The sequence below is a fragment of the Podarcis melisellensis genome, assembly GCF_964234715.1.
Source record: "Podarcis melisellensis genome assembly, chromosome: 4".
In the NCBI taxonomy this organism is placed as follows: domain Eukaryota; kingdom Metazoa; phylum Chordata; class Lepidosauria; order Squamata; family Lacertidae; genus Podarcis; species Podarcis melisellensis.
In genome coordinates this window covers 80,983,154-81,040,719 of record NC_138531.1, presented here as the reverse complement: position 1 = coordinate 81,040,719, position 57,566 = coordinate 80,983,154, and the positions used below count along the sequence as shown (strand labels likewise).

The following is a 57,566-nucleotide window of genomic DNA, read 5'->3' as shown; positions in this document are numbered from 1 at the left end:
GCTGTAGAAACCACTGCTTGAGGCTTCGTTTGGCTGCTGGCTGGGTTTTCTGCCTTTGGCTTGGAGGGGCTCAGAAGTTGAACATACCTGTGTTCGGAAAATCCCCTATTTTGGCTGCTGATCCCTTATTTTTGAGGCTGCTGGTCCCCTATTTTCAAATCTGTAAGTTGACAGCTATGGTCCAAACCTTCCCGTTTCCAGTTAGCAGGTCATGTGAAAGATCTTTCTGCCTGAGACCTTGGGCATTCCTTATTCAGCCAAAGTAGAAAATAGTTGACTAGATCAGAGGTGTTGGTGGGCCACACCTCACACCGCTCAGTGGCGTAGCTAGCCACTTGGGTGTCCAGTGCGGTGCGTGCATCCTGCAGCCGGTGGTGGAGAGAGCTGCCCATGGGGGCAGGGCAAGCCAAGGCAGGGCGTGCTGCGTGGAGCCTCTCTGCAGCCTCCCCCTCAGCTGTAGGGTGGCTGAGGCGGTGGGCAGACGCAAACCCCGCACTGCTCAAAAAAGCAATGCGGAGCTTGCAGGCTCTCTACCTGCTGCCTTCCCCATAGGAGATACGTGTGGCTCAGGCACGCTGCAGGCCCCGCAGTGTAGCCTTCAGTGCTCCCCACCTCTCCTAGCTACCAGTGGTGTAGGATGGGGTGTGTGGTTGGTGCAGGAGTTATTTTTTCAAAAAAATGTTTTGTGAGCCCAATTTTTATTTATTTATTTTTAAAACACATATTTTTTGCCATTTTGTCACCCCCCCCCCCAGTGATGACACCCGGGTTGGCTCGCACCCACACCCCCCCTTCCTACGCCATTGACACCACCACTGACACTAGGAGCCAGTGTGATGTAGTGGTTAAGAGCGGTGGACTCGTAATCTGGTGAACCGGGTTCGCGTCTCCGCTCCTCCACATGCAGCTGCTGGGTGACCTTGGGCCAGTCACACTTCTTTGAAGTCTCTCAGCCCCACTCACCTCACAGAGTGTTTGTTGTGGGGGTGGAAGGGAAAGGAGATTGTGAGCCGCTTTGAGACTCCTTAGGGTAGTGATAAAGCGGGATATCAAATCCAAACTCTTCTTCTTGACCTTTGGCCATGTGGATTAGGACTGGTGGGAGCTGGAGTCTAACAACATGTTGAGGGCCACATCCTCCCACTCCTGGGCTCGATGGGCTGGTTGCCATCGTCTGTCTTGGGAGACAATGGAGGAGTGCACCTTTGGGGGTTGAGGTCAAACCAATGGAAGGTGGCAGCGCCTGCTGTGGCTGTAGAGATCAATTTGAGAGAGACACAAATAGTCTGTCCTGGTCTGAAATTTCAAGAAGAGTAAGTGTGCAACATAATTTAGAAGCAAACCAACTCTTAAAGCACACTAAATGCATTCAGGGCATATGCTCAATCTTTGTCCCTGGACTGAGCTCAAGAGAAGGCAGTTTCTACACTTTATAGCTCAAAGGGCTGTGCCTGCTGCTGATTGGTTGGCCCTTGTGTTCATCACACAGCCGCCGCCTCTCCTTTTTTGGACCATATAAAATGCAAAAGAACATCACAGAAACAAAACAAGACAGGCCAAACAATTGTTTGATTAGAGAAACATGCAAGGGATTGAAAAAACGAATTTGATGTTATATCCGTAAGCTATAGTGAGTCTCCTTTAGGGAAAACGGTGGTCTATAAATAAATATATAGAATCATAATAATAGAATCATAGAATTGTAGAGTTGGAAGGGACCCTGTGGATCATCTAGTCCAACCCCCTGCAATGTGGGAATATGCAGCTGTGTAGTGATGATGATGATAATAATAATAATGATAATGATGATGATGATGATAATAATAATAATAATAATAATAATAATAATAATAATAATATATTACTCCTGCCCCCAGTCTTATGCATCATGGCATATGCCTCCATGACAATGATATAATAGGAAACACATATGGAGAAGGGAGTATACAAAAAAGGGGTCTCAGTAAGCGACAGCTTAGAAAGGGAGGTTATTTAGCTCAAAATAGCACATAGAAAGAAAGCACACAGGCACCAAAGAGGGATGTGTTATCATTAAATCATTGTTAGGGGTCACTTCCTTTTTAATTTTTGAAGGTGGACATTCCTCTGGGAGGCACATGGTAGACTTAAATATCATTTTGCTTTCTTGCGGCTAAAGCATGAGTCAGCGTTATGTACATACATTTTTAAAATCTCCTTAAGAAAGATGGATCAGACCTGACTTAATGTGTAAATGAAATTAACGTGTCCATGTAAAAATTTGTCCAGAACCATAAATAGCACCTTAGGGCAGTTGGACATCAGAGAAACTGAAGGTTGCAAAATCCAGCGCAAGGAGGATTATTTCGCTTGCTTCATTGCCCTCTGTGCCTTTCTGGGTGATTGGAGGGGATTGGAGCAAAATGAGAAAACTGTCAATCTGTCAAATGTTCTATAAATGACGCCAAGAGGAGACTGCTGAATTGAAGGTCATGTCCGTTGTTTAACAAAAGCAGCAGTTTCTCCAAGGGGAGGGGATGTTATTAATTTTGAAACAAGCTGTACAACACTGACATTGTACATCCTTGATTCTATACAGTGTGGATGGGGAACCTATGGCCCTTCAGAGGGTGACAGACTCCAACTCCCATCAGCCCCAGCCAGCATAGACAATGATCAAGGATGATGGGAGCTGTAGTCCAATAACATCGGGAGGGCCATAGGTTCCTCACTGCTGCTCCAGAATAAGAACTTGGGTTGTATTCTGATCTCCAGCTACACATTTGTTCCTGTAGACCTAGGGTGGGGAACCTCAGGCCCAGGGGCCTCACAACAGCAATGAACAGGCGGTGGCAGCACTGAGCAGTGTGAAGTTGTTGGGTTGGTGGCACCAAATACTGTTGGGTAATTGGTTGGTGGCTATAGAATTGTGTTATAATGTCACAAGGCTGACAGATGCAGAATGTCCAGAATGAGGAATTAACTCTTTATTGTCAAAAGTGCACTTACAAGCTAGGGAAAGTCATGTTCGCCAAGACCATATAACACTGGCCCTGAAAGGCCTACGTTGGCTCCCAGTACGTTTCTGAGCACAATTCAAAGTGTTGGTGCTGACCTTTAAAGCCCTAAATGACCTCGGCCCAGTATACCTGAAGGAGCGTCTCCACCCCCATCATTCAGCCCAAACATTGAGGTCCAGCTCCGAGGGCCTTCTGGCGGACTTTGAACTTTGAACTTGACATACAGACTTGCTGCTAGGTAGGACAGGGGTCCAGGACACAGGTTCCCCCAATTCACTGATTCCTTCTTCCAATGTGGAGAACTAAACTGACGATTGGAAAAATAAAAAACTTGAACAAACCGACACTGAAAGATTTGTCCATCCTTAGTGGTGAAACATTTTAGAGTGGGGTTTTCAGCCCTAGTGCCAACACAGAAAGGTTGATGTGGGAATGGAGGGACTATGTGGTTCATTGATCTGCATGAGATGGAAATGCGTTGGGGCCAAAATGTGGCTACAGCTTATAATCTATGGGCTCACCTGTGACCAGAATCAAAGTTCTAGACCTCACAATGTTCTGTACCTGATACAGTGTTGTGGAATGCTCTCCCTGCTGAAATATGAGAGGCCCCATCTGTATTGGCATTCCTTCGGCTCATGAAGACATCCCCCTCATCTGATCTAAATGTCCTGTTTCGATTGCTGTTTCAAGTCTTTTGATTGTTATGCTGTTTTAATGAGTTTTAAACTTGCAAATTGGTTTTATACTCGCAAAGAGCTCAGAAGTCATCCTAACAATTAAGCCGTATATCATCATCATTGCCACCACCGTAGGTTTATATCCAAAGTAGCACTAAGCATACACCCTATCAGCACTTTTTCAACAGGTCGTCTCTCCCCTCTCAACTGTGCCTTTCTCTTTTTCTGTGTTTGGGAAAGGTCCTGTTGAGCAAGCAGGAATCCCGATGCTTATGAGATGCATGCAACCATGGGTATGGATCTCTTGCTTTGTGCAGGTATGTTTGGATCAGCTTTCACATGGTGGTGCCAGCTATGCTTTGTGCCCAAGTGGAAAAGCAGCTGCAAATTGGTGCAAGATTTGGAACGCCATGTATTATGAGGTTCCCAGGGCAGGGTCAAGGCTCGGGTAGGAAGAAAGTAAATTCAGTTAATAAGGACCACATGACATACACAGCATATGCTGTTCAACAAAATATGAAAGACCTCCAACACTGATTTTGGCTGTTTTTAATTAAGATGTAAACTTTGATATCAAAGTGACACAAAATCCCCAATTTGCTCAAACATAACTTTTATACCACTTAAAGGAATTTTACAAGTTGGGATAAATACTCTGTTTGGCTTCATGGCATATTGGATTAATTGTACAGCTTTCAGGAATTTGGCTGGAGCAAGCTGCTAATAATTCTAGCTCATGGCTTTCCTCATTAAATATATCTCAACTTTTTTTTTTTTACTCTAGTGTGCAAAAATAATATGTAATCAGACATATATGGTGAGCAGTAGCTTTATTTAGACTAGAATTAGTGCTTGGCTGTCTTCAGTACCACAGAACTGCACCCGAGGTTTCTGTATGAGCAAGGGGCAGAATATTTAGCGTAGGTCGACACGTGCTCAATGGCTCATAAGCAAGGAAGATGAGCAAACTTTGCCAACCTGCTGTCTGCTGGATGAGATCTGTAGTCCAAAATGTCTGGAGAGCATCAGGTTGCCGAAGGAAGGATGGGTTAAAGCCTTGACATGCTATAATTTTAAAAAATGGCAATTGGAAGAATACCAGCACAATTTGTGGGAGCAAAGTAATTATTTATAGCAATTAGAAAAGGATTCCAGGTGTTTGGGGCAGAGTGTGCTTAAGGTGATGAAGGATTTTAATTCATTACCAGATGCCTCTGTTGCTAAGGCTCTGCAGTTGGTAAGAACAAAATTGGGGTGTCCATAGCCCTGGAGAAAAGGTATGGGCCCAGGGACGACAAAAGTCTTTCTATATACAAACAGCAAGCTCGTTATCAGAGAGTTGATTGTTATGTGGCCAAAATGATACCAAAGGTTTGCAGAAGTACAAAACACTGTTTAGAATGTCACTGGGGTGGGGAGGGATGGAAACCCCCAAACAATCCAGTGCTCAGTGGACATGGGGTGCTGGGTTCCTAGGGGAGGGCTGGAGAATGGGGAATGCAATGGAGTATCTTGAAAAAAGGCAAGGCTGGCTGAATGGAAACTTGAACAAGGAGTGCTCCACCTTGCAAGCATCCTTCTGTCTCCTACCAGTTTCCCCAGTATGTGCTCCCGTAGGGAAGTAGAGGAGAAAAATGCAAAGTAGTCACTATCTCTCTGGTTCCCCATGCTGTATGGGGCAGTTTCCCTTCTCCCGTTCCAGCAATGTCTTGACTTTGCCATGTGGAATGAAAAGCCCAGCCCAGGAAGACATTTCCTAGAGTTCCCCCATCAGCCAGAGGACAAGTTTGAGGAGGGGCATAATCCTCTTATTTTCCTGCCACACAGGAAGGACGTTGAAGAGGCAAGATAATGCCCTGTGCATCTTTGTTTAGAACATCAGAAGGTGGCCTTTTCTGTCCTCCTTGACCAAAGACACTGAGTACTCAGAATGTTGATGCTCAGGACTTCATTGCCCTCCATTGATTTGTCTTTAAGGGGGACTAAGCTGTACTCTTGACCTCTAGTCCCTTCTCCCAAGCTACAACAATCAAGCCCATTCCTTTTTAATGGCAGAGATCTGATTTAGAGTGGATATATATTTAGTTGGTTACCCCAACACAAGTGCATGTGATAAGATACAGGTCTCTCGGTCGGAAAGGCGGCCTCTGAAAAATTGCTTTGATTCACCTCCATCAGATGAGTACATAAAATAAATAACCATATCTCCCACCTCTTAAAAATGCTGACTTAACTCTTGCAGTTGTTGACAACCCACAAGCTGTTAAGAATCTAACTGGACAAGTCCTGGGTGAACACTAGAGAACTTAAGAACCGCTCTCTGAAATGACTATAATTATGGAATTATCAGTAAACAATGAGAAAGTGTCTCTCACAGAGCTATTTCATATTTTAAAACCAGATCGGGATATGTTATTGCTAAATGCAGCGATGTGAACCGAGAAATCTGGAGTGTACATTTGGTTTTGTTGAAGTGTTTAAAGTAATCACTTCAAAGCTTGTCAAATTCCTCAGTACATCTGTGTATCTTTCCCAGTAGATAAAACAACTACACATTAGGTACACCTGGTCCCCGAAGACCTGTATGTAGGTATTTGTTGGCATAATAGATGTAATTACAGTGCAAGTAGACAGACACTTAATGTAAGCATTACTGAAGAATTGATGCTTAGGTAATTGGCTCCTTTCCACTATTATATGCCTGAATCTAGCAGAAAGGTATGAGAAAGGCACAATGCCTGTGATGGTTTAATACAGAACCTTGAAATTTACAGGAACACCAGATAAGTAACTAACTACCATACCTTTCTAATTTCTTTTCACTATTCAAAGGAGAGAAATAAGTAGGCATGCTGTAGCACAAGGATAGTCAATGTGATGCTCTCCAGATGTTCATAGAATCATAGAGCTGGAAGAGGCTCTGAGGACCACCTAGTCCAAGCCCATGCAATGCAGCAATATGCAGCTGTCCCATACGAGGACTGAACCTGAAACCTTGACGTTATCAGCACTACACTCTAACCAACTGAGCTATCTAGGCTTCCTGCTGGACCACAGCACCCATCAGCCCAGGCTGCATAGCCAATGGTCTGGGAAGATGGGAGCTGTAGTCCAGCAACATCTGGAGGCTGGCTACCCCTGCTGCAGCAAACCACAGTCTTAGAATAAAGCTACAGATCAATAGGAATGATTTTTACAAACTTAGAGAGGCCTTTCTTGAAGAAGCATGGGGAAGAATCACTGCTTGCAAAGGACATTTGAAATTAGGCCAAGGGCTGTAAGTTGCCCACCAATGAGATAAAGGGAACAAAGTACTAATGGATTTTTTTAAAAAACAACCATAAATATAGAGGCTTGGATCCTAACTTTTCATTCCATTTAGGAAAGGAAAGCTGCACTTGTGGAAGAGGCCTTGCCACAAAAGGAAGGGGATCCTTCCTTGAATTCAACTGCCCTTCTGTGAATGGAGTCTCCTTTCATTCATGGAAGAAAAAGGCTCTGAGCCAACATCAGTTTTCAGCACAGCAGGATGTTGCAAGGGCAAGTATCAACTTGATTTATACTGAATATATGGATAATTTTTGTGCTTCTGGAGCCTTACCAGCTGAAAATGGATCTTACATTTTCAAAAAAAACCAAACTTCCGCTGAGCAGGAATAGCAACAAAAGATGTACTTCACTGGAGCTACGCCTGCAAACCTCCCTGGGTACCACTACTAGATGGAATGCTAAGTTAAGGTAAAGGTAAAGGTACCCCTGCCTGTATGGGCCAGTCGTGTCTGACTCTAGGGTTGTGCGCTCATCTCACTTAAGAGGCCGGGAGCCAGCGCTGTCTGCAGACACCTCCGGGTCACGTGGCCAGCGTGATGAAGCTGCTTTGGCGAGCCGGCACCAGCGCAGCACACGGAAACACCGTTTACCTTCCCGCTATAAAGCGGTACCTATTTATCTACTTGCACTTAGGGGTGCTTTCGAACTGCTAGGTAGGCAGGAGCTGGGACCGAAGACGGGAGCTCACCCTGCTGCGGGGATTTGAACCGCCAACCATACGATCGGCAAATCCTAGGCACTGAGGTTTTACCCACAGCGCCACCCGCGTCCCTAATGCTAAGTTAGATGGGCGTAATTTTAAAAAGGAAATTGAAAAAGAAGCGAATGAAAAGGAAATACTTAAAGAACTGGGTGGAGAAAATGAGAAGCAAAGAACAAATAAGAGAAGCTCTAACAGAAAGTAAAATAATCTGGTTTAACTGTATACAACTGGAGCAATGGACAAAAAAGTGGTTAAGGGAAAACAAGAATTGCAAAGAATATAAAAAATTTGAATTTTTTTTTAAATAAAAAGGGGAGATAAAGAAAAAAAGAATACAGTAAAGGGGAAACCAGTGAAATTTATAAAATATTAACAGAAATGGAGGATCAAGAAGATCAATTAAAAGAGGTGTGGGAAAAGGAGACAACAGGGCAGATAGATAGTCACAGCTGGGGGAAATTATGGGAGAAACGTACATTGAAAACGCTGTCTATAAGAATAAAAGAAAATCATTATTAAAAAAGTTAGATGGGCCTGACCTGACATTCATTATTCTTCTCTGCTGCCATCCCTTTTTTAATCTATTTATCAACTAGTCAGAAAATGCAAACAAATGCTTATGACAGGTTATGGCTGGTATTCAACTATGTTTTACTCAGAGTAGAAACAGTGAAATTAACAAACACAGCTCAGTTAGGCCCATTAATTACAGTAGGTCTACTCTGAAAACTTAGTTGAAAGCTACCATATGTCTCTTTGCTGGGATTGCTGGGTAGGGGGGAAAAAACCCATTCCTTAAAAAAAGAAAAAGAAAAAAAGGCTCTTCTAGACTCTTCAAACCTATTAAGCTGGTTTTGGTCAACTTGACACAGTCAATTTCCCGACACATTATTGTCTTGTGAGGAGCAGAGAAAATAATGAGCTTCTGCAGCTTCCCAGAAACTGACACCCAGGGTCATGTTGTTTCTGAGCCTGCTGCACAGCTTAGTAGCACTTTCAAACACACTGAAATGACACAGCATCCCCTCCTGAATCAATTCTAAGTCAGGCTCTGAGAAGCTCCATCCAGCAATTAATCCTGAGTGCACCCACTGTGTATTACAACAGATCTACACCCAATGTAACAACGACAAGCTATTAAAATAAAATCTCAATGGTGGCGGATGCTACACTATTGTATATATGACTAATCCCATTTCAACTCTCCCTGAAGCGATTTCTGAATTAGAAAAAAAAATGGGACTCTCTCAGAGTATAAGGCCAATTAAGGCCAATTGGAAACAATTAATGTGAATCTCCCTAAAGATACTCAAACGAGTTTAAAACTTTCTTTACCATTTTCTTGGCTTACCTCGCCTAGGAACCATTTATATATCTCCCAGCCTTGGTTCTCTTATTTCACCCATCTCTTCATAACTGAGAAGAAGCCTCAAGCCCAGTAGCAGCGGGGGGGAAACTTTCCTTGTTATGTACACGGATATTTTACTTTTATTTTTGTCCTGGCTTGCCTACCAGCTATGTAAATTGCAATGCTATGCTCCATAAATTCATTTGTGCAGGTGGAAAAAACATTGGCTTAAGAAAAAAACGTATTGAAGAGAACACAGGTTCAAGGTGTCAAAGCTGCCTTTAACATGAAAAGTCATTACAGAGCTATTTGAAAGTTAGGACACACCTGACCATTAGGTCTAGTCGTGGATGACTCTGGGGTTGCGGCGCTCATCTCGCTTTATTGGCCGAGGGAGCCGGCGTACAGCTTAAGGGTCATGTGGCCAGCATGACTAAGCCGCTTCTGGTGACCCAGAGCAGGGCATGGAAACGCCGTTTACCTTCCTACCTATTTATCTACTTGCATTTTGATGTGCTTTCGAACTGCTAGGTGGGCAGGAGCAGGGACCGAGCAACGGGAGCTCACCCTGTTGTGGGGATTTGAACCGCCAACCTTCTGATCAGCAAGTCCTAGGCTCTGTGGTTTAACCCACAGCGCCACCCGCGTCCCAGGACACACATAGTCAAGGATCAAATGAACTTGGAGTGGATCTGTGCTGGCTTGTTGCTCTCCCCAACTACTGAATCCATGGACTGGGTGCAGATGTCTGAAAAGAGCCACCTACAGCACCCCAAATTCACCAAGTGCATTTTGCATCTGGCAGTTGGCCACTTGCGACCAAATGAAGGTGCCCAGGTGCCAGGATGGTGCCTAACGTCTCCACCATCTGGAGGTACCACCAAGTTTACCAAGTTTTATTGCAGCAAAAGCCAGTGACACTAAACACCACAAGATCAAACAAAAAGAAATCAACAACAACATCAGAAAAAAAAAGATTACACAAGGGAACTTCGCAGTGTGCTATTCAACAGAAGAGATTTACGCTTCCTGATTAAAAAGGTAAAGGTACCCCTGCCCGTACGGGCCAGTCTTGACAGACTCTGGGGTTGTGCGCCCATCTCACTTAAGAGGCCAGGGGCCAGCGCTGTCCGAAGACACTTCCGGGTCACGTGGCCAGCGTGACATCGCTGCTCTGGCGAGCCAGAGCCGCACACGGAAACGCCGTTTACCTTCCCGCTGGTAAGCGGTCCCTATTTATCTACTTGCACCCGGAGGTGCTTTCGAACTGCTAGGTTGGCAGGCGCTGGGACCGAGCAGCGGGAGCGCACCCCGCCGCAGGGATTCGAACTGCCGACCTTTCAATCGGCAAGTCCTAGGCGCTGAGGCTTTAACCCACAGCGCCACCTGCGTCCCACGCTTCCTGATTACTAAAGTGCAAAATTTAGCCACCTCATATGATATTGAGCTTGAGGAATCTTCCAGGAGGTATTTTCGTAGAATTTCGGGGGAGGATTCCAAATAATGTTGTAGGGGTATAAATTTTGATAAAAGCGGCAAAATAAGTTGAACTCGTTCTTCACTATAAAATTCGCAAAATAGAAGGATGTGTGTGACAGATTCTAGCTTATTAGACATACAGGGGCAGAGACGTGCATGCATTGGTACCCGCGTGAATTTGCCGTACAGCACTGCTGAGGGCATTGTCTCAAAGCGGGCTCTAGAGAAAGTCCATCTATAAGCTTTGTTAGTGATGTTAGTTAAGTAAGGGGCCGCTGCAAAATTAGGCCAAGCTTTTAAACATCTATACGTCTCCGGGACATCTGGAGGTACATGTCTGGGGGTCCTTGGATCTTGACTGTTTTCACACACTAGCAACACATCCTGTAGAATTTTATCTGTTATGTTTTATTTACACAAACAGAATGAATTTCAGGAGCCAAAAAGTCATATTGAAAAACTGCTTTCGAGCAGTCTGGCCCCCAAATGGCAACTAGACTTTCCATTTTGGCGACCGCAACCCTGCTTTAAGGAGCCATTTGGTGGCTAGCTTATATAGCTGAGTTTCTAACACTGGATAAGCAACTAATTATGCATAGGCACTTGACACGAACAGCTCTTTTCAGTTGCTCAAAGTTGGGAGAATAGAACTGGGGTGCTTAGCAAGCATTGGAGATGGGGCTACCCAGGTAAGCTTGTGTAACAGCTCAACTCTGGTGCATAGTCACAAAAAATGGGAAAAACTTCTGGAAAACATTCCCTTGAACACATTCTGTATCCTAAAGGAGGAAAAACAGGTCTAGGATGATTTGAAGTCTATCACTCTACCTTGAGAATATAGGACCTCTGGAAGAAAACGGTATCTATTTTCCAGCTCCTAGAATTCCATCCTAATTTCTTTGCATAAATAGATCAGATGACTTTAAAGTCAAGAGAAAGGTCAAGATAAAATATCAGTGTATTTAATGCACATGTATTAACTGGCACAACCGGCAAACCTCAAATGTTACTTTATTATGAATATTGACAACTTCGTGGGTGGCACTGTGGGTTAAACCACAGAGCCTAGGACTTGCTGATCAGAAGGTCGGCGGTTCGAATCCCCGCAACGGGGTGAGTTCCCATTGCTTGGTCCCTGCTCCTGCCCACCTAGCAGTTCAAAAGCACATCAAAGTGCAAATAGATAAATAGGTACTGCTCCGGCGGGAAGGTAAACAGTATTTCTGTGCACTGCTCTGGTTCGCCAGAAGGGGCTTAGTCATGCTGGCCACATGACCCGGAAGCTGTACGCCGGCTTCCTTGGCCAATAAAGCGAGATGAGCGCCGCAACTCCAGAGTCAGTCATGACTGGACCTAATGGTCAGGGGTCCCTTTACCTTTACCACTTATAAAGTCAGCAGCATGGCAAAAGTTAAATTGAGTTGCTCTTTGACTCAATTAAAACAGGGAGAAGCCTGACCATCGTAGATACAAAGTACAGGTAACACACAACTTGTGCGTGTTTAACACACGCGATTTCAACTTTGCATAGTTGAAGGCCAGCCGGCTGAAATCACACAAGTTAAATGCAGAGAAGGTAGAGAGCTTAAAAGCTATTTTTTGAGCAGGGTTTTCCCGGTGTGGAAATAACTTCTAAGCTCTCAGGCTTGTTGACCGGGCTCTGGTGGGCTCTCTCAAGACCTGGCGAGAGCTTCTCAAAGTCCATGCAAGAGTCTCTCTGGTAAGCTCTCTGTCTTGCTTAGCAGGGGCAGCGGGGAGGAGACCTGTTATGTACTGAAGTTCTCATCCTGGGGCAGCAGGGGGATACTGTAGATAGTTATGCAAATGAAGGATCGAAAGTGACGTTCAGTGATTGGATGGATACTGTAGATAGTTATGCAAATGAAGGATCAAAAGTGACGTTCAGTGATTGGATGGATACTGTAGATAGTTATGCAAATGAAGGATCAAAAGTGACGTTCAGTGATTGGATGGATACTGTAGATAGTTATGCAAATGAAGGATCAAAAGTGACGTTCAGTGATTGGAAAGTTGTTACAGTAACGAGGTTCTGGAGCTCTATATAAGCAGGATGACTGAGCCCTTCAGCTCAGTTCTGTTCCAGCTTACAAATAAAGAGCTGCTTTGGAGAAATCGCTGTGTCGTCTGATATGTTCACCCACAACTTAACAATACCCATTTGGCACACTGGCTCTGGAGGGCAAGCTGACTCACGTAGGGTGGTTCCGAACGGGTTGTTTGAGTACATGCATCCTTGCGTACATGCACCATTCCTGGAAGGTAACCCCTATGCAAGATGCAAATTACCTGTAGATAGAAAAAGATTTCCTTTCCATTCTTTTCCTCAAAGAATTCTGGGCACTGTAGTTCACCTCTCTGAGAGTTACAATTCCCAGCAATCCTTAACCAACAGCAGTGCCCAGAATTCTTTGAGGCAAGGTGTTGCTTTAAAGGTGTAGTGTGTACATATGAGGCAGCTTTCTATGTACGCATATTATTGTGTTTAATGGGGCTTACTTCCAGATACATGCATATGAGATCACAACCCTAATGTTTTACTAGTATAGTTCAATTTTTCATGCCCCATTTGAAGTTTAATGATAACATTAACTTTGTATCTCCCAAGCAACATAATTTCAAACATATTTGTGTACTATGTTATAGAGATTTAATAACCCCTGCCCTTTATTTTAATATCCTGAATTATATATAAAACTAGGTTTTTTTGCATTTATCCTTCCAAGAACAAAGCCATAGCAAGCTTTTTGCCAGGATAGTGTCAGATAGCATCCCTTAGGCTGTCTTAGAAAAGTAGAGGCAATTTCAGTTATTTTTATTACATGTGCTCCAAATGAAAACACACTACCAATGTTACTTGGGTTTATTGCTCTGCAGAACTTAGGGGTGTAAGTACAGTGATATTATTATTATTATTATTATTATTATTATTATTATTATTATCCATAACTTCTTATTGCAAATTCATGATGAGTCCATAATAAAAGTGCATTTAGGCTCCAGTCTAAAATGTTTTTGACATGCTTACAATATGGTAAAACTACAGTTCTACACACACAAATCTAGAAGCAAGTTTCATTGAACTCAGTGGTTTGAGTGCTTAGGGTAGCAGTTTCCCACCCTATGCCTAAAGGCATTACTAGCAAGTGGGTCCCTTTGGAAATCAATAGATCATGTTTCCACTTAATATGATTAGGGCTGGGATGCCACTAGAGGAAAACCAAAACGCTTAATGAAGTTTGTGACAGCTTCAGAATACTTGTAAGTGCCCTTGATTCATTTCCAAACATTTAAACTCTACTGACATAAGTCATCCATCCTTTTTAGTTGCTCCTTCCATGATCTTCAGTAATCAATAAAATATTTTAGGCCTCAATGTTCCCATGTGGCAGCATCAGATGTCGGCATAGCATCATGAGAGAACACAAACCAATCTGTTTCTGCGTCCAGTCCTTTGGCTTTTATTCTTAACAAAATAACGAGACGTTCCCCATTACTGATTCAAATACTAAACGCTTGCTGGAGATTTATTCATATGGATTTTTAATTGCATTTTAGTGCTTCTTCTATTTGTAAAAATGGTATTTTCGTATATTACCATTTCCATTCTGTAGAATCCAGTACACTATGATAAATGAAAGAAGCATTAGAATGTGGGAAAAATCAATATGAGTATTTAAAGTAATCATGCTGCAGAGCACCTGAATGGAGCTCATGGACCACAGTTTAGGAACCCTTGAAGTGGAGGAATCACCTCTTTAAAAGATATGGCCACCTTATGCTTCCTTTATTACAGGTATGCCATTCAAACATAGGCAAAGGGGCCTTTTCAGTAGTGGCACCCTGGTTATGGAATGCCCTCCCTTAAATGGCTCATCTGGTGCTTACACTGCATTCACCCCTCCCGTGCCAGGCAAAAATAGTTTGGTTCACCTAGGCATTTCAACAGTAATTTTGGCTGTTTTAGCAATTTTATTTATTGATTTATTATGGTATTTGTACTGTGATGTAAATGGTTAGAGACTCCTCTAATGTCTCCTAAATAAAATGAAGGGTGATATATAAATAGTTAAAATGAATAATTAAGATGGTGCCTTCTGTGACCCATGCCTGCATAATTTGAAATGAGTTAGGATTTATTTATTTTTTAATTGGGTGACAGCCCTGGTGTAGTTTCAACTGGTGTAGTTGAAACACACCAGCAGAGCCCATCCATCACTCTTGACAGAGTGTTTAAGGTAAAGGGACCCCTGAACCATAGGTCCAGTTGTGGATGACTCTGAGTTGTGGTGCTCATCTCGCTTTATTGGTGAAGGGAGCTGGCGTACAGCTTCCGGGTCATGTGGCCAGCATGACTAAGCCACTTCTGGCGAACCAGAGCAGCGCATGGAAACGCCGTTTACCTTCCCGCCGAAGCAGTACCTATTTATCTACTTGCACTTTGACGTGCTTTCGAACTGATAGGTTGGCACTGCACCAACTTCTCTGCTGCATTATGCCTAAACTCCAGTAAACAACAATGACCCACCTTCTGGAAAGCTAATAGAACAGCTCCGCCCCCATCCTGGAAGACTGGTGGAGATTGCATGGCAGCCTTTCCCAAACCTGAGTCCCTGAATATTGTTGGACTACAACTCTCATCATCTCTGACCACTGGCTGTGCTGGCTCGGGGTGATGGGAGTTGTAGTCCCAACAGCATTTTGGGGACCCAAGATTGGGAAAAGATGTTTTAGAGCAGGCACCCCCAAACTCAGCCCTCCAGCTGTTTTGGGACTACAATTCCCATCATCCCTGACTACTGGTCCTGTTAGCTAGGGATGATGGGAGTTGTAGTCCCAAAACAGCAGAAGGGCAGAGTTTAAGGATGCCTGTTTTAGAGTATTCAAAGCACTCATGAACTGGTTAGGCTTATGACTGGGCGAGTGCAGTGGATAACTGTAATCGGTGAGGGCTTCTGCATCCTATCCTAACCAGGGCTCAGCTGTCCTTGAAACAACCATGTAGGACAATTTGCGAAGATCTCATTTTGAATGAGACTTTCTTTAGTCTCATTCACTTGAATTGCTTTGAGTAGGTCACTCATTCTGAGCTTCATTCCCGGGTCTGTAAAATGGGAACAAGGGCTCACTAGCATCTATCTAAAGCAGTTGTAACAGTAGCCTCTCTCAGCTGTTTATTTCCCCCAAACCACCATTCAGAGGAGAAACAGGACATAATTCAGACCTGCAAAAAAGGCTTGTTTAATTAGTTCTGTGCTGTGGTCACTTCCACAGAACTTTACTCTCCTCCGCTCTCTAAACACAGATAATTGCCATGGTAACTCTTGTATTTCAAGGCTCTTACATATACGCTCACACCGTTCGTAAAGAGACACAAAGCACAACAATGTGGACTTGAACCTGTAAATCATTTGAGTGGGCTCTTTTATGATTTATTGTTACATCTCTGTCAGAATTTAAGAGAGCCTTGGAGAGGCTCTAAAAAATAATGAGGTTCTTTTCCTACAGAAAATAAAATAAATCATATTTTTAGATACTTAGGCATACACTTTGACATCTTTCATAAACAAAAAAAGAATAAAAAGGGGGGGAAAGACAGGATGTCATTTGTAACTTGGGTACGAAATTATGGATGTTTCCCTATGCCACCTGAAGACAGGAGATTCCTTAGGGAGGGCTAAACTTCAAGCGCAAAGAGCAAACCAGAGCACCTCCAAAGATAATTTATGAAGACAGTGAGCTGTGACATATTAGAAACTCTGGAGAATCCAGTTATAATCTTTTCTGAGAAAGAATTCAAAAAGCAGAATGGATAGGTTTTGAATTCATAATCTGGCCATTGCAGGCCTGATCCTTCCTTCTCCTTTTCCTTCGTTGCTGCAACAGTTCCTAGATGTCAACAGGTTGTCAACATTTTTTGGACATACTGTTTGGTTGGAGAATTGCTTTTCAGAGCACAAAATTTGGAGAACTGCAACTTTTGAAGCACGGCTGTGTTTCAGTTTGCCTATTGGTCTGAGAAGTGCAAATTAGGTAATTTCTCATTAAAATGCAATCAGAATTAAATTTCTCCTCCATCCCTAACCCTACATCTGGGGTGGGGAACCTGCAGGTGTTTGGATTGCTACTTCCATCATTCCAAGTCTGCATAGCTAATGGTAAGGGATGATGGGAGGTGTAGTGCAGCAACACCTGTAGGTTACAGGTTCCCCATCCCTACCCCGCTGTAACTCAAAAAGCTGAAATATTGGGAGTGACTAAGAGACATGGTCCGTATAGTTAAAGCTATGGTTTCCCCAGTAGTGATGTATGGAAGTGAGAGCTGGACCATAAAGAAGGCTGATCGCCGAAGAATTGATGCTTTTGAATTATGGTGCTGGAGGAGACTCTTGAGAGTCCCGTGGACTGCAAGAAAATCAAACCTCTCCATTCTGAAGGAAATCAGCCCTGAGTGCTCACTGGAAGGACAGATCCTGAAGCTGAGGCTCCAATACTTTGGCCACCTCATGAGAAGAGAAGACTCCCTGGAAAAGACCCTGATGTTGGGAAAGATGGAGGGCACAAGGAGAAGGGGACGACAGAGGAAGAGATGGTTGGACAGTGTTCTCGAAGCTATGAACATGAGTTTGACCAAACTGCGGGAGGCAGTGGAAGACAGAAGTGCCTGGCGTGCTCTGGTCCAGGGGGTCACAAAGAGTCGGACACGACTAAATGACTAAACAACAACAAAGAGACATGGACCATGATGGGTTCTTCACCAGAACCTGCTTTCTGAATGTTACGTTTGATTGTGAGATGTGTCCAGTTGTTAAAGGTTCAGTGGAAGGGGAAAAAATCCCAGTGTCTTCAGCTGTCAGAAACTAATGTAGTTCTTTTTAATGATGGTGGCTTGCATTAGACTGTGATGTGTGATTCCCCATCTCTTTTGGTTGCGAAATTGTCTTGCTTGCAGATGTTTGTAATTACCTTAACACAAATTCACCATTGTGATTTAAATGTGAGATGCAGGAAATGAAGGCAGACTGTGGGGAGAAATCAAATCATTCTCTTTCTCCCCTGCCTGTCTCCAAAGCAGAGAGCAGTTATTCTGGGTGTTTAGGCATGTCAGGAACTGGGAGAAGAAGAAAAAGACGGACGAAAGAAATGGCTTTGTGTCTTTGGTAAAACTGTTGACATTTTCTCTTCATGGTTAGAGAACTAAATATCCTTCCTTGCCATTTGGAAAGCTTTCCACAGTTCATTCTTACAGTTCCAGTGATATTTTATCAAAGATATGAAAGCTTTTAAAGAATGTTGGCCGAATTGCCTCATGATCAATATGTCCACATCAAGAAGGGCTGGAACATTTATGTTTATTTTCAGTGGTTTGCTAGCACAAATGGAGCTCTGCCCCATCAATTGCAGTCTAACCCCACCTAACCCTCTTCTGCCTGACATTGTACCGGAAGTCTGTGTGGTGTAGTGGTTAGACAGTCAGACTAGAACCTGGGAGACAAGAGTTTGAATCCCCACTTGGCCATTATGCTCATGGAATGACCTTGGGCCACAGGGGTATTTGTTCCATAGGGAGGAGGAAGCAAAGAAGCTCCCACTCTGCCCTCCTCCTTTGTGTTACTGGTGGTTCTCTACTTATTTTCTAGCGTTCTCAAATGTGCAAGGAGCCACTATAGGAACACTGGCAGAATGGTGATGCTTGCCAGCTCTTTACATCTTAACGGGAGGTGGAAGTCAAATTGGCACAGTGGATTGTATCAAGTCTCTTATGTCCGCATTTGATTAATATGTTCTGGATAAACCAAGTTCATCGTGGTGTATTGTCTTTTGAGAAAGTCTGCCTCCAAAGCATTTATGAGCCTGCTCCATATCTTGTGGGCAGATTGGACTGGGTGCACAGGATCCCAGTACAGTGGTACCTCAGGTTAAGAACTTAATTCATTCTGGAGGTCCGTTCTTAACCTGAAACCGTTTTTAACCTGACCAAGCTTTTGACCAAACTGCGGGAGGCCGTGGAAGACAGGAGTGCCTGGCGTGCTCTGGTCCATGGGGTCACGAAGAGTCGGACACGACTAAATGACTAAACAACAACAACACCACCACTTTAGCTAATGGGGCCTCCCGCTGCTGCAGCATGATTTCTGTTCTCATCCTGAAGCAAAGTTCTTAACCTGAGGTACTATTTCTGGGTTAGCGGGGTCTGTAACCTGAAACGTCTGTAACCTGAAGCGTCTGTAACCCGAGGTACCACTGTACTGACAATAGGGGACGTTTCCTCTTGGGACTGCAGTAGGATTTACACTTTGTCAGCATGTCTATTCAGGGCTAGGCCAAAACATTTTGCTTCCTGAAGTGAAGGACAAGATGGCGTCTTCCCCCAGTCTATATACAAAAGTCAACCAAACTAGCTGTCAAATCTTTCTTCGACAAGGGCAGCAGGCACACACAGTTCCCCACCATCCAACACCTGCTGTCTGAAGTGGCGGCCTCCATCTGCCTAATCGTAGGGCGAGGCCTGTGTCTTTTGGCACAAGCAGAAGAAGGAAGTTGAGGAAGGTCCTGCTCTGCCCTGAAACAGAGGATGGAGATGGTTGAATAGCATCTTTAATGCTTAGAAGGATGGAGTACGCCAGAGATTAATCTTTCCAAAGAGAAATAGTGAACCAAGTAGAATTAACGAATTAAGGCTTAAATAGACAACTCACTGAGGGGAAACCCCTTATTAAGATTTTATTTCAGGAGTAAACTATGGATTTTGCTCCAAGTATATTTCTTTTTTGTTTATTTCTGTGCAAAGCTAGTGCTGATTTAGACCATGCAACTTTAAAGAGCTGAAAGCCTCTCCTATCTTCACTATTTCTGAACAATGTTCCAATACAGAAACCAGGCCTAAAGCTGGCACTTCTCTAAAGGCAAAAGGCATAGCAATTTTGGCAGATGGTTGTAGATTTTCCTTCTGCTTCTTCCATTTGTTTCAAGCTTCTCTGGCCCCTGATACCCACCAGCCATGAAGCACACATTCTTCAGGGGGGAAGGAAGAGAAATTGCTTTTAGGAATGGTGTCTGAAAGAATGCAGTGAAAATGGGACATCTGTGGAGACTTTCCTGGGGAAAGGGTGTTGACCTGTAGAGCACGGGTAGCCAACGTGGTGCCCTGCTGAAGTTGCTGGGCACCAGCATCCATCAGTTCCCAGCCAGCATAGCTGCTGATTGGCTACTGCTCTGCTCTGCAGACTTCTTGGGAAACTGAAAGTCAACACAGTTCTGTCTCCCTCTCACTGCCTCTAGGGTGCTTTCACCACAATCCAGATGAACCGGTTTGGAATTGAAACCCATTTTGCATGCTGCTCAGGAAATTTTTGCAAAATAAATAGAATGAATAAATTCAGACTTGCTGCATATAGGTTGGAGAGCAGTGTGTGACATACATTTTCAGGACTACGATTGAGAGTTGCATCAGGGATGCTGATCTTCCAACTTCTTCTGTTATGTGGGACACAAAACATAACTGAAAAGTGGAAAGTACCAGAGAAGCCTTCTTCATCATCATCGACCAAAGGGACTGAATGACTGGTTTTAAAACAGACTCCTTGGCAGAAGGTAGAGTTTTGCAGGAACGGTGGAAGATCTTGTGGCAAACTTTCTTTCCTGGTCCATTGTCTGGAGAACAGAATGGCCCCTGAGAATTCTTACATTTGGTAAATGCAGCCATTTACCTGGTGTTGCAAAGGAATTCCAAGAAATCAATAAATCAGTGCCATTTTGAAGTCAGTGGTTAAAATTATGCAATTCTGAAAGTCCCTTTTTTTCAACCCACCATCTCGATTCAAAATGGCATCTAAATGCATCCAAACACTGACAAAAACTTGCTCCTTGATCTCAGGAACCATAACACAAACTTTGGTTAAAACCAATGCAGTTTTGAAAGGTTCTGTCTGCCATCTTGATTCGAAATGGCGTCCAGAAGTATACAGACATAGACAGAAACCTTCATGATAATGCAAATGTTGATTGTAATATCTTAAGAGGCGTCCAACTGCAGAGCAGACAAGCAAACAAATATCCAAAAATATATAGGAGGTACAGAAGTGAGCTTCAAATATTTTTCCTGCTTTAATCAAAGGTGAATGAAAAAGAAAATGCAGTGTGATGAAATGATTGACCACTTTACAAGCTGCTTTAAACAAAGTGCTAAAAGGGGAAAACCCTCACACAATTCTATTGCTGTGTACCAGGTACTGTATCATAAGATAGAGAAAAAGAGCGTCATTGCTATCTGAGAAATATGTAGCACGTAAATTGTCGGGATGCTACGCATAAGTTTAATGCTTCTGAAAATGCAGCTGATAAGACTTCAAAACATTGGACAGATTTTCAGCTCGGATAGTAAAATATTCCAGAAATTTAGTAAACCAGGGGTACAAGCTGACTTGTTTAAAGTGAGATTTGACGGTCTCTGTTATCATGGCTGTTTCCTGAGAGACACTTTATGGAAGGTGGTTTTATGATGCATTCCTGAAACACCTCCAGATTTCAAATATGCAATATAAACCACCTTATGAAAACTTCAGAGCTAGCCCTTGATTTATAAATAGCTCCACACCTACTTTAGATGTAAGAGAAAATCTGAGATCAAGAGGAGCCACTTAAAGATACAAATACACAGGTTAACGCGGGAGGACTTGTTTAAGGACCCACAGTATCAAAAGTCAGGAGCATACCCACCAACATTTCTCCGGTGAAAGGGACTCCTATTCTATAATGATAATTTTACTATTTATAGCCCACTAATCTTACTGGGTTACCCTAGCCACACTGGGTAGCGTCCTAATGACTAAACTATATAATGCATACTCTCCAACATTTCTCCCATGAAAATAGGGATACCCTATTCAATAGCAGCAGCAACAACAACAGCAACACTCCATCCTTCTGACTGGGTTGCCCCAGCCACTCTGGGCAGCTTCCAACATATATTAAAACATAATAAAACATTAAACATAAAAAAAAATCCTTCCCTATGCAGGATTGCCTTCAGACAGCTTGGGGGTCAGATAATTCTATACCTTCCAAAATTTCTCCACTGAAAATAGGGACATCCTAAGGAAAAGTGTGACATTCCGGGATCAAATCAGAAACCAGGGCAGCTTCTCTAAATTAGGGACGTCTCTGGAAAATAAGGGACACTTGGAGGGTCTGCAGGAGGCCACCTTGAATATGAAAGACACATCTTCTGTTAGGGAAAGACACACTGAATTTTAACAAGATTGTCCACAAGAAAATAAATTGTATTCCCTTTGGCCTGGCGGTGCTCTCTTCCTTGTTAGCTTTCTGCCATTCTCCTCTCACAGGCAGGCAATTTGGGGAATCAGTCTAACACAGTTCCTGACATTCTCTCGCCCAGGGGTCAGCAAACTGTTTCAGCAGAGGGCCGGTCCACCATCCCTCAGACCTTGTGGGGGGCCGGACTATTTTTTTTTGCAGGGGGGAAATGAACGAATTCCTGTGCCCCACAAATAATCCAGAGATGCATTTTAAATAAAAGTACACATTCTACTCGTGTAAAAACACCAGGCAGACCCCACAAATAACCCTTAGATGCATTTTAAATAAAAGGACACATTCTTCTTATGTAAAAACACGTTGATTCCCGGACTGGATTGAGAAGGTGATTCGGCCGGATCTGGCCCCCGGGCCTCAGTTTGCCTACCCATGGTCTAGCCTGTCCAAGCAACTTCAGTCACTATGGGCAGAGATCAGGGTTGACTCCTACACCGGTGATGACTCCAGTGCACCTCTCTACATTCTCTCATAGATTTTGCCATTTATTCCTCTGTGGGAAAAGTGAAGGCGAAACTGTCCTTCAAAACTTGCACACGCTTGTTAAGGATGCTGTACTGGTTGCAGTATGTCCCCCACCCCCACCCCCCAGTTTCACTCATCATCATTCGGGTGTTTTGTTTCCTGTTAAATTCTTAACTCTTTGATCATTTGGCTTGCATGTTTGTCCATTTCCATTTGTGACCTAGACCTTTATTGCTTTATTATTTGGGGCGATATTTTCTCACTTTACCAGTCAAGATCTAGTGCTAATGAAGAGCAATAATTCTCCAGCAGGCCAGACTGTTTATACTTTGGGATGATTCACTTCGCATCCAGGCGACTCAAAGAAATAGCGTAAACTAATGCTGCTTCATTATACTGTGCGTCGTAAAATGACCCTCCCTTGATGGTAATAGCGGTGTGATGCTTTGTTGACAGTTCTTTTAAAAAATAAGGGGACACCACAACAATATACAAGGAGAAAAAATGCCGATGGGTAAATTTAGTATGGTACATGTATAATGCAGGAATTCTGTTCTGACTCTGTCATACTTGTAGCGCCTAAGAAACGCTTGTGGTTTTGAGGCATACAAATAAAATCCAACAGATATTCCGCGCTTGGCCGTGCCAGTGTTTTATTGTCTAGAAGGGGGTCCCTATGCCCATATATATTAAAGTGTGCACCTGCCTTCAATAAGCCCACATTAGGGTATGCAAGTGAATTGAATGCCAAATTTGCCTTGTAAAGTATGTGTAAAAAAGTGCAGACATGTTGCTGGAAAAAAAGAGGATTTTTTAAAAATGGTTTTTGTTTTAGGCATAACTGAAGAAATTTAGCTGTGATGAAAGTGTCTGAAAAGGGCAGTGAAGCAATAAAAAAAGCTTACATTTTAAGAACTTTTTATTATTATTAAAAAAAATCCATTTTCTCCAAAGTGAAGTACTTTAAAGCCCCATTGATTTCAGTGGAGAAAATAAGACATGCCCTTAACACATGTGGGATGTAAGATGGCTTAACTGTACCATGACATCCATGGATATGTATATGTATTTATTTATTATCTATTAAAATAATTTCTATACGAATATATAAAAATCTCAAAGAGGTACACAACCTATGTTAAGTCGTGTGCCTACCAGTTGGAAGACAAATGAGACCAAAATAAGGTCATGGTTTCTACATACTTGAAGAACTCCCTAGCTTTGCAGAATCACAAACCAAGATTAAAATAAAATAAGCCAAAGCCCACCAAAATGGTCTCACGAGGACTAGTGACTTAGAGAATGTTGTTGCAATTGCATCTATAGAGATATGGGATACTGTATTAGAATAACTCACCCCATTGCCTGGAAAGATAACTTCCAGGTTAATATTAAGTGCCAATGACTGGAGCTTCTGGGAAGTAGGGGATGTGTTGCTTGCCCAATCACAGCATGTGTGCTGTAGGAGGTAAAAGAAACTCCATTCTCTGCACTACAAAATATTTCAGAATGAGAAAGGGGGGGCTATTTCCCTTTCCCACTTCATTTTTTTAGCTTTATGTTTATAAAATGCTCATGTGACCACTTTCCTAATTGCTTCCTGTCGCTCCGCACTGGACCATCTTGCTTCTGATCTCTCACCATGGTAGCACCTCTTGACCAAGTTATTAGCATGCTGGTTATGACCTTCCACAAATATGCCTGCAAGGATGGCGATAAGAACACCCTAAGCTAGAAGGAACTGAAGGAGCTGATACAGAAGCAGCTCACCATTGGACCGAAACTGCAGGACGCAGAGATGCAGGCATTAATGAAAGATCTGGACCGCAATGGGGACCAAGTGGTAAACTTCCAGGAATACGTCACTTTCCTGGTTGCCCTGGCAATGATTTACCACGAAGCTTTGAGTTTGTAAATGTACACCCCAGTGGGGCGAGGTGTCGTGGTTTGGGATTATACCTCTGTAGGCGGTTTCACATCCAATAAAATTTAAGTTTTGTAAAAAATAAAAAAATAAAAATAAAATGCTCATGTGTTTTAGAGCCACGAGTCCCAAATCTGGCTCCCCAATACTCTATAGCAGTATAGTTCTTAAAATTCACAGAGTTTGGAGAGAAATTCACTACTGTTCACATTTAACGGCGAATCTGCCTAATTCATGCTTTCCATAACAATATGAGGAGGTAGAGCATAGTCTTCGCCACAGCTAGAAGCCATTGATAGCCTTGTGCTCCATGAATTTGTCGAATCCTCTTTTAAAGCGATTCAAGTTGGTGACCCTCACAGCCTCCTGTTCCACAGTTTAACTAGGCGCTGTGTGAAGGACTTCCTTTAATCTACCCCAAATCTTCCAAAACACCTAGCATCTGAATAACAGGAGTGTAGATCATTTATTAAAATGTGAAGAATTTGATCAAAACATAATTTGGTTTAAAAATAGAGCATGGAGTTTCTTTGCTGTTAGCTCATGCTTATAATTCACACACAGGAGAAGGCTTGTTTGTGGCAAACTTCCAAACACAGTTCTGGGATCTGTTCACTATTGTAAAGTTAATACCTAAAGACAATTGTGAGCCAGATGGATATTAGAAGAGCATCTGCCAACCTGGTGCCCTCCATATGTTTTGGACTACATTTCGCATCAATTCGAGCCAGAATGGCCATGTTATCTGGGGCGGATGGGCTGTTGTAGAGCATTTTTTTAAATCTATGCTGCAACCCTGTGAGGAGATGAGCTGTTATATTATATGCACCAAGTGATTTTTCTAGATAGCCAGCTAGGATCGCCCCATACAGGGAAAGAAATATTTCAGCTTATTGAAATTTATAGGAAGATTTAGAAAAAACACACAAGTGAAGCTAATTCAGTGAGTCCAGGATTGGGAGTGTTAATCAGCTGTTGAAAGAGGGGAAAGTTTTTTTTAATAAAAAAAAATCCACTGGGCTGTCTGAAACCTACTTGTGATTCCCCCCCAGCTCTTTGGCTTCTGGCCTAGATTTGCACTATAGATACTGAAACTTAACTACTTTGTGGATGAAGCCTTCAGATTTGGACTAACTGCAAATTTTGGATAAATGAAGTGGATATAGCAAAGGGTTTGCCTTCCTCTCTTCATCTGTAGCTGAAGTATCCTAAAAACATTCATAAGCAGGAGTCATTGATGATAAGCCCCCTTTTATTATTATTTAACAAAATTTATATACAGTGGTACCTCGGGTTAAGTACTTAATTTGTTCCGGAGGTCCGTTCTTAACCTGAAACCGTTCTTAACCTGAAGCACCACTTTAGCTAATGGGGCCTCCTGCTGCTGCCAGAGCACAATTTATGTTCTCATCCTGAAGCAAAGGTCTTAACCCGAGGTACTATTTCTGGGTTAGCGGAATCTGTAACCTGAAGCATATGTAACCTGAAGTGTATGTAACCTTAGGTATCACTGTACTGCTTGATGGTAATAAAACCTCCAAACAGTTTATAAAAAAGCTTAAAATTATCAGTGATGATTGATAATCAGGGCAATGTTTGAATAAGAACGGGAGTTTAGGACCTGTGAGTGCGGGTGGGGGGAAGTTATATGGGAAATACACAGGGAGTAGAATATGTAGGGTGTAAAATAATAGAATCATAGAACGGTCATCTAGTCCAATGCTCTGCAATGCAGTAATCTCAACTAAAGCATCCATGACAGATGGCCATCCAACCTCTGCTTAAAAACCTCTAAGGAAGGAGAGTCCACAACCTCCTGAGGGAGTCCATTCCATTGTTGAACTACTGCTACTGTCAGAAAGTTTGATCTGATGTTTCGTCGGAATCTGCTTTCTTGTAATTTGAACCCATTGGTTCGAATCCTATTCCCCCAGAGCAGGAGGAAACCATTTTGCCTCACCTTCCTTGTGGCAGCCCTTGAGATATTTGAAGACAGTGAAAATGACACTAGTTATGCAACTCCAGTTTGATTACGCAAGTTATGATGACCTGCAAAATGAACCTGAGATGCTCCAGTGACTCAAATGACCCCTAGGAAAGCAAATGAGGGCACATGTTGAAATCGTTCCAAATTGCTAGTTTAACTTACTATCTGGCACCATGTGGGTACTGTGGGAAGCCCGACACATTTTTGTGCAGGTATACAAGCCCATTTGTATTGATGGCTCTAACTAATTTTAGCTTGAGAAAACAAACAACTGTGGTTTCATTCGAAAATTGCACTTGCACTAGGTTTTTGAGCGACTTCTCAGAACCGTTTAAGTAATCTAACCACTTCTCCCTCTCACCCTGTGAGTTGCAAAAAATGGATCAGAGTTTTATGATCTGTCTTAAAGCCAGAGGTTTTTTTTTTTGGGGGGGGGGTTGGAGGGAGTATTTTTCACATATATGAAATTTCAAGACTAAACATGTAAATATAAAAGTAAATTAGTCCTTAGCACAAGAGTGATTCACTTTATGATCCCTATAAACTCTTATTATAGCAATAATATTTCGTGTCTATGTTTATGCTACAGGACAATAATATGCTGTAACATATAAAGTGAGTTTTCAGGCTCTTTTTGTGAGGTAACTAAATACATGTCTGGAAGCCTGCGGGGGGAAAGGCTGCTTAGGTTGGAGTTGCTGTGAGAAAGTAGCGTGTGAAGGAAGGGTTAAGCCCCTCTCATCTGCAGTTTCTCAGCTGCGAATCCCCCCCCCTCTCAGACATGTTTGACCTATTGATTGTTAAGTATAGTAATTTAATTCACTGAAATTGTAAATGCTTGTATGCATTACTATGTGTTTAAATTCAATTGGTTGGTAACTGAGTCCACTAGTAGTTCCATGTGGCTGGCTAATGTTTGTCACATGGGAGGTATCTAGTGAAGGAGAGACTCCATTTTATGTGAAGCAAGATGACTGTGTTTTAGAATCCACTGTGAACACTGCTGAGTTGAATAGAGTACAGTGGTACCTCTGGTTACATACACTTCAGGTTACATACGCTTCAGGTTACAGACTCCGCCTACCCAGAAATAGTGCTTCAGGTTAAGAATTTTGCTTCAGGATGAGAACAGAAATCGTGCTCCGGCGGCACGGCGGCAGCAGAGGCCTCATTAGCTAAAGTGGTGCCTCAGTTTAAGAACAGTTTCAGGTTAAGAACTGACCTCCGGAACGAATTAAGTACTTAACCCGAGGTACCACTGTATCAGAGTGCTTCTTCTCTGCTTGAAAAAAAGAGCAAAACTGCAAAGCTGCAGGAGAAGGTAAAAGTGAAAATCTCTCATAGGAGCTGCAAGGCATGGTATAACTGAGATACGGAAGGCTGAAAGTGCTGAGCTCTGGAAAGAAAGGAAAATATAGTTGTTTAGAAGTTAGAAGAGACTGCAAACCCATGCTTGGATGAGCATGTGACTATAAATTTCTTGTTTTAATTCATCTATAACTATAACTTTCTGCAAGTAAAGTTTTTGAATGTTAAAGTCTGGACATTGGTTTAATTTCCAAAGAAGGCTGTCAGTCAAATACCGTATTTTTTCATGTATAACACCCCCCCCCCATGTATAAGATGCCACCTATTTTGGGGGGACTCCAAATTAAGAAAATAGGGGGAAATTGCCCCATGTATTAGATGACCCCTCTTTTCTTAACACAATTTTAAAAGAAAAAAACCTAGTCTTATACACGGAAAAGTACGGTATATGATTTAACCGTCTTAGCTATGATTTCACTACCCTTATATTCAACATTGATGTCTTATTACATGTATTTGCTTGTAACACATAGCTTGTGAACGATGTGATAAATTCAGGTTTTGCTTCAAATTCACGGAGGATAAGGCCCTCAATGGCTATTAGTCATGGTGTCTATGTTCTACCATTGGAGGCCGGATTAAATAGGAATCCTTTACCATAGTGGCGCACATTGTGACCAGATGACCTCTGTGGCTGCCTAGTCCCCTGTCCAGGTTCTGCTTCAGGGTTCCTGCTCTCCCTCCTTATGGTTCTTTATCTTTAAACTGGGCTTGGATGAAACAGCCCTTCCAACCGGGGATATCTTCAGACCAGAGGACTATTTTAAGATTGGTCACCCTAGGTGCAAATAGGGGTGCCAGTTCTCTAGTGAGCATGAAGAAGTCACTGGTGCCCATTGTGTCAGGGACTGGCTGGGCACTGAGGAGTGAGCAGCAGGAGAAAGGGGTTGGACGAAGGGATCGGTGAACTGGGGGAACCTGTAACAGCCAGGAGACGAGAGTCAGAGGCAGGAGAAGATGCAGGAGTGGGGAGTAAACAACAGGTGCAGGAGGTGGGATAGACAGATCAGGCTGCTGTAGAATCAAGGGCTTCCACACCAACATCACCTCCTGCTCCCACCTCTCCTGCTCCACTGTCTCCCAGGACCAGGAGAGGACTGAAGATGACAGAGCAGAAGCAGGTGACACACAGACAAGCTCTACCTGCTTGCACACAGTTTGGGTATCAGAGATACATAAGCTGAGGTCAGGGGCAGCACCTCTGTTTGCTGCAACTGCCTCACTGGGTGCACACCTAGGGTAGCTGAGAGATGAAGGTCCGATAGACATGCCTATCCCTCACTCCTAAGTGTACTTTTGACAATGAAGAGTTAAGGTGGAAAGGTGGTGACCTAAATTCCTATGAGCCCCCGTTTTACCTGTGTACAACATTTCCCCTCTGCTTTGGAGAGAAACACTTCACCTCCCTGACCCCAGAAGAGGTGAGGTGGTACAGAAGACACTAGCAGAAGCCTTAGGAAAGCAAAAACTATTTATAACAAGCGACGAGCGCTTAGATTCTACTATCTAAGCTCACCTACGAAGCTTTTATATAAGGGTCTCCATTGTAGAGCCCTTTCAAATTCTCAAGGGTGCCTGCTGTTTATATCTGTGTCTCAAGCACAGAAAAAGGCTTGGTTGTCCGCGGCAGTGCTAGGTGATAGTAAATTCAGAGATGACCTCAATTGTTTTGCAAACTACTTCTGGAACACATACATAATACATAAATGTGTGGCTTTTTAAAGAACTCCTTGTTTTTTCTCCCTCCATCTATCTATCACTGAATCAGCACTATAAATATAACTGTGAGCAAACAAAATGTTTTATTTGCATAAGCCCTGGCCGGAGCAGAACGTTGCTTTGCTTTAAGAATTTACGGCTGCGTGTACTTATATATTACATCTGCTTGTTTAGATAACCTCGAGCAAAAAATGCATATTTCTGAACTTGCTCTCTGATTCCCCCTCTCAGCTGAGGTTTTGGCTAAGAGGGATTTTGACGGCTTTGAAAAGGAGGCAAGGTGTGTCAGTTGTTGACTCCTCCACCTCCTACGCAGATTTCAGCTGCAAAACATAAGGTCCACTGGCTGATTTTGACCCATACCCACAGCACTTGCAGCCCTCCGAAGGAATTCTAGACACCTATTGTCTGCAAGCTGTTCACCTCATCCTGGGAATTTGTGTGGTGTGCACAGGTTTGTCAACAGTGGTGCGTGGCGGAATGGATTCAAGCCAATAGCTCATCTAGCTCAGCATCTTGTTCTCATAGGGGAAAACCAGATGCCTGTGAGAAACCCATAAGCAGGCTCTGAGTACAAGATCACTCTCCTGTTTAGTGGTTTCCTGCAACAAGTATTTGGGAGTATTTCCTCCAGCTGTGGAGGAAGGGCATAGCCATCACGGCTAATAGGAGCAGGTGCACAGCCTGGGGGTCATTTTGGACTCACAGCTGTCCATGGAGGCGCAGGTCAAATCTGTGTCCAGGGCTACTGTCTACTAGCTCCATCTGGTATGCAGGCCGACACCCTATCTGCCCACAGACTGTCTCACTAGAGTGCATGCTCTGGTTGTCTCCCGTTTGGACTACTGCAATGCGCTCTACATGGCGCTACCTTTGAAGGTGACCCGGAAACTACAACTAATCCAGAATGCGGCAGCTAGACTGGTGATTGGGAGCAGCCGCCAAGGCAATATAATACCAGTCCTGAAAGTCCTATATTGGCTCCCAGTACATTTCCGAGCACAATTCAGTGTGTTGGTGCTGACCTTTAGAGCCCTAAACAGCCTTGGCCCAGTATATCTGAAGGAGCATCTCCACCCCCATCATTCAGCCCGGACACTGAGGTACAGTGCCAAGGGTTACCTCACTGCGAGAAGTGAAGTTACAGGGAACCTTCTCGGTAGTGGCGCCCACCCCATGGAACACCCTCCCATCTGATGTCAAGGAAATAAAAAAACTATCTGAGTTTTAGAAGACACCTGAAGGCAGCCCTGTTTAGGGAAGTTTTTAAGACTTGATGTTTTATTGTGTTTTTAATATTCTGTTGGGAGCTGCCCAGAGTGGCTGGGGAAACCCAGCTAGATGGGCGGGGTATAAATAATAGAAGAGGAGGAAGAGGAAGAGGAAGAGGAAGAGGAAGAGGAAGAGGAAGAGGAAGAGGAAGAGGAAGAAGAAGAAGAAGAAGATTGATAGCCTTTTCTTCCATGAATTGGTCTAATCCTCTTTTGAACCATCTAACTAGGTGGCCATCACTTGGGAGCAAGTTCCATAGTTTAACTAAGTGCACCATGAAGAACTACTTCCTTTTATCTGCCCCGAATCTTCCAGCATTCAGCTTTATCGGATGTCTATGAGTTCCAGTACTATGAGAGAGAGAGAAAAAGGTTTCTGTATCGAGTTTCTCCATGCCATGCATTAGTTTCTGAACACCTATCATGTCGCCTGTTGCTCGCCTTTTCTCTGAAATAAAATAACCCCACACGCTGCCATCTTTCTTCATAGGCAAGTCGCTCCATCTCCTTGATCGTTTTGGTGTCCCTGTTCTCAGCCTTCTCCTTGTGTCTCTAAACAGAAAAACAACAACATGTGACTGATCAAGACATAGGAAAGTTGGTCCTAATAGGAAGTCTCTTAATCCATCTGTTGATATAGGGCCTGTTTTGCACAGCTACTATAGTAGATATGAAGGAGTCAGGACTGCTTCAAAAACAATTCTTTGTGGTAGTGTTAGCCTAGGTCAATGTGTCTTGCTGTTAACCAGAAAGTTGGTGGTTTGAGTCCACCCAGGGACGGCTGTCGGCAGGATTCCTGTATGCACGGGGATGGATTAGATGACCCTTGGCCTTGGGGTCCCTTCTAACTCTACAATTCTGTGATTCTATGATTGCCTCTGAGCATGTTCAGAACTGTTTCCCTGAAGGCTGGAAAACCAACAGGGCGTATTTCGTACTTTGTGGAGCTGTGTGTGTGTGTGTGTGTGTGTGTGTTTAGTTCCGTATTTGTTTTGTGAGCTTGTTTTGTGAAAGCAAGCAACTGGGAGTCTCTTTCTATAACAAACTTCTATTTTTTACTTAAGCATTCTTCTTCTTCTTCTTCTTCTTCTTCTTCTTCTTCTTCTTCTTCTTCTTCTTCTTCTTCTTCTTCTTCTTCTTCTTCTTCTTCCTTGGAGGATTGGGAGGAGAAATAGTGAATGGCTTGTGTTTGCTTTTACTATGAACTCTGTTTTAACCATTTCCATACCTTAAAAGCTGCAGTAGCTACTGAGTGGGGCAGGGCAGGTTAGGTAGACCTACGAGCATTTCCAGAAAATGTGTGTGGTTCTGTTTCCAGCAAACCCTTCCACTAGCAAGGGAGTGCGCAGGAATGGAGGAAACAGCTGTCACTATTTTTCTAGCTTGCTCTTTTGTAAGTTTGTCAGTGAATTTTAAAAACGAAACGTTTGGGTGTTGTGCCTTTCTGGATACGACTCCACAACCTTCTCCAACCCTGGAAGATGCTCTTCCAAATTTTGGACATAACAGAGATTGATTATGAAGCGGAGTGATGAACTTTATACCCTGCTTCTTAAGCCTCTCCTTTACCACCCTGTGGTGGGAAACTAAACATATCCAACTTCTGGTAACTTAGCATGCCCATTTTTTATTTTTATGTGTGTGTGCATAAGGTTAATTGAATTCATGTATATGTACAGTAAGGGGATGGTGTGTGTGTGTGTGTGTGTGTGTGTATGTCTGGAATTATTTGTTATTTTATTTCGTGTACAGTGGTACCTCGGGTTACATATGCCTCAGGTTACATGTGCTTAAGGTTACAGACTCCGTTAACGCAGAAATAGTGCATCAGGTTAAGAACTTTGCTTCAGGATGAGAACAGAAATCGTGCTCCGGTGGTGTGGCGGCAGCAGGAGGCCCCATTAGCTAAAGTGGTGCTTCAGGTTAAGAACAGTTTCAGGTTAAGAACGGACCTCTGGAACGAATTAAGTACTTAACCCGAGGTACCACTGTATTATAATTTCAAGGCTATGCCATTCAAGCTGCAAATTCTTTTGGTCTAACGCAATTTGCAAAGCATGCATCACCTTGGTGGATTTGAGGAACGCTTTGACCAGCTGACTATGAAGCTCACAAGAAAGAACTATAATTTTGCCTTTGGCCTCAGAGGAACTATTCCATTGTTCATGTGTTAAACCAATTACCTATGCATTTAGCTCTTTTGGGGCAAATGCTTTGTTTTGTATAATTATGGTTCCAACGAAAGAAAATATGTTCGCTGTTACTTGTAAAAGACCTCCATAGGCAGAGGTTACATTTCAGCTTTTGGTTATTTTTCCTGGGTTTTCTTTTGCCATTTGTGGTGGGTAAAAAGGTAAAGGTAAAGGGACCCCTGACAGTTAAGTCCAGTTGCGAATGACTCTGGGGTTGTGGAGTTCATCTTGCCTTCCTGGCCGAGGGAGCCAGTGTTTGTCTGCAGACAGCTTCTGGGTCATGTGGCCAGCATGACTAAGCCGCTTCTGGCGAACCAGAGCAGTGCACGGAAACGCTGTTTACCTTCCCGCTGGAGCGGTACCTATTTATCTACTTGCACTGGTGTGCTTTCGAACTGCTAGGTTAGCAGGAGCAGGGACTGAACAATGGGAGCTCACTCCGTTGCGGGGATTCGAACCGCCGACCTTCTGATTGGCAAGCCCTAGGCTGTGTGGTTTAGAGACCACAGCACCACCTGCGTCCCTCATCTGCAGTGGGTACTGGGAGGATATTAGTTGAATGCCATTCCATGTGGAGCTCAAGGCAACCTGCAAAGGTGTGCCTACCTTCAGCCATTGTGCCATATCTCAGGATGTAGCACATTCTTCAGGCATTGAAAGGTTGATGGTGGCTTGTGGCTAGAAGCTTGTGCCTAACAGTTGCGATATCTTTGCAACCATAGAACCATGACCATAACCTCTAAGGTCCTGTGAAGCACAGCAGAACCATTCATAGTATTTGTCCAGGCCTTGGAAGATGTAATTATCAGCCTTTTAACTCTTTATTTCCCCCTTCCTCCTCCTCCTCCATTTTAAAGGACTTGCTGGCTTTCCTGCCATTGTGTGTCTCAAACTCGTGCCAACTGCATTTGGGTTTCCCCAGAGGTGGCTTTCTGCAGGGGTGGAGCAGCTGCATTGCTAGCTTCCTGGCCACACTTGTCACCTGCCCTACTTTGCACCTTCCTTGAATGTTTTTGCCTGGCTGGTTTTTGCCCTTGAATTCTCAACATGCTTCCTGTTTGCCTGCATGGAGGATAGAGAGGAATGTATGTGTGAGTGTGTGTGTGTGATGAAACGATCCTTCTATACAAAGGCAAAATTCACATTTATTGTTTTGCTTACTTCTGCCCACCACTAATATGTGGCCTTCAGAAGGTTGCACAGAAGGAAATGTGCCCCCCCCCAGCTGACAAAGATTCATTAGCCCTGCCCTAGCTATTCTCCAAAGTTTTTATGGCCCAATTTATTCTGTATTTTACCCTGTGAACCACCCTGAGATCTTATGATGTAGGGCGGTATATAAATACAACAAACAAACAAACAAACAAACATGCCTGTGAGTAAAAACTCAACGCTTTTAATGAAGACCCAGCAACCGAGAGCAATCAAATCATGCATTTCTCCTTAAAGAAGTTACTGAGTTTTTCTGCATCTCATTGGTGTAGTCTCCAACTGTAATGTTAGCAGCCAAGGAACTTATCAGTGCGTTAGGTGACTGTGGTAGCACTTTCTTTAACACAGAGCTAAAAATAAAAGAAGTTTCTCCCTAAGGGAGCAACACATCCCCCCCCCCCCGAAGAATTTTACAATGCTAATTTCCTTTTTTGCAGCCTCTCTTTGTTGTTAGTGCTGTGAATATGCATCGGTCTCTTAGCATCTGAAGAGAGACTAAGCTCTTGAATATACAAATAGCCCCGCTGCTGGGTGAAGATCAGATCTCCTGGCGATTCTGCATTGCCCTATATTAGCTTCTCAAGATGGTGTGAAATAAAACCCTGTTCAGTGAATGTGTGTTTGGTGGGGGAAGGAGACAGAGATGACAGGGAGCCTCTTATACTCTAGAACAGGGGTGGCCAACTCCCAAGAGACTGCAATCTACTCACAGAGTTAAAAACTGGCAGTGATCTACCCCCTTTTTGGGGTTCAGGTCAAAGCTGTCGAGCTTTTCTTAGGGGAGCCAAAGATGTTGAGCTTCTTTGGGGGGATCCAGTGATATACCAGTGATATACCACAGACGCCCAGTGATCTACTGTAGATCACAATCTACCTGTTAGACATGCCTGCTGTAGAACAACTCAGGACTCCAGAATGTGTGGGGTGGAACCCCAAGTACAGGGGTCTTCCCACTTGAGAAGAGTTTCCTTCAAGTGATGTAGGGCAGTTGGAACAGCAATGAGGGGCAGAGCCAGTGTTATTTTTCTATATGTCATGAATCCTGAGGATCTCTCAGTGTGGTATATAGGCTGACTGAGGGTTGGATTTTGACTAAGACCTGGATTCAAATTCTTGCTCAACCACCCAGCAAACTGGGTGAACTTAGGCTATTCACTTTCTTTTAGTCTAAAATACCTTGCTATGAGTTTTAGGTGGTGGATAGAAACTCGATGAATGTAGAAAGCATATGGGACTCTCTAAAAGTGGCAATGGACAAAACGACCCAGATATTGTAACAGATGTGCAGCTAGATAAGGTGAACCAACACTTTGCCATGGGCTTCACTAAAGGAAAGAACAGATCACTCTGCTGTTACCTTTTGCCCAATTTCTTTTTTTAACCACCTGCAGACTCCAAGTCAAAGTTGTCTGAAGACGAGGATTAATTTAATGGCTGCTTTCCTTAGTCTTGCGCTGCTACTGATGAAACCTGATCGTGTTGCTTCACATTCTTGTTCCTCACCTGCTCCTGGGAAGGAAATTTAATTCTTTCAAAGAAAGACAGACAAATTAATAAATGAGGAAAAGGAGCCTTACTCCGCACAGCCATTATTCCCCTCCCAGATTTGTTTATGTTTCACAGTTTATTCCATCAAGATCTGGTTTCGGGTGCCCAGCATGAACTCAGTCTGGCTTCCTGCTAGAATGCTACCTAGGCTCTTGTAAGATGCAAAGAGTTTTTGAACAGATTTACCCAAGCATGTGTTTCTGTGCTGGATTTCTTGAGGAACAACTTTCCCTCATTCAGCTTGATCAATTAAACCAGACGGAAGCTTGCATATCATTTCCAACAATTTATCTAGGATGCAGCAGCGATTTTGCACAACCAGTTTTGCGCAACCAGTTCCACATTTGTTCAGTGAGGGAGCCAATCTATGCATTAATTCCATCGCACAAATGGATTGGCTCACTCCACGAATAATGAATGGGGATTCTGCATGCACAGTAGCTAAGAATGCAAGAAGGGCTTTCTGCTTCTAGTCCAGCATCCTGTTCTCACAGTGGTCAAACAAATATCCGTGAGAAGCATGCAGGCAGAACCCTTATTGCCACAGCACTGACCCCTTCACAGCAACTGGTATTCAGAAGCATATTGCCTCCAACAGGGGAGATAGCACTGTGGGTATTTTGGAAAAAAGCTTGTGCAAGCACAAGTCTCCCTGCAGCCAATTAGATTGAAACACCAAGGCAGAACCTGAATCGATGAGTTCAAATTATAGGAAATGGGATTTTAGCATTGAGAAGAGCTTCTTGATGGTAATGACCTTTGGACAGTGAAGACAACTGCATCAGAAGGTGGTTGGCTCTCCTTCATTAACAGTTTTAAGCAGAGCCTGGATAGCCTCCTATCAAAGACGCTGTCACAGAAGAAGAAGAAGAGTTTGGATTTGATATCCCGCTTTATCACTACCCGAAGGAGTCTCAAAGCGGCTAACATTCTCCTTTCCCTTCCTCCCCCACAACAAATACTCTGTGAGGTGAGTGGGGCTGAGAGACTTCAAAGAAGTGTGACTGCCCCAAGGTCACCCAGCAGCTGCATGTGGAGGAGCGGAGACGCGAACCCAGTTCCCCAGATGACGAGACTACCGCTCTTAACCACTACACCACACTGGCTCTGAATACCCTGCATCAGCAGTGAATATACTGCACCAGCAGGGCATTGGACTACAGTGGTACCTCAGGTTAAGTACTTAATTCGTTCCGGAGGTCCATACTTAACCTCAAACTGTTCTTAACCTGAAGCACCACTTTAGCTAATGGGGCCTCCTGCTGCTGCTGCGCTACCAGAGCATGATTTCAGTTCTCATCCTGAAGCAAAGTTCTTAACCTGAAGCACTATTTCTGGGTTAGCGGAATCTGTAACCTGAAGCGTATGTAACCTGAAGCGTATGTAACCTGAGGTACCACTGTATATGATACTTGACTAAATGATATTCCAACTCTGTGATTATATGAGCTTAATGGGACACTTTTGAGAAAAAATGCTTTGTCGCATTTTTTGGTTTTTGGCGTGGCCAATTTTGCATGCTTTAGATGTAAACTGTATTGAAAGTAGAATTGCATACCATCACAGTAGTTTAGCTTAGCTTAGTTTAGAGAAAAGGTGAGTAAAAGCTGACAAGATAAAAGTTTATAAAATCCTGAGCTGGCAAGGAGAAAGTGAATGCATAACGAAAAGGATGTCTGGAGGGGCTTGAAAAAGGCTCGTGAGAGCTCCCAAATATTGGGAACTGAGCTGGGAATATGCAGCAAGAGGTTCCATGCATCCCAACCAGGACAGGTCCTCGATTTATGTAAAATTCAGAAAGGGCCCTGGAATAATATAGTTTTTATTTTTTCAAGCCCTGTTGGTATATTATGAACTGACTCATTTCTTTCAGTGGTTTTGCAGCTGTTCTAACTATAATTACTGTCAAAACGGGGAAGTATACTTTGTAATTTTTTTTCTTTTTCAGTGGTTCATGGTTTTGCTGGAATGCACAGCAAATGGCTGTGCTGTAGACTTAGTTGATATTTCAAATTAATGAATATTCATGTTGAATATTCGTGTTGAATGAATATTCACAACAATCCCTGTGGAGTAAGGAATGCTCTCTCTTACTCTCTTTCCACTTTCTTCTTGAACTTACCTGGAGTGGATAAGTAGTAGTATATGTAAGTATAAGTAGTATAAATACTACCAGACTGAAAATACATAATTTTACTAAAAGCTCATACTCAGAAATTCGTAAAATTGAAAACTACAGAATGTGAAGTTCTGCTTCCTAGCAGCAACAAGCTACTGGGACCATATGTTTGTAGTACAGTAGTACCTTGGGTTACATACGCTTCAGGTTACATACTCTGCTAACCCAGAAATATTACCTCGGGTTAAGAACTTTGCTTCAGGATGAGAACAGAAATCGCATGGCGGCAGCACAGGGTTGTTGTTGCTTAGTCGTTTAGTCGTGTCCGACTCTTCGTGACCCCATGGACCAGAGAACGCCAGGCACCTCTGTCCTCCACTGCCTCCCGCAGTTTGGTCAAACTCATGCTGGTAACCTCGAAAACACTATCCAACCATCTCGTCCTCTGCCATCCCCTTCTCCTTGTGCCCTCCATCTTTCCCTACATCAGGGTCTTCTCCAGGGAGTCTTCTCTTCTCATGAGGTGGCCAAAGTACTGGAGCCTCAGCTTCACAATCTGTCCTTCCAGTGAGCACTCAGGGTTGATTTCCTTCAGTATGGAGAGGTTTGATTTTCTTGCAGTCCATGGGACTCTCAAGAGTCTCCTCCAGCACCATAATTCAAAAGCATCAATTCTTCGGCGATCAGCCTTCTTTATGGTCCAGCTCTCACTTCCATACATCACTACTGGGAAAACCATAGCTTTAACTATACGAACCTTTGTTGGCAAGGTGATGTCTCTACTTCTCAAGATGCTGTCTAGGCCTGTCATTGCCCTTCTCCCAAGAAGCAGGCGTCTTTTAATTTCGTGGCTGCTGTCACCATCTGCAGTGATCATGGAGCCCAAGAAAGTAAAATCTCTCACTACCTCCATTTCTTCCCCTTCTATTTGCCAGGAGGTGATGGGACCAGTGGCCATGATCTTCGTTTTTTTGATGTTGAGCTTCAGACCATATTTTGCGCTCTCCTCTTTCACCTTCATTAAAAGGTTCTTTAATTCCTCCTCACTTTCTGCCATCAAGGTTGTGTCATCTGCATATCTGAGGTTGTTGATATTTCTTCCGGCAATCTTAATTCCGGCTAGGGATTCATCCAGCCCAGCCTTTCGCATGATGAATTCTGCATATAAGTTAAATAAGCAGGGAGACAAAATACAGCCTTGTCGTACTCCTTTCCCAATTTTGAACCAATCAGTTGTTCCATATCCAGTTCTAACTGTAGCTTCTTGTCCCACATAGAGATTTCTCAGGAGACAGATGAGGTGATCTGGCACTCCCATTTCTTTAAGAACTTGCCATAGTTTGCCGTGGTCGACACAGTCAAAGGCTTTTGCATAGTCAATGAAGCAGAAGTAGATGTCTTTCTGGAACTCTCTAGCTTTCTCCATAATCCAGCGCATGTTTGCAATTTGGTCTCTGGTTCCTCTGCCTCTTCTAAATCCAGCTTGCACTTCTGGGAGTTCTCGGTCCACATACTGCTTGAGCCTTCCTTGTAGAATTTTAAGCATAACCTTGCTAGCGTGTGAAATGAGTGCAATTGTGCGGTAGTTGGAGCATTCTTTGGCACTGCCCTTCTTTGGGATTGGGATGTAGACTGATCTTCTCCAATCTTCTGGCCACTGCTGAGTTTTCCAAACTTGCTGGCATATTGAGTGTAGCACCTTAACAGCATCATCTTTTAAAATTTTAAATAGTTCAGCTGGAATACCATCACTTCCACTGGCCTTGTTATTTGTAGTGCTTTCTAAGGCCCATTTGACTTCACTTTCCAGGATGTCTGGCTCAAGGTCAGCAACCACACTACCTGGGGTATACGAGACATCCATTTCTTTCTGGTATAATTCCTCTGTGTATTCTTGCCACCTCTTCTTGATGTCTTCTGCTTCTGTTAGGTCCTTTCCACTTTTGTCCTTTATTATGGAAATCTTTGTACGAAATGTTCCTTTCATATCTCCAATTTTCTTGAACAGATCTCTGGTTCTTCCCATTCTATTGCTTTCCTCTATTTCTTTGCACTGCTTGTTTAAGAAGGTCTTCTTGTCTCTCCTTGCTATTCTTTGGAAATCTGCATTCAATTTCCTGTATCTTTCACCATCTCCCTCGCATTTTGCTTGCCTTCTCTCCCCCGCTATTTGTAAGGCCTCATTGGACAGCCACTTTGCTTTCTTGCACAGGGACCCAATAGCTAAAGTGGTGCTTCAGGTTAAGAACAGTTTCAGTTAGAACAGACCTCCAGAACGAATTAAGTTCTTAACCCGAGGTACCACTGTATATCCCTCTTCTCATCCAGGAATGATTCAAGGTGCAGGTTATGAAGTCTTATAATCAACTTGGCCCAGCATACTTTAGAGTCCAAGTCTTCCATTATGTCCTAAGCCAGCACATGGTACTCAGTGACAGGTGGAGCCAGAGCCAATGATAGATGGAGAATTCCAGTTTTTGTCCACATCCTCCTTCCTGCTGATTTCTACAAGGCCATGGAACATAAGAAGAGCCTGCTGGTCCAAGGCCAATGGCCACCCTGATCCCTGTAGGAGAACCTTAAGTAGGAATGGAGCACAACATCACTTTGCCCAGAAACTTTTATTCAGAAGCATTACTGCCTCTTGACTGTGCAGGCAGAGCATAGCCAACATTGCTAATAGCCATGGGTAGCTTTATGCTCCAGATGAAATGAAAATGAAATTAAATACTTTATTGTTACTTGTACAACTTGTATACAGTGAGATTACACGGGCACCCCCCACTCAGCTCTCTTAGTCTTAATTCCCCTCGTTTACTGACGCACACCCACCAAACCCGAAAATCAGTTGCCCTGTTGTTCTCTTTTCATTCAGCAGCCCAACAGTCCATGGATAGAAGCTGTTCTTTACCCTGTTGGTGCGACTAATCATGCTTCTATATCTTCTGCCTGAGGGCAGGAGATCAAGAAAGTCCCGGCCAGGGTGTGAATCATCCCTGAGAATTTCCCTCACTCTCCTGAGGCAACGTTCTTCCTTTGTGCAATCCTCCAAAACCAGGGAAGAAGTGGCTGATAGTCAGGACCATCCCGTGGGCTGGTTGTGAGAAGGTGGGCAAGTGGCTGAGGTTAGACTGTGAATGGTGGCGCACTGTCTCCTTTGCCCTAATGGACCAACCTTCCCTGGGTGCCCAAGATTCCATTTAGGGACATTTTGTGTCAGCATGTGGAACAGGACTTTTTAATGCATTAGAAAATGCAGCACGGCTCTTTTGAGTCTGCATTCCAGGAATAATTCTGGAAAATGTGAAATCTCCACTTTGCCTTGTTTTCCACCATTGAAGATTTTTTAACAAAAGGCAATACAAGCCCCAGACAAAAGCCAAGCTGTCAGCTTGCTGGATGTTAAGTGCAAAGAGCTTTCGAGCAGTCAACTTAGCTCCATTTCGGCGCAGTTAATCTTGTGAATTCATGCTCAGGTTTAGCACTCGCTCTTTTGTAGAGACTTGCTTTTGCTATTAAGGCAGGTGAGCCATAGCCAGGCAGCTCATGTTAAGATATACCAAGTTAATGGGAGGCAAACAGTGCTCAAGTGTATCAGTTAGCGGCACTGCTCATTCATGCTGCATAGTTGGCAAAGATAGAGGATCTGGCATGTGGTCCCACAGTGAGTGTTGGAACTCCCAAGCAGACATTGTGAATCTTCCAAAATGCAGATATATGGGGCAGCGAACGTTGACAGTCATTCATGCATTGTCAGCATTCACTGATGTTTGTTCCAACAAATGACATTAAGACAATGTGTTCTGAACTGCCAGCATTTGCAAATGAAGGCCAGGCCTGGACATTAATTACTGTAGCACAGGAGTGGGGAATATCAGGCCTGAGGCCCCAATTCGCCCTGCTGGCCTCTCTGCCTGCCCCTTGGAACTCTTCCCAAGGCCACACCCCCTTCCCAGGCCACGCCCCCTCTGACCAGCCCTGCTTTCTACACTTCCTGAGTGTTATTGCCTAGCTAGAATCTCTCGCTGGACTCTGATAATGCCTGTTCCTTGGCCAGATGGAAGATGACTTGAGAATCTGTGTAGAAACTAGTTTGCTGTACGAAAGTAACATTCACATGGTAAGAAATATGGCTCAGAAGCCCAGGGAGATTCCTAAGGGTCAGCTGGAGAGAGCTGGAGAGCTGGATTTGCCACTTGGGCCTTAGGATCCCCATACCTGAGCTTACGGGATCAGACAGTGAGACAAGAACAGTTTCCCTCAGGAGGTTGTGGACTCTCCTTCATTGCAGGGGGTTGGACCAGATGACCCTTGGTGCCCTTCCAACCCTGCAATTCTCTGATTCTATGAACAGGGCTGTATATCAAAGTATCATTACAGTAGGCAGCCAAGCACCAAAACTGTGCTGGTCCCGGGGGTAGGTACCGTGGGTGTAAGCAGAGTCCACACGAAGAGGGGCGAGGTCCAAGGCGGAGAGCCGGGCGGGGAACAGGAACGCTGGAACAGGAGGCTGAGCAGGGAACAGGAGCACCGGATAGTCAGGAACAGGAGGCCGAGCAGGGATCAGGAACACCGGATAGTCAGGAACAGGAGGCCGAGCAGGGATCAGGAACACAGGAAGGTCCGAAGCCAACAACGACGTTGCTCCCGCAACCTGGGGCCAGGCTGACTGGGCTTTTATCCTCTTCTAAGGCCGGGGGCGGTCCCGGCCCCCAGGAGCCCCGCCTCCTCTGGCCTTAAGGCGAGCACTCCTCCTGGGGGCAACCAGTTCCCTTCGCCTCTCTGCCCTAAGCCTCTGCAGATCAGGAGAGGCCGAAGGGTTACTGGGCCCTGGAGGAGGCTCACCTGTGGCCACTGAGTCGTCAAGCCCCTCTGGGGCCAGAAGGGCTTCACCTGGGGCCAGCTCCTGAAGCTCTGACACAGGTGCAGGCTCTTCAGCATCTAGGCCTTGCCCCAGTTCAGCCGGCCCTGGAGGCGGGGACTCCAGTGCAGGCTGGGATTCCTCTGGTTCATCCTCTGAATCGGAATCCCAGGCCATCACACCATCCCCCCTCCCAGGCCCCCCCCTCAACCGAGGGTCCGGACCCGGCTTGCCGGGGTACGTCGCATGGAACTCTCGGAGGCAGGCAGGTGCGTGGACATTGGCCGCTGGTTCCCAGGAACGGTCCTCCGGTCCGTACCCCTTCCAGTCAATGAGATACTGCAGCTTTCCCCTGCGGTATCGGGAGTCCAGGATGCGTTCCACCTCGTACTCAGGCTCTCCCTGAACCAACACCGGCTGCGGTCGGGGACGGTTCGGGTGGAACTCGTCGGGTGGGGCCACCGGACTCAGAAGGGACCTGTGGAAGACCGGGTGAACCTTCAGGGTTGCGGGTAACCGGAGGCGGAATGCCACAGGAGAGACTTGGTCCACGATAGGGAACGGGCCGGTGAAGCGGGCGTCCAACTTCCGCGAAGGTCGAGAGGGGTGGAGGTGGCGAGTGGAGAGCCAAACCAGGTCTCCGACGCGAAGCTCCGGCCCCACCTGGCGGTGGCGGTCAGCCTGGGCTTTGTACGCTTCCTTGGCCTGGTGCAGTTGCTCCACCAAAAGCTGTTGCTGGGACTGGAGCTCTTGAAGCCACTCCGTCACCGCCGGGACCGCGGATGCCGGCAGCACATCTGGAAACAGCCGTGGATGGTAACCGTAACTGGCCTGGAACGGGGTCTGCTGGGTGGACGCATTCACCGCGTTGTTGTAGGCGAACTCCGCCAATGCCAGGTGGTCGACCCAGTCATCCTGCTGGTAGCTGCAGTAACACCGGAGGTACTGCTCCAGCACCGCGTTCGCCCGTTCCGTCTGGCCATCGGTCTGTGGGTGGTAGGCTGACGAGAGGCAGACCTCTGTCCCGAGGGTCTGGTGCAATGCTCGCCAGAACCGGGATGTGAACTGAACGCCCCGGTCGGACACCACGCGCTCAGGTAGGCCATGCAGGCGGAAGACATGCTGAAGGTACAGCTGAGCGGTTTCCTTGGCTGTGGGTACAGATGGGCAGGGGGTGCAGTGCACCATCTTGGTGAAATGGTCGGAGAAAACTAGAAGGCAGGTACAGCCACGAGACGGGGGTAAGTCCACTACAAAGTCCAACGAAACCGTGTGCCAAGGGCGCGGTGGAACTGGCAATGGCTGAAGTAGGCCGGGGGGTCGCCCGGTAGGGCCCTTGGCGCGCCGGCAGACTTCACAACCAGCAACATAGCGAGCCACGTCAGCCTTCAGGCGGGGCCACCAAAACTCACGACTGACCAGATGGGTGGTCCGATACCGTCCAAAGTGCCCCGCTGCTGGGGCATCATGGGCCATCCGGAGAACCAGCTTGGTGAACACCTGTGCCCCTTGCACCCGCTCCAGCAACTCCGAAATAAGGGGCAAGGGGTACCGGTCTGGGATGGTAATTTTGTTCAGGGCTCGGTAATCATGGCAAGGGCGGAGTTCCCCACATTTCTTCTTAACAAAGAGCACTGGTGCCGCGGTAGGCGAGGTGGAAGGCCTAATGAACCCACGCTCCAGGTTCTTGTGCAAGAAGTCCTGCAAAGCCTCGCGCTCTGGCTCTGTTAGAGAATATAAGCGACTCACTGGTAAAGGCGCTCTGGGTTGGAGGTCTATGCCGCAGTCAAAAGGCCAATGCGGCGGCAGCTGGTCCGCCCCCGTTCCTGAAACACGTCCTGGTAGTCCTGGTACACGGCTGGGAGCGTGGGCGCTGCCTGCTCCGTGGGCGCGGCCGCCAGCGTCTCGGATTGAGCATGGGAACATGGGTCTGGGAAGTGCACAGTCCGTTTGACCCAGTCAAACTGAACGTTGTGAGCTTCCAACCAGTCCATCCCGAGCACGAGGGGGAACCGGGGCATAGAGGCAATGTCCAAAGTTCGCAACTCCCGGTGCTGCTGGAGACACAGGACCAGGGGCTGGGTCTCCTGAGTAACGGCTCCCGAACGTAGAAGCCGTCCGTCAATTGCTTCCACCTGGACCGGTTCTGGCTTGTTCTGAAGTGGCACCTGATGATGGGCAGCAAAAGCAGCGTCCATATAAGAACGGGTTGCTCCTGAATCCACCAAAGCATGGGTAAGAATCCAGGGCCCACCTGGAGGGTATAAACGTACCGGAACCATAAGATGTTGCAAGTCTATTGGTGCGGGCCCATTCTGCACTGTTTGGGACCCCCGGTAGCTAGGGCCATCAGCTACTGGGGGTTGGCGGTTTCCCTGCGGCCGGCGTTTCTCAGGGCAGGACCGAGCGTAGTGTCCACTTCCGCCACAGTAGAGACATAGATTCCCCTCCCGACGCCGCTCCTTCTCTACGGGGGAAAGGCGTGGCCGCACTGCCCCGAGCCGCATAGGCTCCTCCGATAACTTAGTTGTGTCCGAGGGGCTGCCGGAAGAAACTGGTGCCGAGAACTGGAGGTGTCGTCGGCCCCGGGCCTGGCGACGATCCTCCAGCCGGCCGTCTATCTGTAGACTCCGTTGAATGAGAGTGTTTAGCGTGGTGGGGCGTTCAATCGTGGCCAGCTGGTCCAGTATCTCGTCCGAAAGCCCTTCGAGATACTGGTCCCGCAGTGCCGAGTCATTCCAGGTCAAATCCTGTGCCAACAGCCGAAACTCCGTGGTATATGCGGCTACCGTGGACTTGCCCTGTTCCACCCGCCGAATCGCCCGGTTGGCTTGACTCCCTTTCAGGGGGTTGCCGAACGCGGCCTCCAGGAGATTGCAAAACCCCGTATAGTCTGCCAGCAAGGGGGAGTCTTGCCTGAGTAGCGGCAACGCCCACTTGGCCGCCTGGTCCTTTAACAAACTAATCAAAAAGTGCACCTTGGTGCGGTCGTCAGGGAAGTTCCGGGCTCGCCCCTGAATATACAGCTTGGCTTGGGCGAGGAACATGGGAAAGCTGGCCGGGGCCCCATCAAATTTCTCGGGCAAAGCCACTGGGTACTTGCCAGGAGCCGGTGGGGCTTCCAAGCGCTGCTGAAGAGCCGTCACCGCGTCGCTGAGCTGCTGCACGGTGTGGGTCAAGGCCTGGTTCTCCTGGGCCAAAGCCTCCAGCGCAGCCGCCTGGTCAGCCATGGCCTCTGGCTCTTCCCGAACGCACCCCAACGAAGGGGGAGTGCGGGTGTGGCGGGAGCAAACTGTGCTGGTCCCGGGGGTAGGTACCGTGGGTGTAAGCAGAGTCCACACGAAGAGGGGCGAGGTCCAAGGCGGAGAGCCGGGCGGGGAACAGGAACGCTGGAACAGGAGGCTGAGCAGGGAACAGGAGCACCGGATAGTCAGGAACAGGAGGCCGAGCAGGGATCAGGAACACCGGATAGTCAGGAACAGGAGGCCGAGCAGGGATCAGGAACACAGGAAGGTCCGAAGCCAACAACGACGTTGCTCCCGCAACCTGGGGCCAGGCTGACTGGGCTTTTATCCTCTTCTAAGGCCGGGGGCGGTCCCGGCCCCCAGGAGCCCCGCCTCCTCTGGCCTTAAGGCGAGCACTCCTCCTGGGGGCAACCAGTTCCCTTCGCCTCTCTGCCCTAAGCCTCTGCAGATCAGGAGAGGCCGAAGGGTTACTGGGCCCTGGAGGAGGCTCACCTGTGGCCACTGAGTCGTCAAGCCCCTCTGGGGCCAGAAGGGCTTCACCTGGGGCCAGCTCCTGAAGCTCTGACACAGGTGCAGGCTCTTCAGCATCTAGGCCTTGCCCCAGTTCAGCCGGCCCTGGAGGCGGGGACTCCAGTGCAGGCTGGGATTCCTCTGGTTCATCCTCTGAATCGGAATCCCAGGCCATCACAAAAACATTTCGGAATGTTTCAGCGATCCAAATAAACAGTTTCAATAATACAGTGGTGCCTCGCAAGACGAAAAGAATCCGTTCCGCGATTCTCTTCGTCTAGCGGTTTTTTCGTCTTGCGAAGCAAGCCCATTGACAGCTTAGCGGATTAGCGCTATTAGCGGTCTAGCGGCTTTTAGCAATCAGCTGTTAAGTGGCTTATCAGCGGATCAGCTGTTAAGCGGCTTAGCGGCTTAGGAAAAGGGGGGAAAAAGCGGGAAATGCGAAAAAATCCGTGGGAACTCGCAATATTTTTTCGTCTTGCGAAGCAACCCGATAGGGAAATTCGTTTTGCGAAGCGCCTCCAAAACGGAAAACCCTTTCGTCTAGCGGGTTTTCCGTCTTGCGAGGCGTTCGTCTTGCGGGGCACCACTGTAAGAACATGAGAACATTTTAAATGCATGACTAAACAGACTAAATAATTAAAACACAATTTCAGTTTATATTATGTACCAGATGTTAAAAACCTAAACCAGAGTGAGATGCAATAAAACTTTCTATCGAAGTATTAACCAGTGTGGTTTGTGTGCTTTTTTGCAGTACAGTGGTACCTTGGGTTACAGATGCTTCAGGTTACATACGCTTCAGGTTACAGACTCTGCTAACCCAGAAATAGTGCTTCAGGTTAAGAACTTTGCTTCAGAATGAGAACAGAAATCGTGCTCCGGCGGCGCGGCAGCAGCAGGAGGCCCCATTAGCTAAAGTGGTGTTTCAGGTTAAGAACAGTTTCAGTTAAGAACGGATCTCCGGAACGAATTAAGTACTTAACACGTGGTACCACAGTAGTTTACACGTGTATAGTGTGGATTTTTAAATCTCTGTTATTAACATGATATACTTTTTTGGAGAATGGGGGTGGTGAAGAGTAACGCCAGAGAAATTCCTCTGCTTGGAGAAACTCATGCATTTTCATGAATGTGCCCCAGGTGGCTTCTCACCTTTCTTCTCTCCTCCCCCAGCGCCCCCCCCCGAAAGTTGACATTTTGCAGGGAAGTGACATTTGCCACTTGTGAAAACTCCTGTGCATTGCTATGGAAACTAAAAACGAGAAGTGCTGATGATTTCTTGGCCATCAAGGTGCTGGGTCTTCCCTGGCTGCTCAGCGAAGTTGATGAGAGTCAAATAAATCTTTGCCTCCAGTTCCCTTGGCACCCGCAGTTGCTTTCTAATGCCAGATCAGAGAAGCAGACAAGCCTGGTTCCTCCTCCCCCCCCCATCTCTGTTTCAGAAGGAGGGAGCAAGCCTGGAGATGGCTGGCCAGAAGAAGAAATGGACAAATTTGTAAATTTTGCTTCAAGTTTGCTTTGCCCCATTGCTGCCTAAACTTGCATTTTTTTTAAAAAAAAGAGCAAGCAGATTTTTGTACATATTTCCTTTTGTGTTTAATATATAAGAAGCTGCCTTCTAGTAAATCAAATTGTTAATCTGTCTAGTACGGTACTGTCAAGGCTGTCTGCAGGGATGGAAGCAGCTGCTAGGTTTGGTTCTCCCTGTTTCTTGTTTTTCTCCCGATCTTGAATCCAATTCTCCACATTTTGCAGCAATATGCAATTTCTTACTACTTTTTTTCTTAAAAAAAACTTGGTGAAAATTCACCAGCATTTTAGTGTGAGGTTCTCCTAATAAACACATTTTTATATGCACTTTTGATTAACGTACACATTTTTGCAAGCAATTTTCCCTAATATAATGCATTTGTGTGTGTGTGTTATTTTCACCAATATATTCATTTGCATGCACACTTTTTTCTAATACGTGCATTTTTGTGAACATTTTTTGGTCAGTGAACTGCACAACGAAATTCAGAGAAGTGACAAATTTCGAAGGACAGTTGTGTTTCAGTTCGCCTATTGTTTGGGAAAGTGCAACTAGATCAGGGTGATGGTGGTTCAGGAGAGGGCATTCTCTGTGGCAGCTACTGAGCTGTGGAACTCCCTCCCCACAGACCTGCATCTTCCTTCTTCACCATAAGATGCACGTCTTTACCACAGCTTCTGACCCCGGGGTGTACATCTTTAGGTCCCACCCTGTTTTTGCGATTTATAAAATGGGTTGTAATCATGCATTTTAAATTGTTGCAAACCACCTTGGGACCTTGGGCCAAGTGTGAGGTAGTGGTTAAGAGCGGTAGTCTTGTAATCTGGTGAACCGGGTTCGCTTCCCCGCTCCTCCACATGCAGCTGCTGGGTGACACTTCTCTGAAGTCTCTCAGCCTCACTCACCTCACAGAGTGTTTGTTGTGGGGGAGGAAGGGAAAGGAGAATGTTAGCCGCTTTGAGACTCCTTAGGGTAGTGATAAAGCGGGATATCAAATTCAAACTCCTCCTCCTCCTCCTCCTCCTCCTCCTCATCCTTCTTCTTCTTCTTTGGCGAATGGCGGCCAGTAAAGTCAAAATATTCATCATCATCATCATCATTATCCACAACAACAGTGATAATGTGCCTTGTGTGCCTGGATAGAGGATGAAGGATAGCTTTTGCATAGCTAGAATGTAGCCCACTGTCCCACAGCAAGAGTCACTACCCTGCCCATTTTAATTTTTATTCTGCTTCTGGTTGGCCCACCCACCCCTGGCGTATCTCCTGCCAAAGGTTCCCCATCAGGGAATGAGATCCCCAGGTTGAAAAAAGATTCCACATCTCTGTGCTGGGGACCAAACCAAAGAAACTCTGTAGGCAATCCACGTTCTCCACTGCTGAGATGTGAACTTTTCCAGCAGTGCAGATGCTGAGCTCAGAATGTCCCTTTGGTCTGACTCAGCACGTCAGTTCCTCTGGTTTTATATCCATTGTGTGTCCTGTTGTGGCAGCATCAGAAATCCAGATAATTAAGGAGCTGCGCTCATGGGTTCAGCTAATGGAAATTCTACTATACTGTGTAGTCAATTATATAACATGATAGATAATCCATTGCCTCGGTGTCAGAGGCGTGTAATATTCTTAAGATTTCCCGGTTTAACAATTGCGTTTAGCTTGTAATTAAAAACCAATAGGGAACCAATTCTGATAGCTCCTTAGTTGGGGAAAGCGCTGTTTTATAATTGCACCGTGCAATTATATTGACACGCTAATTTAGTTATGATGAAGTAGGATGCGATTTGTTGTACAGTGCGAAGGCAGGAAGGGGGGGGCGGCGGAGGGGGTAATGGCTTTGGTAAATTCATCTCGAAGGAATAGGAAATTGAAAGTGCTGATACCCAGATTGCTGGAAGAGAATCCCGCTAACAAAGACACAATTACGATTGCACCGTCAGTTTTTCTTCCCACCAGCACTTCCGAGCGAAAAGCTGCAGCGCAGCCCATAATTCTAGACAATCACTGCTAAAAATAACCCTCAGCCCTGCTGGTTACAGCAGCTCCACAATATGCAAATACCGGGGCTCGTGCTGTGACTGTGAGGTGAACATTTTTAGCGCACTGCAAATATTATCCTCCTCGGCTGTCAGTATCAAAGCGTGGGTCTTGCAGGCTGCTTGAGAGCAGTGCCTACTCACAGGGTTAGGACCCTTGAGGTGGCTACCAGTCCCTGCGGGGATCTGGAGGCATGCAGACTTCAAATCCTTAGACAGATGGACTGGTGCTGTGATCAGGGTAGGAGTTTGGGGGAGATGAAACAAAATGAACATTTCGAAATGAAACCAAATGGGAAAGCAAAGTGCTCACCCCCCTCTTTCCCATCCCTATTGAGACCTGATGAAAGAGACCTTGAAAGCTGGGTACAAATGGCATCATAAAATTCCCCACCCTGTTGGTGGACAGAAATTTCACCAGATTTCTTTGCGGAGAGGATGAATTATCCAACAGTGTCTTGGGTGGCGGAGCTCACCATTAGCAGAGTAGCAGAGCATATTATTTCCTAAGGTGATTTGTCTTTTGCTTCTGCAATTGCATATGAAAGGAATGGACTGTAGCTCAATGTCAGAGCATCTGTTTTGCATGCAGAAGGTTGCTGGTTCAATCCCCAGCTCCTCCAGGTAAGTCTGGGAATGCTTGCTTCCAGAAACCCTGAAGAGCTGCTGCCAATCAGCTGCAGACCATATTGACAGATGGACCAATAGCTGGTATACGGCGGCTCCCTTGGTTGCTGTGATTATCCTCCAGCTTTGAGCCTGGCAAACTGTCGTTAGAGCAGCGCTGCAACTCCTGTTGCAGTACTGAAGCTCAGGAGAGGGGGGATGTCGAAGATCACTGAACGAGTGTGGTGTAGTGGTTAAGAGCGGTAGTCTTGTAATCTGGTGAACTGGGTTCGCGTCTTTGCTCCTCCACATGCAGCTGCTGGGTGACCTTGGGCTAGTCACACTTCTTTGAAGTCTCTCAGCCCCACTCACCTCAGAGTGTTTGTTGTGGGGGAGGAAGGGAAAGTAGATTGTTATCCGCTTTGAGACTCCTTAAAGGTAAAGGGACCCCTGACCATTAGGTCCAGTCGTGGCTGACTCTGGGGTTGCGGCGCTCATCTCGCTTTACTGGCCAAGGGAGCCGGCGTACAGCTTCCGGGTCGTGTGGCCAGCATGACTAAGCCGCTTCTGGCGAACCAGAGCAGCGCACGGAAACGCCGTTTACCTTCCCACCGGAGCGGTACCTATTTATCTACTTGCACTTTGACGTGCTTTTGAACTGCTAGGTTAGCAGGAGCAGGGACCAAGCAATGGGAGCTCACCCCGTCGCGGGGATTCAAACCGCTGACCTTCCGATCAGCAAGCCCTGGGCTTTGTGGTTTAACCCGCAGTGCCACCTGCGTCCCTTTGAGACTCCTTAGGGTAGTGATAAAACGGGATATCAAATCCAAACTCCTCCTCCTCCTCTTCTTCTTCAAGGTGAGATTTGAATGGGGACTTCTTAGCCACAGTGCACTACATAGTTTCCTGAAAACTTGCTGCCAGCATTTTTCTTTTAAAAAAACAACAACCCCATAGCTGGTTCAGATGACTGCATTGCCTCACTTGCTCTATGCTTGTTAATGAAAAAGGGATCTTAAAAGCCCTGGAAAGGCTGGGATCATAGAATCATAGAATTGTGGAGTTAGAAGTCAGACCCCTGCAATGCAGGAATCTGCAGCTGTCTGTATGGGGTTTGAACCTGCAGCCTCAGCATCATCAGCACCATGCTCTAACCAGCTGAGCTACACGTGAATAGAGGGAGGGACACAACTGCTGAATTCAGTGATCTACCCCCTTACCCTTAACTCTCCTTGCCACTGTTTGCTTCCAAGCCACTGACTAGGTGTGTCGAGAGAGGACCAAGATGGACCATTTTACCATCTAGCTCAGTACTGTCTACACTGACCGGCAGCAGCTCTCCAGGGTTTCAAACAGGGGACCAGTCCTACCTGGAGATGCTGGGAATTGAGCCTGGAACCTTCTGCCCGCAAGGCAGCTGCCCCTCCACTGAGCTCCGGTCCTTCCCTAAACCCCAGCTGACAAACCAGCCCTAACATTTATGACTGAAGTGCTCTGTTTGGTGTCTCTCAAACACAACATTCTCTCACTAAATCTTTTTTACTGCCATGCTTCTTTCCTGAAATGCAATACTTGGAAGTAAACATTTTTCTACCTTTCCTGCTTCTTTCTGATGAGCCCTACCTGGAGATGCCAGAGACTGAATGTGGGACCTGTTGAATGCAAAGCAGATTGTCACCACTGAGCTATAGTTTCCCTCAGAGGGTTGCAGATAATAATAATAATAATAATAATAATAATAATAATAATAATAATAAAATATTTTATTTATACCCCGTCCTCCTCAGCCAAGGACGGGCTCAGGGCGGCTAACAAGCAATAATAAAAATAAATTGAATGAATACAACTTAAAAACAAAATTAAAATACATTAAAATATTGAAACATTAAAATATTCAAATGTAGCCTCATCACAGGAGGAGAAAGGAAAAGAAAAAAGAAAGAGGGGGAGGGAATCAAATTGGCTCCAAGCTAAAGGCCAGGTGGAACAACTCTGTCTTACAGGCCCTGCAGAAAGAAATCAGATCCTGCAGGGCCCTGGTCTCATGAGGCAGGGTGTTCCACCAGGCCGGAGTCAGTGTTGAGAAGGCACTGGCTCTGGCTGAAGCTAATCTAACTTCCTTAGGGCCCGAGACCACTAGGGTGTTGCTATTTATGGACCTTGAGGCTCTCCGTGGGGCATACCGGGAGAGGCGGTCCCGTAGGTACAAGGGTCCTAGGCCATGAAGGGCTTTAAAGGTCAAAACCAGCATCTTAAATCTGACCCTGTACTCCACTGGGAGCCAGTGCAGCTGGAAAAGCACTGGGTGAATATGCTCCCATGGCAGAGACCATGTGAGGAGCCTCGCTGCAGCATTCTGCACCTGCTGGAGTTTCTGGTACAGCTTCAAGGGCAGCTGCGTGTAGAGCAAATTACAGTAGTCAAGCCTAGAGGTGACTGTCGCATGGATCACTGTGGCCAGGTTGGGGCGGGAAAGGTAAGGGATATAGACAGTGGATACAAGTGAGAGACATGGCCTTTTTTTAGAGAAGGAGGTTTGTATCTGAGGAATGCACCTACTACCACAGAGACCTATTGCCACGGTTTAATCTGGGAGATCAATTGGTTGGCTTGCGTCTTGCCTCTGCTCTGCTCCACTTGGAGTGTTAGCCCACCCCAGGAACAAATTGTCGAGGGCATCCAGTTCAGCTGAGATGTCAGCTAAGATGTTCGCTTTCCAGTCAGATGAATTAGAAACAGCTGGCACTTTCCTGTTTACTCCCTCCTGCTTCCTCCTGCAGATTCCCAAAGAAAAACAACTGGGGCTTGGCAGGAAAGGAAAGCACTTTCAATTATTATTTTTGGAAATAATGGCAGGAATCGCGGGAAAGTGACAGAGTGGTTCTGTTTGCAAGAAGAATCGGCAGGCAGAGGGAGAAATCTGTAAACTTCAGTTTCTCGTTTTCCCAATCTTAAATCCAGTTCTCCATGTTTCTGCAGAAAACTGCGATTTTCCTCATGAAAATTTCTCATCTTTTCAGTGTAAATGTCTCTGAACATGCACATTTTTGTATACACTTTTGACTAATGTACACATTTACTTTTATTTTCACGAACGTTTGCATTTTTGTGTACAGTGTTCGCCGCAAACTTATATATACATTTTTTGTACACATTGCTTGGTTGGAGAAGACTTATACAGAGAACTTCCCCCTCCCTGGATTTTACCATTTCAGACTGCAGGTTGGGGACTAATTTATCATGTTGTTATGCTAATGTCGCCTCTGCTCACCTACATGACAGTTTGCAAAGTATGAACGGATAGGTCCACTCCCCTTCCTTGGGAGACGGCACTGCACCTCTCAGTGACCCAGCTATGGGCGGAGGGATGCCACCCGCATCGTAGAGACTCTTGGTCACGTCATGCCCCCAGCCGACCAATCGGGATAGCCAGGGGGCATTGCCACTTGCCATTTAAACTGCGACGCGCCCGGGGGGCAGGTCCCTGCTCCAAGGGATTTACAATCTAAGCACAAGTGGCCAACCTTTTGGAGCTCATGAGCACATTTTCAAACTGGCAAAACTGTTCAATTGGATACAGAAGGGAAGCTTCTTTCAAACCCCTTTTCGGCTAGGAAGTGTACCCTGTGGGCACCAGAGAAGGCTTCTGTGGGTGCCTTGTTGGGAACGCCAACACAAGTAGACACAATGGAGACTTCAGAGAAAGTGGAGGAAATCAAGCCAATGATAAACATGTGAAGAAGATGGGCGCATGCACTTAGTTTTGGTTTCAGTAGAGTAATCTTCCCCAACCCATGAGGAATGTCAGATGTTGCTGGAACACAGCCATGGACAAAGACAGTGGTTTGACCACGTCAACAGATCCTTCTCCTACAAAATCCCATAAAACCATAGAGCTGGAGGAGACCAAAATCCTACAACACAACTTAGTCCCTTTGTGGAGATAAATTTGACATGTCTGAGACAATGTGAAACTCGAGACACTTTCTGGGTGCATGGGGTTTGCATTTGGGTGCAGGATAGCTTCCCTCAACGTGGTGCCCTGCAGAGGTTTTGGATTGCAACTCCCATCAGGAGTATTCAAACTTGCCCCCATGAAGTCTGAAATTGTACAGTCCAGCAAAAGCTACACATCTTGATTTTCCTGACTGTATGTATGTGTGTGTCTCATTTCCAAGATGCGACATGCCTCTGTATTTCATCCAGTGAGCTATGCACTTGTGACTCTGCTGGCAAAGAGGAAAACAAAGGAGCGTGGAGATTGTGGGCTTGATTGCTATTTGTGCCTTGTTGTGTTTTTTTTCTTTTTCTTCTAAAATATGTCCCGAAGTGACTTTTCCAAGATCACACAAGAAGTCTTTGGCAGAGAACAGAAATAAAATCACTGTCTTTCTTTCTGAGCCTTTCACATTTCATTTACTACCACTGCCGTGATATACCCCATTTGGCTTCTATCACTGTCTGTCAGGAATATTTGGCTTTTTAAAAGTCTGTGTTTGCTGCGAAGAAAAAAGAATCTGTGGAAAGTGAAAGGGAAAAAACACACATAGAGACAGATAGGAAAGGAGGGTGTGTGTGTGTGTGTGTTGTTGACTCCTGACAACTAGAAATACGGATGGTTCTTTCCAAATATTGTGTTAAAAAGCAGAAAAACAACAAGTCCCAAACTGCCTTACTGTCTGGTAAGGAAGCTGTTAGCTTTGACATATTTAGTTTCAGAGAAAGGCACAGTCTCTCTTGCACATTAATCTGTCCCAGGCTCACAGAGATCTCATGCTGCTTACAGTGAGTGCACCACTGTTTAGTTCTCTTTCCTTCTTTTTTAAATTCATGCATTTTGGAAGAACTTTTAACAGAGGCCTTTAAATAACGGAAAAGGAAATAAATGATGACAGGGATACTGATCTTTAGCTTTAAATTTGCTTGCAAGAGATCAAGGAAAAACATTCTCAAATGAAGGCCTCCGATGAATTTTTGGATCTCTACAAAGAATATCCGAGAGTCTTCAAATTATTAAATTGGCATTATTATTATTATTACAGACGCTGGGGTCAAAATGCAACACAAAACCAAGTGCAATGAAACCCATTGACTGCAATGAGCAGACACATCTCTAGCATTGTGTGGGACTGTGGTCTTTACCTTTGAACACGAGAGCTCTGCGCATGAGCTTGTATTACAAGTGTCATAAGTGAGGCAAATGCTTCTAGGGCTGTAGCCCTAAGCACATGCACTTGGAAAGGCATCTCACTGAAACAAGCCAGTGTAGCAGGGGTGAGGGTGGGGTCAGGCTGTAGGTAAATGTTTATTTTGGTTTGAGCAAGACTGCAAGACACTTGACAAGAAAGCAGGTGAATGCATAGCCGCAGGCTGCTGCCTCCTCTCTTGCTCTGACAAAAATAAGTAGGTGGTCAGGGAGACGATTTAGCGCAGGTTAAACACGAAAGGTGAAATGAGAACTTTAATTGGAAACAAATTTCCTACCTGAAAGGGAAATGGATGCTGTGTGTGTGTAAACATAGGCAGAAAGTTGACTTCTGAGGAGCCAAACTTGCTTGTTGCAAAGAAAGAGAAAGGTGACCTGTGACCTATTCCTGACACTGCACACCCTTCCATGGAAGCACAGAGGAGGAATCCTGGGGTCATCTAGTCCAACCCCCGGCAATGCAGGAATCTTTTGCTCAACTTGAACCCATGACCCTGAGATTAAGCATCTCATGCTCAAGTGGTACATATGCTTCCTTTTCAGGGGTAAACAGCCCCTAAGGTGGCTGTAGGTTGCCAGGCACCATATTCCTCAGCCCCTCATCTCTCCTGCAGAAATACAGACATAAAACACTGGATTATTTTCCGGGGCTGAGGTGAGCTGTACTCTCTCATTCACAACCGCCCCCCTTGCACCTGGGGATAGTAACACTGATAAATTTTATTTGCATTTGCAGAGTAACTTTAAAAAAAAATCTCCCTGGGAGGGGGAGGAGAAGAAGAAGGAGGAGAAGGAGGAGGAGAAGGAGGAGGAGGAGGAGCAGGAGAAGAAGAAGAAGAAGGAGGAGACGAAGGAGGAGGAGGAGAAGAAGGAGAAGGAGGCGGAGAAGAAGAAGGAGAAGGAGGAGGAGGAGGAGGAGAAGGAGGAGGAGAAGGAGAAGAAGGAGGAGGAGGAGGAGGAGGAGGAGGAGGAGAAGGAGAAGAAGGAGGAGGAGGAGGAGGAGGAGGAGAAGGAGAAGGAGGAGAAGGAGAAGGAGGAGAAGGAGAAGGAGGAGGAGGAGGAGGAGAAGAAGAAGAAGGAGAAGGAGGAGGAGGAGGAGAAGGAGGAGAAGGAGGCGGAGAAGAAGAAGGAGAAGGAGAAGGAGGAGGAGGAGGAGGAGGAGGAGAGGAGAAGGAGAAGGAGGAGGAGGAGGAGGAGAAGGAGGAGGAGAAGAAGAAGAAGGAGGAGGAGGAGGAGGAGGAGGAGGAGAAGGAGAAGGAGGAGAAGGAGAAGGAGGAGAAGGAGAAGGAGGAGGAGGAGAGGAGAAGAAGAAGAAGGAGAAGGAGGAGGAGGAGAAGGAGGAGAAGGAGGCGGAGAAGTAGAAGGAGAAGGAGAAGGAGGAGGAGGAGGAGGAGGAGAAGGAGAAGGAGGAGGAGAAGGAGGAGGAGAAGAAGAAGGAGGAGGAGGAGGAGGAGGAGGAGAAGGAGGAGAAGGAGAAGGAGGAGAAGGAGAAGGAGGAGGAGGAGGAGGAGAAGAAGAAGAAAGAGAAGGAGGAGGAGGAGGAGAAGGAGGAGAAGGAGGCGGAGAAGAAGAAGGAGAAGGAGGAGGAGGAGGAGGAGGAGGAGAAGAAGAAGAAAGAGAAGGAGGAGGAGGAGGAGAAGGAGGAGAAGGAGGCGGAGAAGAAGAAGGAGAAGGAGGAGGAGGAGGAGGAGGAGGAGAAGGAGAAGGAGGAGGAGGAGGAGGAGAGGAGAAGGAGGAGGAGGAGGAGGAGGAGAAGGAGAAGGAGGAGAAGAAGAAGGAGAGAGGAGGAGAGAGGAGAAGGAGGTAGGCAGAAAAAGGAGAAGGAGGAGGGAGGAGAAGGAGAAGGAGAAGGAGAAGGAGGAGGAGGAGGAGGAG

The 57,566-nt window shown here is 45.5% G+C and overlaps 1 pseudogene across 1 annotated transcript; it reads left to right on the top strand.

Moving 5' to 3' along the window:
* The first annotated feature begins 23,983 nt into the window (after window positions 1–23,983).
* Window positions 23,984–24,354, top strand: LOC309367711 (protein S100-A6 pseudogene; annotated as a pseudogene). The gene has a single exon. The product of its transcript is annotated as a protein S100-A6 pseudogene (transcript).
* The last annotated feature ends 33,212 nt before the right edge of the window (window positions 24,355–57,566 follow it).